Here is a 72,089-nt window from a genome sequence, read left to right as displayed (position 1 = left end):
CCCACTATGGAAGTGAAGACTAATGTGTTAAATGAAGTACTTCAACAAGATCAAGCTAGGCCAGGTGCAGAGTCCCTTTTACCATTTAATGAGACCCTTATGGATAGATGTTTGGGCTTTAGGTCTAGCCCATGTCAAGACAACATTGAAGAAGTGGAAGAGTGGACCACATTGCCCAGAATTCTTGTGGGTATTTGAACGGGCGGCGCAGCCTTTTCACAGCACCTTACAGCTAGCGCTGAGAGCCTGCAGCGTGGAACGCTATTGAAGGAGTGGTGTGCTTGGTGGGCGTAGTGGTAGCTGGGCTCAACCCTTTCATCTGTAACCCTGTTTTCCTGTGTAGCTGCAACCCGTACGCCCATTCCTAGCATTGTGACAGTGCATATGCCCTACGTCCCAGTATCCACATACCCTGACTTTCACCCACTACCCAAAATGTTGGGGAGGCCTACATGTCGCTGTTTACGAATCTGATTTAGAGGAGGAAGATCCTGGCCCACCTGCTCATCAGCCAACAGAGGAGAGCAGAGCAGTGGAAGGGAGAAGGCGCAGGAACCACATTGCTACACATTATTATATTTCTCAAGTAACTATGCTGAGAGAGCCCGGCGTCCCTAGCTCCGGTGTGAGAGCGCATTGATCGCTCGGGCCAGACGAGGAAGCCCGTCACAGGTTGCTCTATGTCGTCCACCGACAGGGAACACAACAGACGCAGGAGGTTCACCCACGACGTCTTCGTTCATATTAAGTAGCCGTTGCTAGTGGGTTCATCCTTGTTTTTACCTACGCCGACTTGGGACCACCTGTATTTTACCTTTGCCGACTTGGGACCCTGGGAGCAGGACTTTGCACTACAAGGACACACGGCGCGGGACTGCGAGGACCAGCAGTCATAGCGCCTTGACATCGGCCGCAGCTGGGGCCTCTCCCCCCCACCACCTTCCTGCAGCACTTAACGGCTCGCGGCCCCCGCTTCGCGGGAGCCGCTCGTAGCCGTTGCTAGTGGGCTCATCCTTATTTTTACCTTCGCCGACTTGGGACCACCTGTGATTTACCTTTGCCGACTTGGGACCCTGGGAGCAGGACTTTGCACTACAAGGACGCACGGGACTGCGAGGACCAGCAGTCATTGCGCCTTGACATCGGCTGCAGCTGGGGCCTCTTCCCACCCACCACCTTCCTGAAGCACTTAACGGCTCACGGCCCCCGCTTCGCGGCAGACGCTCGTAGGTGTTGCTAATGGGCTCATCCTTGTTTTTACCTTCACCGACTTGGGACCACCTGTGTTTTACCTTTGCTGACTTAGGACCCTGGGAGCAGGACTTTGCACTACAAGGACACACAGCGCGGGACTGCAAGGACCAGCAGTCATAGCGCCTTGACATCGGCCGCAGCTGGGGCCTCTTCCCGCCCATCACTTTCCTGTATTTAGTCGCGCTCATATCTGCGTTCTACGTGCCGGACTAGGCCCGGGCCAAGTGCGGGCCTGTTTTAGCCCGTTTCAGACCGAGTAAGACCGGACCGGGCACCCCTTCTTACTTGCTAGACCTCGAGATAAACCTGTGATCCCCTTGTAAGTACGTACTGTGTGAAGTATTATATATTACTGAGAATGTGGGGCGTGGTATCACCCCACTCCAGACGCACAGATTTCCTTTGCGCATAACAAATATGCTTGAAATTATTCCAATTAAACCAACATTGTTTACTTGTATTTCATCAATGCTTTATTCCATGTTTTCCATAATCGTCCTGTCACATGCAAGACTCTCTATGTTTCCCTTCATTCCTTAATGCTGTAGATATGCCTGCTGGCCTTGTTCTAGAGCATGGTGTGGTACATAGGTATTTCTCGAACGACAATTTTCATCACCCAATGCATTTCGGGCCCGTTGTTGGCCCTTCGTCAGGGGTACTCTGCAATTTTAAAACATTACTATTAGACTGCGCCATAAACACTCTCGTTAAGTACACAAACATATAATGATAACTTCAGTTAAACACGTTGGTAACGTTTTGCCCTCTGAATTCAAACATGGATAAATGCCCAGTCTTCCATATTCTGAAAGTTTTCACCCTCTACCCCTTAAGTTCAAATCACTCGGAGCTCACACAACTATGTTAACAATCGCTTTCGGTGAAAATATCCCTCTGAATGCAATTTATCTAGCGAGCACATACCTTAATCATGCGGATAGTGGTTTTATCTTGTGTTCAAAACACCTACTCATTTCGCGTTGGAAAACCTTTCTATTCCTTTCTCTCTCTTTCTCGATTATATTCACCTGCAACATGTCCCCTCCCATAGGTGCTCAACCAATACAAACGGGCTGTTCCATTAAACTACGAAACCCATAGTCCACTGCAGCTGGAAATGAAAATACCAGCTATGCATTCTCAGAACTAATTAACAACCTGTTTTACTCATGATATCCTCTCCTATTAATATCACCCACTGTGCATTTACGTATCGAAACATTTAAATTCACCGCCCACCCATAGATGTCTTATATATTATCATGTCTGCACGTGAGAGCAGGAGCAAGGCCGCGGCAGGGTCTCTTTTAATGGGAACATTAGACAATTTCATAACGAGAACTAACTCTGTCATTGACCAAGGAAAAATTTTGATGGAACGCCGGGTCTCGCAAGACCTGGCTATGGCCAAAAGATCCTCCATGGGTCTAATTGCAAATGCACGCACACCTGAAGCTAATAAACGAGCTAATACAACTGACATTGAAGCACTTATACATAGTCCACCTAGCCCTCAGGATTTGTTTTGTACTCCCTCTGTGCTTAAACCACAAAAATTGGTAGATAGAGAGGCTGCCCCAGTAGCATTAAGGGAAAGCTTCCCTGAGAGATTGAATACCCGACAGCTACGAGAAAGACGAGAGGGTGCAATCCCGAAGAGAAAGCGGGCAATGGCCACTGTTATGGGGGGTAGAAAACCCAAACTCGCCAAAGAACAGAGTAACAGTGACATAAAATCTAAACAAAAGGGGGATAATGCCCGGAACTCGTTAAGTAGGCATGTTCCATCGCCTCCGGAGGTATCAAGTCAAACTTCCGGAAATGGTGTTAACATCTCATGCATTACAGAGGTGAACGATGATTCCCTGCTCCAAAAATTGGGGGCCTTGTTGAGATCCACTCTTGAACCTCTGGAAGCAAGACTCCTCCGCATTGAACAACAGCTTTCCCAGATCGAAGTAGCCACAAGGGATGCCAAGGATACTACGAATTTAAAGAGCTCACATTTGGGCACCCCTTAGTTAACTATTGCACCTAATGCTCAGGCAATTTGCAAACCGCCTCATATTGTTCAGCAATCTAGTTAAAAAAAACAATACTTCTACGGCAACCACCTTGGTTTTTTGTCAAGATCCACTCATACATCTGGTAAGGGATCCATACTAACCCTGGGCGTAGTTCGCGGAGCCGCACTCCACAGAGCTACGTGAAGACGCACTTGCAATCCTCGACCTACGCGTAGCTCCGCGGACATGCGTAGTTGCTTGCTAGACCCGTTCGCGCGCCGTTTTTCATCTTCGGGAGCGCGGTGCGCGTGTTCGGGGCGCTGCCTGCATGCTCGGGATGGCTAGCGCGCTAAGTTACCCAAGAGGTTTGTCCCGCCCGCTTGCGTTCCCTTATTTCCTGTTCTGGGTCACAAGTAACGTGTTTGGGTTGTGCAAGACATGTTCGGGAACTCATCTTCTCGTTCGCACTACAAAAGTGCGTGATCGCGCTAAATATCGCGCGAACCTACCCACGCGGTCGCGACGGGCGCAGCCATCTTGGATTTCACACTCAGTTTCTGCGTGTTCGGCAACTCGGTCTTACCAACAAGCATCCTCGCGCGTCCTTATGACGCTATCGCGCATCGCACAGTCGCACGGGATTGTGCGGGAGGGTTTACAAACATGGTGGCACACGCGACCGGGAAAAAGCGAACGCAGAACCAAGGTAAGCCATTGTCGCGCACGCGATAATGTTATTCAGCGCGCGAGAACTACGCTACGCACCGGATCGCGGAGTAATCGACAGCTACGCGTTCTCCGCGGAACGCGGAGTTGCCGAAACTCCGCAAGCTCCGCGAACGGAGCGTAGTTCTTCGCCCAGGGTTAATCCACACCACCTACAATCAACCAGAAAGAGAGTAAAGGGTTGTTGACTGTGGGGGCATGTAAGGGGGACCGCTGTATCAATCTACCACCAGAATCTAGCCCATATGTGATAGTACTAACTGGAGTCCCGGAATTAAGTGATTCCAGTCAGGAATCATTTATGTCTTTAAAAAAGAAAGTGACCTTTTGGCTCAACACAAATCGACCCTTACCCCCACACATAATGAGCGAAATACTGATGGTACGCAGGCTCTCCTGGGTGGGAAACAGCCCAAAAACCATTCCAGGTGACTGTGTACTGGTAAAGTTTAGAGATCCCCGCACGGTGGATTACATTTGCACCTGGAAAAATCAAAATGTAAGGTCATCGATAGAATCTCGATCACTGTTGTACTTTTATCCATTAATTAATTTGTCTGACAGTGGAGGGGATTGGACACTTGTACCGTATCATACTCGGGCAGGGTTGAAAATCTACGATATGGTCCATTAAATGGCCAGAGCCACTTACCCATACAAAACAGGTTCAGTAGTTTAGAAATGGTGGACTGACTAAAATTGATCGAGGTTAACACACAACGCAGTGCATTGGGGAAAAGTAAACAAAATTCTCCAAAGCTCTGTAGGAAAACAAGGGCTAATGATTTAGCGGACCAAGATACACAAAATAGCTTGGGAACTATAGATATGGGTGACCAAACACTTGCAATTTGACAGACGTAGGGGGCATGATGGGCGCCATTAATACTTTGGAGAATGCTTTAGGCACCTCTTGTAAACCATTGTCCAAATCCTTGGATGGCTATTATAAACAGGCTTTGATAGTTGACCAGCAGAAATTAGGAGACAAGGGTGATCCCATTACCTTTTTATCTTGGAACGTAGCGGGATTGTCTAATAAGTTAAAGGACCCAGTGTTCTTACCATTCATACAAAACTTTTCTATTATTTGTCTCCAGGAGTGTTGGGAGAGGGAAGAATTTCATATTAATGGTCATCGTACCTTCGATACTCCCGCTGAGTCATCGATAAGGGGCAGAAACAAAGGGGGCCTTTGAATCTATATTTCGAATACCTCTAAAGTCACTATCAAAAAATTTATCGCAGACTCAAAATACCATCAGTATGTGGTGTTTAAGGTGAGAGGAAGTCAGGCTATTAACCTGATTAACTTCTACAATATTATTCCAAAGGCAGAATTAGCTAATGCCCTTGAAGGGCTCTTACATAGTATGCAGAATGCTGATGAAGATTGTCTCTCGGGAAATGTGTTTTATGGACTGGCGATTTAAATTGTTTTTTATGTCCAAATAGCCACACAGGTGTTTATGGCCTTGATAATATCAAAGGCGGACCTTGTACCCATTTCGTACATACAACCATCGGGAACCTTTTAAACAATTTATTATTCCAACTGGATCTGGGATTTGCAAATGAATTATGTACCCCACAGGTTGCCTTTACACCCACATTTAATGGTAGGGGTTGTAATTCGCTGATAGACTTTGTCTTGGCATCTAATAGTTACTCTTATAACCTTCTTAATTTTAAAACAGAGGATATTGCAATTAGTGACCATTATCCTATTAGTTTTTCCTTAATTTTTGAAGCTGGAAATAGCAAAAATCATGATGTAATTAACAACTTACATAGTCATAGGATAACTTTAGCGAAAAGGAATGGATACCCCATAAAATGGAATAAAGTGGAGCCCGTTGCTTTTTTTGAGACCTTATTAAAAAACAGGTTCAATGATTTTATGGTCTGCCTCTCAGAAACAAACGACTGTGCCTTAGTCACTTTGGCTTTTTGCAACATCTCAGAGGAAATTAGTAAATCCCTCACGGGAACAATGAGGAAACATACAAGAGATAAGGTCGAGGGATGGTTCGATTCAGAATGTACCAAAGCCCATGCAGGTCTAAAGTTGGCACTCAAAGTTCAAATTTCAATTTCAAATTTCAATTTCAAAAAATCTTTATTCGGTTTTCATTATTCGCAAAAAAACATAAAAGTACAGATTCAGCATGGGTCCAGTTAAAAACAAATATGTCATTTTATAATTAATTAAAATAAAACACACGTTAAATTAATTAAGATTAGGACGATGGTTTATACAAAACATTAAAAAGCAGGCAATGGATTTAGCATTTAGTTCATTTTCTAACATCAAGATTGCTAAAAAATGCAGGTCGACAAGTTCGAATTTCCATTTGTCTCAATAATGGGAGTATCCATCGTCTACGCGGAGCCTCATAGAATTTGCAAAACAGGGTAACGTGAATTGAAGATTGTAACGAGTTATTGTCACATGGACACGGTGGCAAGTTCTTAGTCCAATCATTCTGCTTAGGAAACAAGATCAACCTATGAAATATGTTTAATCTGAGGCGAATAAGCAGAAATTTCTCATATTGGGTTAATATGTACTTTAGATATGGCTGAATTGAGAAGGTGATTTGGATGGTCAGTAAATGTTGAACTGAACACTTTCCTATTTCATCAACCAGTCGAAGATTACCCAAGTGATGAAGAGTAATCCTTTTTAGGTCTTTTCCTGGTATTTCAGAGATAGTGCCTGGATGAAAAAAATATCTCTGCAGACCTAAATCTTTAAGAAAGGACTTTATGTAAACTAACCATTTAATCTTGTGGCTATTGTCAAGTTGCATGCATTCCTCTATAAGAGAGTGGGTTAAGACACACTGTTCAGTAGTCCAGATGCGCCGCCATAGCATTATGGGCTGGATCTTTAGATTATCAGCTAGGTAGTCCAGTCCTAATTCTAGGTGACAGCCATACGTCGTTGTACTCTGGGGAACTGACAAAAGGTATCTGATAAAGATGTTCTCCACCTTCTGTAGCACTTCAATGTTTGAGTAACCCCATAGTCCTGAACCATAGGATGCCACACTAATACATTTGGACTGGTATATCTTTAGCATCTCTTCAGGTGGTCTCTTGCCTAGCTTTTGAGCAAAAGCCACCAGTGCTTTCGTGGTTCTTAGGAATGCTAACTTCCTAGCTTGAATTGCCTTTACCCAGATTATCTTATTGTAAATTAGGATCCCTAAATAAGGGTAAGAAGTAGTAGTCTCTAAACTTGAGTTATTGACAAATATAGCTTTACTTTTCGTTTTATTTCTTCCCGAACCAATGCGCATTGTGTATGTCTTTTTTATGTTAATTTTTGAGATTCAGGGAATGCATAAATTTACAATATGTGTTTAGCGAGCGCTGTAACTGTGCAGGGGTTCTGGCCAGAATGTCCGTGTCGTCGGCATATAAAAGTGCTGGTATAGGACGACGCCGTATTGATGGTAGATCTTGACTTTCTCTGACCATTTCCTGCTCTAACCCATTCGTATACAGTGTAAATAGAAGGGGGCCAGAACACAACCCTGTCTGACCCCCCTCCCTATACTAAATGGCTTGGTCAGTTCTCCATCTACCCCGTATCTTACCCTTGCTGATGCATCTGAATAGAGCTCTCGTAGGAAATTCACCAACTGTGGATCTACCCCCATATCTAAGATTATTGCCCACAGCTTTGAGTGACTGACGCAGTCAAAGGCTGCAGTTAGGTCTGCATAGATCATATGCAGGGCTCCTCCCTTCGCTAAATGATACTTCCCTGTTAGTAAGGCTAGGTTCGAAGCCTGGTTGACCATGCTCAGGCCTTCTCTGAACCCGTACTGTAAATCCGATAATATCTTATTATCAGAGGCCCAGATCTGAAGACGGTCTAAAATGATTTGTCCAACGGTTTTACGGAGGGAATCCAAAAGAGATATGGGCCGATAGCAGGCCGGGCTTTCACGATCGCCCTTTTTAAAAATTGGAAAGAGAATGGACGTAGACCCTGACTCAACCAGTCCTATGCTAGTTGCTGCCTCCAAAACCCTTGTTAAAATCGGGGACCATAGGTCTAAATTATATTTAAAAAGGTCAACCGGAACCCCGTCCGGACCTGGTGCTTTGCCGGTTTTTGATTTTTTGAGGGCGCAAATGACTTCCTTATGTGCAATTTTTAACTGTAAAGGATAGCTGACTTGCTTCAAGGGCTCTCCAGGACCTACAAAGCTGTCATCATCCTTTCTAAAAATGTTTGAGAAGTGTTCAACCCACTTGGTTGCGTCTATCGCCACTTCTAACTTCGGTGAATCATGTCCATCACAAAGAAAAGGAGATTTGACTATCCTCCAAAAGGTGATATTATCATTCAAGAAGCAGCTCTCATGTAGTTGCTTCCATAAGTTATCCTTAATCTCTTTTTTTGCGATTTTTTATGGCTAGCTTATATATTTTTCTTAACTCCACTATTTCGTTTCTGGACCTTATTTCCCCCGTTAGAGCTATCTTTAATTTTGTATAGGCTTTTGTACAGCCTGTGTTAAACCAACCCTCGCTTACAGACCCTTTTGATTTCTTTTTACATAGCAATTCATCTCTTATGATTTTGGTGATGGTATCATAGTTAGACAACACCAACTCATGGGTAGTAGACAAATCTAAACAGGCAAGGACCATAGGGAGAGCTTTTCTTAATACATTGGTCATTATTTTGTTTTTGTCAATCTTTCCCCATTTTAATGAGAAACCATTTAGCTTATCTAAGTGGAGAGATTGCTGGTCTAAGATACTCCAGTAGGATTTCTCTACCATAGTGGAGCGGATGGTCATTGAGAACGTATTTGGGAAGTGGTCACTAACTGCATTCTCTATTGTTTCAAACTTGCCTAAACTTAGCATGGTATCCTTTGAGGTGAGTATAAAATCAATTACACTGTTAGCACCCCTTCCATTAAAGGTTCTAAAAAATGGTGCCGGTGGGTAAACTATTTCATTCGCAAATCCCAGATTTGTAGCTACCATTACTTCATTCATGTGGTCTCCGACAATCGTGTGTGAAAAGTGTGTCGGGTTTTTCCCATCCTCATCTTCCATACCACATTTTTTGGAGCCACTATCTTTGCACAAGGTCAAATTGAAGTCACTGCCCCATATTAATGTTACCGATTTTTTAATGTGTTTCTGCAAAAGATTCTGGATTAGACGAGAAATCTCATTTAAAACATCAGTTAATTCTGGCGTGTTCAGGTTGTTATAAAAATGTATAATAACAGAGATAATAGAAGTTTTATGGACTAACATTAAAACCTGATAATTGGTGCCCAGCCTTATAACTTCAATTTTGTCAACTGGGAGGGTATTAGATATAAAAATTATCAGGCCCCCCCTTGGCTCTTCCAGATATTGACGGAATGGCTTTTGAGAAAAAGGTTTTGTAGCCCAGCAAATGAACTGGGGTGCATAGCCATGTTTCCTGTAGGGCAAATATATTATGTAATGTTGCCTCTGTACTCCAGTTCATGAGTTTATTCTGAAGTCCAGCTATATTCCAGAAGATAGTGTCTAGTGTTGAGTTCCCTTTGTCAGATTCAAATGACACTTTGGGATTAGTTGGTTCAGATACTGTCTTAGTGGTACTAATTATGTGGGTCTGTTCAATCTCTTCCTTACCCGATGTGCTTCCCCTATCTCCAGTAATCCTTGGGCTTGTTAAGTCCTGTAAACTTGATAGTGGGCCTTTGAGGGTGTTTAATGAGTCAATTTTATTTAATACACATGTGGGCGTGGGGAGTGCATCAGTGATTCAGTCAACCCCATCCAAACTTGTCAGGGCAGCAAACCTATTTGAGGTCTGGATGTCAAAGATTGGTCCCCCCGAAAAGTTGTAATGTGGGTTGATTGCTCTTCGTTGCTGGGGTAGTAATGACCTGGGATAGAAATAACTCAGGTCATGTATCCTGATCCCTTCCCGTCCACTCTCATAGGCCCAATCATTAATAAAGGAGATGACCCTATGATCTCTAAAATTAATTATTATTACATCACCCTGCGTATCTTTAGGCCTCTGTCCTACCCAACCAAGCCTTCTAACATTTAAAATGTCCCCATTAATGTTGGGGGGTGGAGGTCTGTTATGCCCTAGCCAGTGTATTACTTTGTTTTTAAGGTCTGAGTACCCTTCAACTTTCCCTGTTTTCAATTCTGGTATCCCTGTCAGTATTGCAACATAGGAGGCTGCTTCTGGGGGGAGGTCGATCCGTACATTGGAACCATTTAAGTTCCTGAAATTTTCCTTCTCCCTCTCACTTTTTTTATGTGTAACCATTTGATTACTTTGATGTTCAACAGTTCCTTTCATCGTGGGTGTCTTAGATATTTTCAGGTCAATGATTGACTTTGTGGAAGCCGGTGGATTTTCTAGCAGTGGGGGTGTTGGTGAAGGTGCCGGTTTAGATGTTTTATTCCCTTTACTTGGATTGTACGGGCCAGAGTTTACTGTTAACATTGATTTTCTGTTATCTTTTGCTAGATCCTTTATTAAGATTGTGTTTGTAGTAATAGCTTCCTCTATTGATCCCAGGTGAACTGCTAACCATTTAACCCTTTCAACTAGGGGCAATAATAAGGATTTTACTAAGACCTCAATATTCCCCATTAGATCTTGATTAAGATGTTGCTGTCGGGGGGGAATGGTCGATGACTGACCTGCAGTTATGATCTCAGTTCCTGTAGTGTGAGTAATCGGGTGAAGCCCTGAGGTATTAGGTATTTTGGCCTGTCTCCCCTTTTGACTGTTTCCCCCCTTTTTCTCTTTAGTGTAGGCCTTTTAGGTAGTAATTGGGTCTGTTTTTTTTTTTTTGAGTTAGCCATTCGGGAATTATTTCCAACGCAAGATCTAAACTGGTGTCCCTGCTAATGTCGCCTCTATTGGGCTCAGATATTGTTGTGGCTTCGAGGAGTATAGAAGGGATACTAACATCGATATTTGTTGATGTTTCCTTCCCATTTGTCGAGTTTGGGGTGGTGGCTTGTTGTATTAGCCCTAGTGAGGAGCGCCTATTCGGGAGTTCTGTGGAAAGACGGCGTTCAGCATTTGCAATTTCCTGTTCCAACGCTGTAGCCGCCTTTGTGATGTACTGATCAATAGTCCCCATCAAGGACCCTCCCGCTAGGGATTTCCTTCCCTTCGCACCTCTCGGGGACATGGTCAACAATACTCTGGTACTAGGTTACGATGTAAAGTCATGCACAGTACTAGTACAAGCAGCCAGGGACAATATAGCGAGCAGGGCAAGAGATAATAGTTCCAAGGATCAATGCACCTTCTTTTATGATAACTCTGGTATTCCGGGTCATAGATGAAAGGGGCCGGGCCCGGCCTGGTCTCCTCTGGCATCCGAGGGCCACAGAGGGCCCGCCCTTTGCCCAGGCTTCGCCCGGCGCTGCCCGCGCGCGGTCCCGCGACGTGGGTACTGGCCTCTGAATATATGCGTCTCCGGGCACGGAAATGCCGGAAATGGCGCTGTCAGCGCACAGGAGCCTGGAACAGGTAGTCCCCCACCTCCACACGGCGGGCGCAAGAGATGGAGCTGCGGCGGCGGGAGGAGGGACCAGAACAGCAAGCAAACGCCAGGAACGAGGAGCAGGTAGATTTTAGGATTGACAAGCCCCTTCAAGTATCCGGCAGAAAGTTTCCCCGCTCTGTCGGGGCTGGTCTCCGAATATATGCGCCTCTGGGCGCGGAAATGCCGGAAATGGCGCTGTCAGCGCTCAGGAGCCTGGAACAGGTAGTCCCCCACCTCCACACGGCGGCCGCAAGAGATGGAGCTGCGGCGGCGGGAGGGGGGACCAGAACAGCAAGCAAACACCAGGAACAAGGAGCAGGTAGGTTTTAGGATTGACAAGCCCCTTCAAGTATCCGGCAGAAAGTTTCCCCGCTCTGCTGGGGCTGGCCTCTGAATACATGCGCCTCCGGGCGCGGAAATGCCGGAAATGGCGCTGTCAGCACTCAGGAGCCTGGAACAGGTAGTCCCCCACCTCCACACGGTGGCCGCAAGAGATGAAGCTGCGGCGGCGGGAGGGGGAACCAGAAAAGCAAGCAAAAACCAGGAACGAGGAGCAGGTAGGTTTTAGGATTGACAAGCCCCTTCAAGTATCCGGCAGAAAGTTGGCACTCAAAAGAGAGTTGAAAAATACAATTGAGATTAGAAATGCTAGAGCTATATACTATACCACTATAAAAACAGAATGAAGGAAATAAAGCAGGAGGCATGGGAAGCCCTACATCAAGCCTGCCTCCTGAAAGATAATATAGGATTTTGGAAGTCGGTGAACGCCCCATTCTTTGCAGACAGAAAAACAGACACCATAGAGATGGCAATAGAAGAGACTACCTGCGTTAATTATTTTACGGATTTATATAAAAAGGATAACCTACCAGGGACCCTGCATGTTGAAATTCGGGGGCGGAGGAGGACAACCCACAGGGACTGTTCCCAATAGACATTAACTTCGAATTATCCGAAGTCAAAGTAGCTTTTGCGGAGAGTGCCGCAGGTAAGGCCCCAGGGCCAGATGGGGTCCCCGTAGATATTTATAATTCCAACATTAAACTATGGGCTCCCCTCCTGACAAATGTTTTAAATAGCTGTAACAAAATAGGGTTTATCCCCACATGACAAGAAGCCATCGTGGTCCCAATTTTTAAGAAAAGGGACTGAAATGACCCCAAGTGCTACAGGCCAATTTAATTATTGGACTCCTTGATGAAAGTAGCAGGAAGGGTCATTTTAAACAGACTTCAACTATGGGCAGAAGACACAGGGGTCCTTTCAAAATTCCAATATGGTTTTAAAGCGGGGTTAGGCACAGTGGAACAAGGTTTAAATTTAGCAATAATTATTGGCAAACATGTGGTAGCAAAAAGGGATACGTTGTTTTTAACATTTGTAGACCTAAGTTCGGCCTTTGATTGCCTGAGTCATGACATTTTATGGGACACTCTTTCACAGTTAGGCATCGAAATAAATCTGCTTAATTTTATTAAAGAATTATATAGGGGGGCTGGCGCAAAGGTACGTTTTGGTGCTAAGGGTGAGTGTACTTCCAAATTCCCCATAAAAAAAGGAGTCCTCCAGGGATGCATACTTGCGCCTTTTTTATTTAATTTATACATAAATAGTGTTGCATCCCATTTAACACAACATAGACAGGATTACCCACAAATTGGAGGAAATCCAGACCCAATTTTACTTTACGCAGATGACGCGGTAATCATGGCCCGGACCCAAGTGGGCCTTCAGAGATCGCTCATTGCTTTCTCAGATTACATGGATGCGAGAGATTTAAAAATTAACATTAGCAAAACTCTTAGCATGTGTTGCTCCACAAAGAGAAATGTTCATTGTAACACTTTTTTTAGCAAATTCAAAGATAGAAACAACTAATACATTTTCCTATCTAGGGATTAATTTTGATAAGAAGGGGACGTGGTCGTCAGCTGCCAACACGAGGAATCTAGCTTTCTCCCGTGCAATTGGAGCTGTGCGAAATTTTGCTATTAAATTGGGGGGTCGACCGGTAAACATCCTGGTGGACATCTACAATTCAAAATGTGTGTCCACTGTAATATAAGGAGCGGGAATCTGGGGGATTGCAGACACTCGCGAGATTCAAATGTGTGAAAACGCTTTCCTCCGTTATCTATTAGCTGTCCCCAAGTCTACCTCCACATATGTTTGCCACAAAGAAGTAGGACTGGATTATGTTTCGCACCTCATTAAAGTGAGTCCTATTCTGTTGTGGCATATGGTATGGATCTCTGAAGAGACAGAACTTAATAGGGAGATAATCCAGGACTGTTTGAAACTCCAGGGGAGTACAAAAATTGACTGGTTTGTGTATGTTAAAGGCTTCCTAAGAAATATCGGACACCCGGAATTCTTTGACAGCCCGACCTGTTTATCAACAATCACAAGAAAAAAGTTGAAAGAAATCTGCCTTATTTTCTTAGAGAATAAAAGATGGCAGTCAGAGGGCAATAAGATTTCTGCTATGGAGAATAAATTAATGCTATACGATCAGGGTATACAGCAATATTTAGTTTGCACACAGAGTAGTTACACCCGGATGCTCTTAACTCGCTTTAGGGGGGGGGGGGTATTTTCAGATTATTAACTTTCCCCGATGTTAACATTTGGACAAAAAACTTGATTTTGTGTCCCTGTGATGATACATCACAACAATCGGTGATCCATTGTATTTTGTTTTGTACATTTTATTCTTTGATCAGGAAAAAGTATTTAATTGTCTTATTGAAGAAGTGGGGCTTGAGACAATGTAGACCTGCTCTACTGAGACTTCAAATGCTAGAGGATGAGATAACTTTGTATACAGTATCCATGTTTTTAAAAAGCATATTGAGACATAGACTGACAATGAACTAAATTTTAAACAGAATCGAATCCAGGCGTAGCTTTGTTCTAAATTGAGTTTTTAATGTTTATTGATGTTTAATTACTATCATCATTTATTGTATTGTTTTTTTTGTGCTTTTATGATTTTTTGAATCAAAATCGAATAAAGCTATTTTGACTTGAAGTCCAAATAATTTTCACAAAAAATCGAAGCAGGTATCGGGCACTATCTGCCAATCACAGACTCCAGAAGGGACATCAAAGTACCTCCTTGTCTCTCTCCCGATCTCCATCAAAATCAATTCCTATTCTAGTCCCAGTACACTGTGAGTTTTCAGTTCTGCCTGCCACATCAAAGTAATTAGAGACCTTCAGAGATACCAAGCTGCACATTGTCAGCACTTTACCAGCTACCAGGTGGAAGAGTTGTGGCAGATCAGCCAGGGCGACTGACGCTGGGTGCTGGGGATCACGGTTCGATCCCTGGTTCCAGCGGCAGGGGTCTGCCCAGCACCATGTGACTCTGGGCAATAGCTCACTGAATCTTCCCGACGGCCCCCCAGCTTCTTGACACCTTCGGGTATTTGTTCGCGCTTTACAAATACTGGACATTTATACTGGACATTTTCCTGTGGCACTCTGGATACAGTGCTTCTTAAGCATAGCTACTTTGTGCCCAAGGAACTGCTGGGACCTAGAGTCAGACTTCATCTGGCAGGTCCGCCCTTGGTGCCGTCTGTGCCCTTTGAACCCATGTCAGATTCAGTAATGATTCCTATGCAGACTTCCGTCACAGCACCATCTTATGCTCCAGTTCCCTTTGAATCAACAATCAATCAATCAAACAATCATAGCATTTGTATAGCGCGCTACTCACCCAGAGGGTCTCAAGGCCCTTGGGGGAAGGGGTCTGCTATTGCTCGAACAGCCAGGTCTTGAAGTGTCTCCTGAAGGCGAGATAGTCCTGGGTCAGCCGAAGAAGGGTGGGGAGGGAGTTCTATGTCTTGACCGCCAGGTATGAGAAGGATCTTCCTCCGGCGGTGGCTCTTCGGATGCGTGGTACGGCAGCGAGGGCGAGGCTTGTCGAACGTAGCTGGTGGGTGGGCGTGTAGAAGGTCAGGAGGTCATTGAGGTACTTGGGGCCCAGGTCGTGGAGGACTTGTGTCCGTGGGTGAGGAGTCTGAACGTGATTCTTTTGCTGACGGGGAGCCAGTGCAGGTCCCTCAGGTGGCCGGAGATGTGGCTGCGTCGGGGGATGTCCAGGATGAGTCGGGCGGAGGCGTTCTGGAGTCTTTTCTGTAGCTTGGCTGTGGTTCCGGCGTAGAGGGTGTTTCCGTAGTCTAGTCAGCTTCTGACGAGTGCCTGGGTGACCGTCTTCCTGGTTTCGGTCGGGATCCATCGGAAGATCTTGCGGAGGATGCGTAGGGTGTTGAAGCATGATGAGGAGACGGCGTTGACTTGTCTGGTCATCGAGAGGGAGGAGTCCAGGATGAAGCCCAGGTTGCATGCGTAGTCTGTAGGCTTGGGAGTGATGCCCAGGGCGGGGGGCCACCAGGAGTCCTCCCAGGCGGAGGGCGATGGTCCCAGGATGAAGACTTCCGTCTTGTCGGAGTTCAATTTCAGGCGGCTGTTCTTCATCCACTCGGCGACGTCTTTCATCCCTTCGTGAAGGCTAGTTCTGACGGTGGCGGGGTCTCTGGTGAGGGAGAGGATCAGTTGGGTGTCGTCGGCGTAGGAGATGATGTTGAGGTTGTGTTGGCGTGCGATGGCTGCAAGGGGTCTCATGTAGACGTTGAAGAGGGTGGGGCTGAGTGATGATCCTTGCGGTACGCCGCAGATGACTTCGGTGGCCTCGGATCGAAACGGGGGGAGGCGGACTCTCTGTGTTCTTCCGGCGAGGAACGAGATGATCCATTCCAGTGCCTTCTCTTGGACACCTGTGTTGCTGAGGCGTTGGACTCGGGTGCGGTGGCAGACAGTGTCGAACGCTGCGGAGAGGTCCAGGAGGATGAGGGCCGCTGTTTCCCCATTGTCGAGCAGGGTTCTGATGTCGTCGGTGGCTGCGATGAGGGTGGTCTCGGTGCTGTGGTTGGCTCGGAAACCGGACTGCGGGGGGGTCGAGGGATCCGTTCATCTCGAGGAAGGCGGCAAGCTGTCTGTTGACGGTCTTCTCGATGACTTTGGCAGGAAAAGGGAGAAGCGAGATGGGGCGGAAGTTCTTGAGGTCGGTGGGGTCCGCTGTTGGTTTCTTCAGTAGGGCGCTGAGCTCGGCATGCTTCCAGCTCTCCGGGAAGGTGGCGGTGTTGAAGGAGATGTTGATGATGTCCCGGAGTTGGGGTACGATGATGGAGTCGGCCTTGTTGAAGACGTGGTGGGGGCAGGGGTCGGTTGGAGATTCGGAGTGGATGGTGTTCATCGTGTGGGCTGTGTCTTCGGTGGTCACGGTGGTCCAGGTGCGGAGGGTGGCGGTGGGGGGCGTTGGTTCGACGGTTGGGTGCGTGGATGATGCGCCGAAGCTGTTGTGGATGTCGGCGATCTTGCGATGGAAGAACGAGGCAAGAGAGTCGCAGAGGTCTTGTGAAGGAGTGATGTCGTTGTTGCCGGTGCTGGGGTTGGAGAACTCCTTGACGATGCTGCAGAGTTCCTTGCTGTCGTGAGTGTTGTTGTCCAGTCGTTCCTTCAGTGATTTCTTCTTGGTGGTGCAGATGAGCTGGTGGTGCTTGCGGGTGGCTTGTTTGAGGGTGGTCATGTTGTCTGTGGTCTGGTTGAGGAGCCAGGCTTTCTCAAGGGTGCGTCAGTTCTTCTTGGAGTCCTTGAGTTCGTCGGTGAACCAGGTGGCTTTCTTGCTTCTGGGTCTGCTGGGAGGGTTCTTCAGTGGCGCGAGGTCATCTGCGCAGGGGGACAGCCACTGTGTAAAGTTGCGGGCTGCTTCGTTGGGGTCCGTTGTGATGGCGGGCGGGTTCTGGCTGAGGGAGGTGGTGAGCTGCTCGGCGGTGATCTTGCTCCAGCTCCGATGAGGAACCTGTTGCGGGTGGTGGTGGGTCGTTGTTCTTCTGAAGCTGAAGTGGACGCAGCTGTGGTCGGTCCAGTGAAGTCCGGTGGAGTGGCTGAAGGTGATGTGCTTGCTGGATGAGAAGACGGAATCAAGCGTGTGTTGGGCGTAGTGGGTGGGGGTGTTGACCAGTTGCTTGAGTCGGAGGTTTGCGAGGTTGTCCAGCAGGGCGGCGGTGTTGCGGTCCTTGTTGTTGTCCAGGAGGAAGTTGAGGTCCCCTAGGAGGATGTAGTCAGCGGAGGGGATGGCGTGCGGGCTGATGAAGTCCGTGATGTCTTCGCTGAATTGTGTGCGTGGTCCCGGGGGTCTGTAGACGAGGGTGCCTCTGAGGGTCGTCTTTGGGTTGGTGTGTATCTGGAAGTGGAGGTGCTCGGCGGCGGAGAAGGTGTCGTTGGAGTCGGTCGTGATGCGGATGGTGTTCTTGTGTACGATGGCGATGCCTCCTCCAGTCTGGTTGGTGCGGTCCCTCCGGGTGATCTTGTATCCGTCTGGGATGGCGATGTCGGGTGTAGAGGAGGCGTTCGTCCAGGTTTCTGTGAGGAAGGCGACGTCTGGTGATGTGGTGTCGAGCAGGTTCCAGAGTTCCACGGCGTGTCTGTGTTCGGAGCGGGTGTTGAGCAGGATGCACTTCAGGTGGTTGCTGCTGGTGCTCGGCTTGGCGGGTGCGGTGCAGGTCCGGATGCAGGAGAACTTGCAGGAATCGCAGGTGAAGGGTCCGTGGGTGCGTCTCGGGGTGGCACGGTAGCATCCGGGGATCCCGCCGGTGTTGAGTGCGTTGAGTGTGGCGGCGGCGTAAGTCCAGCGGGTGGGTTGGCGTCTGCGGGGGCCAGGGGGTCTGGCGCTGGGCGCGGACGGGCGCAGACGGGCTTGCCTTGCAACACTGATTCCGATGCCATCACTGTTGGAGGAAGATGTAAAGTCCAATGTTCTATCTGACTGAGTAGAAGCTACCACAACCGCAACAAAGATGGTGCCTGGCTCTGACCGGCACACAGCTACAAGGCAGTTCTTCAGATGCAGATACATAATTCTTACTTTATGGTAGGGCCCAAACTTTACACAATTTTTTGGGGGGCAGTGACTCGGATTATGACAACTATATTGAAAGGGGCAACTATATTCCACAAAATGATGAGGAAAACTGGTTTGAAGATGCCAGCAGCCTGGAAATTTCTCCAGATACTGGCCTTGTGTTCCCCTGGACCAGCCAGAGAGAAAAGCACATTCTTCACAGTTGTTATGTGAAGGATGTTGGAAGTCCTAGACTTATCATTGCCCACTATGGAAGTGAAGACTAATGTGTTAAATGAAGTACTTCAACAAGATCAACAAGATCAAGCTGGGCCAGGTGCAGAGTCCCTTTTACCATTTAATGAGACCCTTATGGATAGATGTTGGGGCATAAGGTCTAGCCCATGTCAAGCTCCACCTCTTAGTCAGCAGGTCACTCATCGCCATCATCCCATACCAGGTAACCCTGCCTTTCTCACTCAACACCCAACAAAGGGGGAACCTGGTGGTACAGGTGTTCATAAGGAAAGTAAATCCCAATACTTTCCCCTCCATTCTACCTCATCAGAAATGTAAATGAACAGGGACATTTGTTAAACACATTTTCATCTCAAGAAGCCTTGCTCTGGGGTTAGTGAATACCTGCTGCTTTCTAGGACACTACTTTCATGCTCTTTAGGCTATATTGGTACAAGTTTAACTGGTTGTTCTTGGTGACCTTTGGTAGTCCCTCACCCAGGCCATTCAAGACGGATGCAATGCTGCAAACTTTGACATATGTTCTGGCTTGGCCACAACTGACTGCTTAGGTCAAGCAATAGGCACTAATGGGCTATTCAGCACCACAGCTAGATGATGATGCCTTTTTTAGTGAGAAAGATGACTTGAGCAGGAGAGCAGAACCATAACACGTTCCTTAGGCCTTTCTACTCCGACAAGACAATTCCATTGGCAAGTCTGCCCTCTCCATAGCTGCAGCAGAGGTGTTTCTTTTCGCTAGACTGCTCCATCAGTCCAGCAGGTCCTTTCATCCCATGGTTCTGAGAAACAGTGCTCAGTATAGCAGGGCCAACATGCAGCTCAGTTCCTCATCCCTTCAGCAGCCAAATTCCTAAAAAAAACACTTTAGTGTGTCCTTGCTGGCAAGCAACCACCCTGTCGGAGATAGGATCCAATATTTCCTCTTGATTGTCAGGCCATTACTTGAGATAATTGGGTCCTTCAAGATGCCCTCCAATTTCTATCTACCCCTTTGTACCTTACACCACCTTCAGGGCCGTTGACGGAGGACCATCTGTCCATCTTACAGGTGGAAATGCAGGTCGTTTTGGCCAAACGGGGCACAGAGAGTGTTCCGGCCTCAAAGTCACAACTGTGAGTTATGTCTGCTACTTTATTGAATAACAGAAGGACAGAGACCTTCCTCCTATTTTGGATCTTCACTCTCTCACCACCTTTCTGTGGAAGGAAATATTTAAGATGCACAGGCTTGCCCAAATTCTGTCAGTCCTGGCCCAAGGAGGCTGGATTGTGGCATTGGACCTGAAGGACGCTTACTTATATATCTATATCCAGTTTTCCCGCAGGTCCACAGGTGCTACTTGTGGTTCACAGTGGATCAGGAGTATTTTAAGTTTACAGTGCTCCCTTTTTGCCTCATCAATGCCCCTTGGAAGTTCATGAAAGTGAGGCAGTTATTACAGAACACCTTTGGAGGTCTGGGGTACCAGTCTTTTCCTTCCTTAATGACTTGGTGCTGAAGGCTGGCTCACCTTAGGCAGCCATTACCCACCTCTAGACAATGGCTAACCTCTTTCAATCGCTGAGGTTCACTATCAACATGGCAAGTTCACAACTGTGTCTTTTTCAGAACATCAGAGCAATTCTGAAAATGGTACAGGAGAATAAGGAGATGAACCTGATAGTTCAGCCTCTCCCTGGACCTCTGTGTGGGTGGCTCTGAGGCTCTTAGGGCTGTTTGTCCCCTTTAGGCTGTACTGGTCAAAGCTACCAGATGGCCCATGTATGCTCTGCAATGGAACCTTATCATGACTGGGACAACATCAGAGTAATCTGTCGGATTGAATCTACATTTTGGAGGAGGCTGTAAAAGATCTGTAGTGGCAGCCAAAGGACTGTGATTTGCTCAGTGGCAAGCCACTTTCCTTACCCTATCTAGACCTAATGGTGTTCATGGATGCATCAGTACTGGTTTCGGAGGCCATTTGGGCGAGATGGAAATCAGAGGCCACTGGTCTCTGGCTGGTGTTCAGCTCTATATTGATCATTTAGATCTGAGGGTGAATAACTTGGCATTGAAGGTTTTCCTGTCCACCATCTAAAGTAGGCTTTTGTAGGACAACAACACCAACATATTATACTGCAACAAAATAGGGCAGGGTGGGGTTTAGGGTCATGTGTAAGGATGCTCAGCACCTCTGGAAGTGGCTTGACCACCATGGATTTTCTCTGGTGGTAAACCACCCAGTGGGATCTTTAAACACCAGGACATTGGAATTCAGATGAACAAAGTCAGCATATCACAATGGCAGTTGCATTAGCAGGTTGCACAGGCTATCTTCCAGCAACAGTAGCTGCCTGGCTTGATGTTTTCACCATCACAGAGAATACACAATGTCAGCACTTTTGTGTGCCAAAGCAGCTCTCTCTTTGAGATGCCCTCTGTCTAAGTTGGAGCTCGGAACTCCTAAATGCCTTCCTGATGCTGCCTCTAGTGCCCCAAGTTCTAAAGTAGATCAGGCACGACCTAGACCAAGTCATCCTTGTGGCATCAGATAGACCAGAAGTGTGTGAGAATTGCTTGAAGACTAACCAGATGCAGTTGACCTCCTTCAGTCTTTCCCTTTAGGTCATTATGTCATCCTGGCAGTCAGACGCCCTTCTACAAATCAGTGTATGCTAGTCATTGGGACAAATTTGTGGAATGGTTTGGCACCCAATAAAATGATACATTACATGCAAAGTTGTCTGAGGTTTTGCTGTTTGTTCTGTACCTGACACAGAAAGAACTTACATTGTGGCCTATTAATGACTACTTGTTGACTTTTTCAGTTTTTCCCAGTTGCTGGATTAGTTTGTAATTTAAACCACCTGAAAAGATTTTTGAAAAGTTTGTAACATGTTTTCACCATTCCCTATGATGCCACAGTGGGACCTGAGCTTAATCCTCACCTTTTTTTACATTTGACCCCTATGAGCTGTTGCACAGTTGTCCTTTGAGACTTCTGACATAGAAGGCAGTCTTTTTAATTAGCATAATATCAGCTAGATGTGTGAGTGAGTGCCAGCCTGTTTCTGTTAACCCACCTTATATGACTTTATATTGGATAGGTTGGTGTTAGGCCCCGAGATTCCTCTCTATTCAAAGTGATCACTCCATTTTAGGTTGGGCAGGTTGAAACCCTTCCGGTATTTGCCCCACCCCATCCATCTCAGATGGAATTAATAATGCATTCTTTGGACCCTAAGAGGGCACTTATTTATTATATTGGTTGCAAAAAAAAACATTGGGTTGAAGTCAGCTCTTTCTAGGGTTTTCAGGTGCAAAGGACAAGGCAGTCATAAGTTGAGGCATGACAAGGAGAAAGGAAAACATTAGGTTACTTGCCTTCAGTGACGATCTTTCCGGCGGATACTCCATCTAACTACAGATTCCTCAATGCCCCTCCTACCTCCCTCTTTCTGAAATTGACTCCTCCTCCATTTAAAAATATCCTAATTGTGAAATCTGCACAATGGCCAAACCAATCTGGTGATGGGCGATGTGGGTGATGGAACAGACATCCTAGAAAGCAACTGACATTAGCACGTATGGTACTTATATGCAGCTCTGCTCGTCACATTTGGAGCGGATCGATGTAAGCATAGAGGGGCACAATGACACCTAATGGTAGATAGGATTACTGCATTATAGTTTCTGGATCCAGTCTGATGTCTGTGGAATATTCACAAGGAGATGAATCTGCAGTTAGATAGAATATCTACCAGATAGATCTTAACTAACTTTTCTTCAACATGAGCTGTACAGTATTGAGTTCTGCAGTGAGATTAAACAGACTTTATTTTTCATAAAGTTTAGCACTGGTTGGACAATCTTATATTGTACTATATTGTAGTTGCTTGCTGAGTTCTGACCTCTTGACCCCCACACTACCTTCCAGAGAATTGCATAACTATTTGTACTCTATACCTTGCTAGTCACGTGTGGAAAAGGTTGTACTTGGTGTCATGTCGTTATGCCTGACCTCCCAGAGAGAGACAGGTCAGGCAAGGAGGAACAGGAAATGGACACACAGGAAAAGGAGGAGCAAGTAGCCTGTAAGCCAGTAGCTTCCTGGCAGGGAATAAAGAAGGTTACCCTCAGCCGAGCTCTGTGTGCTGTGTTTGATTTGGGCGGGCTAAGGCGCGACAATGGCGACGAGGATGGGATAGATGACCCCACACACAACGTCGCGCAGCCCAGCCAAGGAACGGCCCCAATGACCAGCCAGCAGCTCCAGAAGCGCCGCTCCACAAGAAAGAGCGCGAAACGGACCGACGCTTACAGCGCCATCCTGGCTCACCGCTGGAGCGGAGTGAAAGAGAGCACACAAGAAAGTGCTCGCGCGACAGCGCCCAGCCGCAGAAGAAGTGAGGAGCCCGGCAGAGTGACAGTGAGGTGAGCGCGAGTGCTCCACCCCGCCGAAGACGCGAAGAGCCCTGTAGAGCGGCAGCAAGGTGAGCGCGAGTGCTCCATCACCGCCGAGGTCAGAGGACCGCGAGGGTGAGTCCCGCAGCGTATGCGGCCGTCAGCGAAGTGAAAGCGCGGCCTGCACGCGTGACAGAGGCTGCCGGGGCCGGAGAACATGGCGGCCATCTTTAAGTCAGGCGCCAGCCCCCAGTAAACCCACGCTTCCACCACGGCGGCCATCTTAGAGTCAGGCGAGGACCGTGAATGGAAAAAAAAGCGGGAATTTCGCCTCTAACCTCCCGCTCAAGCACGATAAAGCTGTAACAAGCCCAAAAGACTGCCATTAACAACAAAATACCATTATAACCACAAGCTAACGCAAAGAGTGCAGGAACAAGCAAAGACTGCCAACACTCAGCAAAAAGGGATTACAAGCTACTGTAACAGAATACAGAAACACCATGTCGGACAACGATGCTCAAAGCACGTCCTCGACTGGAGGCGCACCCACGCAACCCAACACGACGATGATGCCTCAAGTTGCGTCCATAGGAGCACCCTTCATGCGACAACCGCAGCCGCTGGTGCTGACGCCTGGCAACACCATGGGGCCTGCGTGGAAAACCTGGAGTGAGGACTTTGAAGACTACATGGAAGGGTCCCTTGTACAAGACTCTAAGCGCAAACTGGTTGCGCTGCGAAATCTTGCTGGCCAAGAAATAGCACAAATAATCAAAGAAATGCCCAATGTCGCCACGGCCACTTATGATGAAGTAAAGGCTGCCCTTGATCGGCGATTCCTACACAAGCGCAATGTCGATTACGAGCGCTATGTGTTCAACCTAGCGTCTCAAGAAAAAGGGGAGTGCATGGGCGATTTCATCACACGCATCAAGAGGATGACGCGTCACTGCGACTTCGAAAACTTCAAGACGGAAGACGCACTACGGCTCCGCATCATCGATGGCTGCCGTTCAGAATCACTACGCAGACGCCTCCTAAAGAAATCCTACACACTAGAGCAAATCGAAGAACTTACAAGGATTAACGACCAGGCAGAAGATCATGCCAAGAGGATGGAAACACACAAGCCTGAACACAAAGACAAAGACCATAAAGAGCAGGTTTTTCGAATACAATCGCGTACAAGCATCCGCCCAAGGTCGAGTGCACAGAGAACAGGCAAGCACCACCGCAGCCCCCGGAGATCATCACCCCGGCGAGACTCACGACAGACAAAACACACTAAACCTGCACCTGCCTGTTATCGATGTGGCCAAGATTACCCCCACTCAGGGCAGTGTCCGGCCATCGGTCAATGATGTCACCGGTGCGGAAAGGACAATCATTTTGAGATAGCTTGCCAAGCCAGACAATCTACCCGAAGGTCACCCACTCCACGATCTAGCATCCGGCACCATGCCCGAGCCGTGACGAGAAAAGAGAGCCACTCATCAGACTCCTCAGGTTCCAGCACCCGCTCGACATACTCCTACCAACGGCACAGCCGATCCACAAGCACGCCTCGCTCTCGTCATCACTCCACGAGGTCACGCCAGGCTCACCGTTCCTCATCCAACAGCTCATCGGCACTCACCACAGTGTCACAAGACAGTGATGAGTACGTCTGCAGAGTGTTTGACTCATCGACAACGATGCAGGACAGTGATGAATATATATATGCATGGTGGCCGACCCGGACCGTCTCAAACGATATCCGAAGCTAGACATTCTGATAGGAGAACACCCAGCGAAATTTGTCCTGGACTCAGGTGCCTCGTTGAACTATATATGTGCACTGGAGTACCAGAAAATGAAGAACAGACCCAAACTAGAGCCAGCGGCAGTCCGCATCTTCACGTGTATGTGCCGGAAACCTCTGCCTTGCCTTGGTCGATTCCATACCACACTGACTTTCAAGAATAGGAAAATTCCTGCATATGTCCACGTCGTGGAAGGACCCGACTTCGCCGACTGCTTGCTCAGTCTGCCAACGGCGGAACGACTGAAGCTGGTGGAACTGCTGTACATGACAGAAGATGCCCCTGACATCGTGGCAAAGTTCCCGAAACTCTTCAAAGGATTGGGCAAGCTGAACTACTTCAAAGTAAAGCTCCACATCAATGAGAACGTCACACCTGTTGCCCAGCCTCACAGGAAAGTGCCCTTCCACCTGCAACAAGCCGTTGATGATGAACTACAAGACCTGTTACAATCCGACATCATAGAGCGCACGTCCGGACCCACCCCATGGGTATCACCGGTGGTGGTGGTCCCGAAGAAAGGACAAGACAACAAAGTCCGGCTGTGTGTGGACATGAGAGCGCCCAACACCGCCATCGAACGTGAGCGCCACCCAGGGCCGCACATCAGTGATATGATCACAAAACTGAACGGGGCCACAATATTCTCCAAACTCGACCTGAACAAAGGTTACCACCAACTAGAGCTCCACGAACAGTCACGTTATATCACGACTTTCACCACGCATCAAGGCCTATTCCGATACAAGCGCCTGAATTTCGGCATTTCATCTGCCGCCGAAATCTTCCAGGAAACCATCCAAAAGGTCATACAAGGGATCCCGAATTCCTTCAACTACAGCGACGACCTGTTAGTCTTTGGCAAAGATCAAGTTGAACATGACACCGCGCTGGATAGAGTGTGCCATGCACTGCTGCAGGCCAACCTGACACTGAATGCGAATAAGTGCGAATTCCACAAAAACACCCTCAAATTCTATGGACATACTTTCTCCAGTGAAGGCATGACGCCTGACCCCGACAAGGTGGCCGCACTTGCTGACACTCCGACACCCAAGGACGTAAGCGACCTCCGCTCCTTCCTGGGGATGGCAAGTTACTGCGCGCGATACATTCGTGATTACGCCACCATCAGCTACCCGCTCCGAGAACTGACACGTCAAGGACAACCCTTTGAGTGGTCACGAGCGTGTGCCAAAGCTTTCACAGAAATAAAACAAGCTGTTGGGTCTGCCATCAACCTGGCATACTTTGATACAAACAAAAGAACAGAAATCACTGTCGACGCCAGTCCGGTGGGTTTGGGTGCCATTCTAGCCCAATACCGTGAACACTCTGACCAGCGACACATCATCGCTTACGCGAGCCGTAGCCTCACGGACACGGAGAGGGCGTACTCCCAGCCGGAGAAGGAAAGCCTAGTTGTAGTGTGGGCGTGCGAACACTTTCACTTGTTCGTGTATGGGAAACATTTTACCATCATTACTGATCATCAAGCCCTACTCACAATCTTTGGCAATCCCAACGCAAAGATGCCACCTCGCATCGAACGATGGGGTCTGAGACTCCAAGACTATGTGTACACGATTGTCCACAAGCCAGGCAAAGCTGAGAACCCTGCGGACTATATGTCCCGGCACCCTTTGGCGATCGTCACGAAACCTGAATCTCTAGCGGACGACTACATCCACTTCGTCATTGATGCTGCATGTCCCCCTGCAGTTCCCCTGGAATCCATCCAGACTGCATCTGCTTCTGACCCGCTGATTCAAACGGTCATGACCCACGTTCGCAACAACTCCTGGCGACACGCCATGAACACCGCGCCTGGATCGGATCCTCCCCTGCACGACCTCGCAGCGTTTCATCGTGTTCATGAGGAACTGTCCATCAGTGACACTGGTCTTCTCTTACGAGGGGGAAGGATCGTGATTCCTCACAACCTGCGCCAAGGCATCATCAATCTAGCCCACGAAGGCCACAGGGGCCTGAACGCCACAAAGAAGACTTTGAGAGAACGAGTCTGGTTCCCCTCTCTTGACTCCATGGTGGAGACAACGCTAAAAGACTGTATGACGTGCCAACTAGTGAGCCGTGAAGAACCCCCAGCACCTGGAGAGCCAAAAAAGGAAGGACCCCATGACACAGTGGCAAATGAACTGAAGTACCACTTCAGAAACCCCTGTCTGCCCTGCGACCCAGTAATTGAGCCTGACATTGGTGCACCGTAAAAATCTACAAAAGTAAATGCTTAAAGGGAACTTTGGTTTTGCTGTGCAATGTTTTAGATATTTGCAAATTTAGATTACGAAACATAGAACTAAAATTGTATAGTTTAACAGTGGTTTTCTTTTGCGGTGTAGAGAAAATAATTTAAAATATTTGCTTTCAATATACTTTAATAGAGGGATGAGCAAATATATTGACTTTTACAGTTTCAGCCTGATAATAGCTGTATATTAGAAAAGTAAATCCTCACTTTCCTGTATATACTTACTGAATGAATGCTGCAGAAGTCAATATGTTGCAGGTTGAAGTTTGTGAGTGCGATATTTGACATATAACCCTCTGAGCAATTGCCAAAGAAAGTTTTAGAATCCGTGCATTTCGCTCTGAATCCTTGTCAAAAGTGAAAATATCAAAGATGTCTTTAAAATGTCAGCAGGTACCAGTAAGTAATCTAATAACAGCTCCATTGTGGTGATTCTCAGATGGGAGTCAACAAAAATCAAATGTAAATAAATGGCATTTAATTCAAAGAGCATCTACATTCAGCAGAATTATTTTGGCAACCTCAAACCAGGCAAAGGATATGATACACTTGCCTCTGAATCTGTATATATGCTGGGAAATATGTATATTTTTGAAAGTGTAAAAAGACTGAATCAGGATAGCTGGAAGGTAAAGGGTAGCTCCAACGTGAATGAAGTATTGCCTGCCAACAAGGTAAGATACAGATGTACTAGAACACTGATCACAAAAATAGTTGCAATTTGCCACCAGTATTTTCTCAACCTGTGCTTAATTTTCGTGAACCAATAAGAACCAATGGTGAGTTCCCAAAATTCCGAAAAATTGCAGCACACTGATTGGCCACAAACACAAAGATGGTAGCATGCAACTGTCAGCAGACAACCATGTCAGGGATAATTGGGAGACATGGACACACAAGGGTTTTTTCATACTAGATTTTCCTCGGGCTCAAGAGGGTTGGGCCATCTTACTAAGAAATACCTTCTCCTGGTAGGTGGGTAGCTGCCGGTGTGTCATCAGCGGTAGGATCGGGGGCCCGTGGGTCGCACAGTGGGGCCTGAGTCGTATTTCTAGCTGACGAGTGCTAGTCTTTGCTCCGCTTGCCTTGCCGCTCTCCCCGGCTTCGCTCTGGGCCGCTCGACGGGAGCGGTCCACCCCTGCATCTCCCCGCTGTTTTCCAGCCCACTGCGGCTAGCTCCCTGCCCTGGCCTCCTGGATTCGGGGGCCCATTTTGCTCCTGTCTGCACCCGGTCCTGATTTCCAGCATTCCCGGTGCTGCATCGGCCCTGCTCTGCCTCTGGGCCCAATCCCAGCTCTCTGCCATCTCCGAGGCCTACCTCCTGCGGCTGCCTGCTCTTGGAGCCCCTTGTGGGGACCAGTTCCTGTTTTCTCCTTGCCAGCCCCCTCGCAGCTTGGACACCGCTGGTTGCACTTCATCGCCCAGTCTTCCCTACAGGACCCCCAACACGGCCTTACTGCCTCGGCCCTTCAGTATCCAGCCACACACTGCTCATCCTGACCCTGGCCGAGGGCTCTGCCTGTACCTACCTCCTCCCTTCCTCTTCTGCTGTAGTTATTACACTGCACCGGCCCGCCCCACCCACGGGTCCCTCTCTACTGGCAGGCTATCCTAGCGGCCCTGGATATACATAGACCTCTGCTTCCCAGTTGGGCCTTGTCTGGACCTACTTGTTGTCTTCCCCGGTGGTCCGCGCTAGCTCACTTCGTCTTTCTTGGCCCTTTCCTGCTTATCCTGTCGCTCTTCGACTCTGCCTCCTGCCACTTCCGCTCAGTGGGGGTGCCCGTGACTGCTGTTTTTCTCATCTCTAGTGGGTTGCTTTGTCTTGGGTTGCCTGCTTATAGCGCAACATCGGCTTACCTCCTGTAGCGTGCCTACAGACCAGGAGCTCTGCATGACATTGTCCTCACATAAGGTCCTTGCTTTTGTAGGCCTGCTCCTCTGGACTGCCTCCTGGTTTCCCTCAGCTTCCTGCTGTGGCCTCACTCGAGCTACACCTGCTCACTGTACCTGTCCTCAGATATTACGCCTTTCAGCTGCCACCCCCAATCTTGTAAGCAGCCTTTCTGCTTTTGCATTCCTGTGGAGCTGGTGGCATGCTCAGCTGACAGCAGCAGCCCGATCATGGGGAAGGCGGATCTCCAACAGCCCAAGTTGGCCTTTGACCAGCGCAGACAGACCCGGCAGGATGGGGCTACTAAGGACACGGGTGACCCTGCTGCCCAGTCTGACACTGGTCCGTCAAGAGAGGAGGACCTTAAGACCATTATGTTGGATGCAAAGGCCACTGTCTCTGGTATTGCTACCCAGCTTGACCTGCTAACTGCCGTCTGGACACCGTCAACGCCAGGGTGGACATGGAGGCTAGGATTTCGGACGTCGAGGACACCTTGACTGGTGATCGCCAAAAACTCCTCCAGATGGACAAAGTCCTGGAAATCATCCAGAATAAGAATGAGGATTTGGAGGCGTGCTCCCACAGGAGCAACCTCCGCATTACGGGCTTCCATGAATCCTCCAACATCAACAAAATGGAGGACTTCATTGAGCAGCATTGAAATCTCTTTGGCGATGTTCTGTCCCCCATCTTCATTGTCGAGCGGGCCCACCAGCTCCTGGCTGGCCCGCTTGCCCAATCATTGCCAGATTATTAAATTATCAGGAAAGTAATAGGGTCCTTCAAGCTGCCAGGGATAAAGGCGAAATCTGTCATATGGGGAACTCACTTGCCTTTTATCCAGACTTCACGTTGGCGGTCCAGGCCGCTGGCCGTGAGTTTCTCCCGGCCAAGCGGCTTCTCCAGAAGCACAAAGTTTCCTACTCCCTAGCCTGGCTAGCCAAACTGCGTGTTAAGGATGGCTCTCACATGCATGTCTTCAGCCAAGCCGAAAGCTGCCCTGGCCTACGCTAAGATATTGGATAAGCAACAGCGCTCCTCTCCTATTAGCTCTCAGCAGGCTGACGGCAGTGGCATGAGCGGCAATGACTGATTATGGTCTTCGCCATTGATGTTATTGCCCTGTAATTTGTCTAATCTAATATTATCCTCATTGCAGCCTGATTGTTCTGTGCCTATGTAATTGCACTTGTTATTCTTCTTCTTTGCTGCCCACATCTTTACGGGCTATGGGTTCCGGGCTGCAACTGTCACTGACGGCTTATAGTTTTCATTGTACGGATTTTTCTTTTTATTGTTGCTTTTCAGGATGTCCGCTCTGAGATTTTTCTGATACGGTTGGTCTGTCACCCACTATATAACCCCACCTGTTATTTCTTTTAAATGTTGTTTCAATGTTCATGGGCCATTGGATATATGTTTTTAGTGGTGGGTTACCCAATGCTCCTTCTATAATGGCTCCAGCTTGCTTTTTCTCCATACAGTTGTGGTTGGCCCGCAATCATTGGTTTCTGATTCCCTATTTGAATTGCTGTGCTGCGCCCCTGATGCAGTGGCGTTCTTTGGTTTTTCCGTACTTTGGATTCCGATTTCGGCTATTATGCGTGGCCACCCTGTCCTTGTCCTTGTGATGATGGTGTATGACTGGCAGAACCATGCCCCATTGGGATGATTCCCGACCTTGTCTGTGACTTTTCCCTTTCCCATTTTGGGATTCCTTAGGGGGTTTGGCTCAACCTAATTGGGGGGTTGGTGCGGGTGGTGGATTGGAGGGGTTGTCCTGTTCCGGATTGCTGCCTTTCTTCAGAGGCCTGTTCCTCCTATTATTTTGCTTTGTTTTCTGTTGTTGGGCACACAATGTGTTCCATTGCTTTTTGTACATTCCTGCACTCCCTGCTCCTAACACCTCGGTACACTTGGCACGCGTCATTTTGTATTCACATTTAACATCACATGCCTGACACCGCATTCTGGACTTGGAACATTAGGGGTCTCAACGACCACCGCAAGGCACGCCTTGTGCACGCGCACCTCATGCGCCACCAGGTTGACATCTGTTCCCTCCAGGAGACCCACCTTCTCTCTGTCACTGCCTCCAGATTGCAGTCGCACCATCGGGGGGAGACTTCTTCATCCTTCATTCTAATTATTCCCACGGCGAATCCATCCTGTTTCGCAGGGGTCTCCCCTGGTGCACCACCTAATCCTTTAGTGACACGAGGGCCAATATGTTATTCTACAAGGAACCCTCCTCACTCAACCCCTAATTCTTGCTGTGATCTATGGCCCTAATGTCAATAACCCAAAATTTTTATAAACATTTGGCCACTTATTTCTTCCCTGGGCCCTTGCCCTCTCCTCCGGGGAGGGTGACTGTAACATTGCCCCTTCCCCCTTGCTTGACCGCTCTGGTCTGCATGCACAGCACCCTCAGGCCACTTCTCTTCTTAATGCTATCATCTGCTTGACACGTGGAGACATACCAACCCAGATCGGTGGTGCTGGTCCCCTTTGGACTTTTGGCTCACCACACGCGATGTCTCCTCATGGTTTACATCTGTAGATCATATGCCCGCACCCTTTCCGACCATGCTTCTGTGCATTTGCGTCCACTCTCATTGTGCCGTATGTGTGCCTGGAGACTACCCGGCATGCTCTTTGAGATTCTGTCTTCCGGGAGTAGATCCACACAGCTCTTATCAACTATTTTGAGCTTAATGCTGGCTTGGTTGAGTCCCCGTCCACGCTTTGGGAGGGCTCCAAAGTGGTAACCTGGGGTGAGTGCATTTCTAAACAATCTGGTGTATTACGTTCTCTCCGCGACACCCTCAAGCACCTTGAAACAGAAATTAAAGCACTGAACCTCCAACAATCCCTTTACCCCGCGGCCCGACACTTTAGCCTAAATTCGGGGAAAACATTCTGAATTCCATGAGGTAGCTAATAGGGTACTAGCGTTTTTAGGCAAAGTAGCAAAGGTTCTTTGCTATGGTGAGGGCGACTGCCCCGGCAAGACCCTGGCCAAGATACTACAGCACCCACATGCATTCTCCTATATCACTCCTCTACAGAGTGGACCCTCCGAGAGATTCACTTCCCCTCCTGAAATAATCTCCTGCTTCTATGCCTTTTACGCCCAACTTTACTCCGCTGGTGCAGCACCCTACTGCAAGTCTCTTGAACGCTATTTTGACACTCTCAAACTCCTATGGCTGGGCAATGCACACCGGGAGTACTTGGATGAACCGTTCACCCAGGAGGAGATTTGCGCCGTTATTTTTGGACTTCCTGGGGAGAAGGCCCCTGGCTCGGAAGGCCTCACTCCGGCCTTTTATAAACAATATGCACCCCTCCTGGTTCCACATCTGGCTGCCTTGTATAAGGACTCTCTTGAGCACAGGTGCCTCCTCCCTTCCCTCCGGGAATCTGGGCTCAATCCCTCGAGCTGTGCTACTCTTATCGTCCACTGTCCCTCATTAATATTGACAATAAGATTCATGTCAAACTATTGGCCTCCCTTCTTCTTCCCCTAATGTTGTTGATCGCACGTCCTGACCAATCGGGTTTCATTCCCGGGCGTACAACGTCCCACAATATCCGGACCATTTTTGCCATACTTCACCAGATCAATCCATCTCTTCTTGCAATTGCAGCACTTCTAGATGCCACAAAGGCTTTTGATACTCTAGAATGGCCTTTCCTCTTCTACCTTCTTCTCGACTGGGCTTTAGCCCTGACTTAGTGCGCAAGGTCTAGCTTCTTTATACCCTCCCCACAGCCCGCATCACAATCAATGGGCAAATCACGGAGCCATTTTCCATCTCGAGAGGCACTAGGCAGGGATTCCACCTTTCCCCCATGCATTTTGTCATCGCCAATTAGCCTTTCACCGCCCAGCTCCGGCAACACCACACTCAACTTGGCCTTGGCTTCGCAGTCCGTGCTCTACTCATCTCCATATAAGCGGAAGATATCACACTTTATATCCATAATCCACACGCCAATCTTGGTCCTATGACAAGGTAGGTTGTGTGATTCGGGGGTCTCTCTGGTATCCAGGTTAATTGGAACAAGTCCATCCTCTTCCCTCTCACTAACGCTACTATACCCTTCACCCCTGATTACCCTTTCGCCTGGGCATCTGGCCCCACCAGAAACCTCGGTATGTGGCTTTACTATAAAACAGACGAGCTTTGGCGCTCCAACTTTGGCCGCGCAAAGGATTGCTTGGAGTCCAAGCTACTGGTGTGGCAAAAACTCCCCTGTCTCTCGCGGGACGCATTGCCATCGCAAAAATAGTAGTTCTCCCAATTTTTTTTTACCTTTATTAAATATCCCCCTCCCACTTACCTCACACTTTTTACGTAAATTGCACTCATACATAATTGCACTGGTCTGGGCTGGCCAACAACATTCTCACGCTCACGCTTCCCCTGCCCCTTGGGGGCATGGGTGCTCCTGACTTTCGCTTAGATGCGCTTTGTGCCCAAGCCAGTTTTCTTCATTTCTGGATCCACTCTACTCCCTTCCAACCCCATGTTTCCAGCGAGGCAGAACTTGCTGCCCCTTGGCCGCTTCAGACTGCACTATTTATTGCGCCCAGGCCCCCACGTGGCAAGGTTGATACCGTGGAATGCCTGCGCTGGGCCTGGGACAGACTCCGCAAGCTTTCTGGCTTTTCCATACTGCATGCTCCCTCCATGCCGGTAGCTAGTGATCTGCATTTCCTCCCTTGCAGACACAAGGCATGGCTAAATGCACCACATCGTTGGGCCTAACCACTATTGCAGATATATATCCCGAAGATACTTTGCTCGCCCTTCCCGGAGATGCAGGGCCACTAGATCGGCTCCTCTACTATCAAATTCGAGCTACTTGTAAAGGTGTCAACCCCACATTTCCGAAGCTTCCCCCCACGCTGGCTGCCCTTGAACAAGTATACACCTCTAGTTCCCCTCATTGCTCTCTCTCTCACCACCTCCCCCACTAGTACCGACAGAGCTTGCACCGCATGGAGTGAGGACCTTGGTAGGGACCTCCCTCAAGACGTTTGGCTGTATTGCTGCAATCAGATAAAGCGTTTGTCGCCTAACTACCGCTTGTGATTGATACATTTGAAGTATATGCTTAGGCTATACCGCACTCCTGCTTCCCTGCATAGAATAGAGCTCATTGCAAGCGACAGGGGTGCGTGCAGCTCGGCCCCCGCTGCTGACTTCTCACATCTCGCTTTGGTGTGCCCCAAGGTCTCTGTCTACTGGCAGGCTGTATGTGCGACCATTAGCCACATCACACTAGAGAGAGTCAATCCTGATCCATTGGTATGTCTCCTTGGCTATGTCAAACATATCCGTAGCGCTAGTCGCAAACTTACAGCCATGTTTCTGGTCCTTGCCAAATGCAGGGTGTCCGCCCCACTGGGGGCGTAAACTGGAGCCCACGGTAGCTGGTTGGCTCAATGACTCTGCCCATTGTCAAACATTATTGGGTGAATTTTGGGATCTGATGCCTGCTTCTTGCCACCCCCCTGATATCTGGGCTCCCCTCATCTCCTACTTACATCGCATAACCGCCGAGGCCAGCTCCTCACCTCGCTCCCCCAGCAGTGACTCACTGGCAACTACTGATCGCACTACTGCTGCCCCACGTTCTTCTGTTCTTTGAGTAATATGTTCACACGCCCGCCTGGCTCATTGTGCCGGAAATGTGCCCATTTGTATACATGTTTTATTTCCGTAGTTTATGTGGTGAAAAGTGATGTAATCCTGAGTGACAGGTGCCATTAAATCACTGTTGTCTGTTTTGTGCTGCCTTCTGCCTTTTTCTTTCCTTGTATTGTTTCTTTTGAAGATCACAAAGACAGACCATTGGGTAGGTTCATAAAGATATCTGGAATACTGGAGGACCGACAGTGGACACTCATCAGTGTATATGACCCGTGTGGACTGGTCAAAGGCACTCTAAATTGGGTCTCAGAGGCATTAGTTGACTCCCCTCAGGGCCTATTTGCTATGGGAGTCATTAACTCTATGTTGAACCTAATATTGGATGAACTCCACATAGACTCCATCACTGGACTGAAAACCGTTGAAGTGCATGACCGCTGTGAGCCTCAATGACATTTAATATTCCTGCAATACTATTCTGCAGCACACATTGGATATATATTTATCCTGGCTTTGGCCACCAGGGAGATGGTGCAGGACTGAAAATGTTGCCAATGTGCTCTCAAACTAAATCTGTATCATAAAGTTCTGTTATAGATTTTTATCTGTGAGCGTCCTGGCCGAGGCGCCGTGCCCCAAGGCATCTGTGTGCAACAAAAACAAGAATGCTGCAGGAATCACCCTCCTTGCAGGCCGGAGCACTTCCACAATAACAATTCAAGTTGTTGTAAACTCCTTCTCAATAGGTTTCATAAAAGAGATACACTTTGAATAAAGTTTGTTGAAACACTTTGGGGCATATTCTCAAGGAACTATAGCTGTGTTATCAGCACTTTATCGCAGCCATAGTTGCGATAAAAATAACTCCCCATTCTCAAGCAGGTGAGAACAGCCCATTTCACCGGTTTACTCGTGATATCAGCCTAAAAAAACATTGCCAAAGATGACTCCCGCAACTATGGCTAATGAGATGCAGTGTAGGCATTTCCGTGCAAAAAGTCGCGACAACACCACTCCCAAACATTCTCAACGACCAGCCAGATCGGCGATGAGAACCCAAAACAGGCGATAAGGCGCGTTAGAAGCAGGATATTAACACCTGCTCTGACCTGGTGTAAAGTCAGACCACAGCCGGCACCAGAAAAGGGAGCCCAGCCCAGACCCACACCTGAAGAACAACTGATGCCATGGAGCTACTGATCATGCAGCTCGGAGCCCCAACAGGCCCACAACACCCACGCCACCAACCCCAGGCCCGCCACCCCCCGGATCCCCACCCACCAACCTCACAGACTTAACACCAGGATATGTCATTGCCCACTACAAGCTCAAAGAACAACCATCCTCTGCATCCTGAACATCATTGCCCACAGGATGATGATACAAACACAGCGGACAACCACATCCCCCGACAGACAATGCTGCTGGCCATGCAGCATCGGTTGGCCTCTGGTACCTTCCAACCAACAACAGCCAGGGTTGGAGGAGTCTCACAGCCAGCCTTGTCAAAATTACTCAAACCTGTCTTGGATGCCATCATCAGCTTGGTACCCCTGCGCAAGAACAGCTGGAGACAAAACAAGGCTTCTACGCCATAGCCGGCTTCCTGCACATGTAAGGGGCAATCAACTGCACACATGTCCTACTTGTGCCCCCTGCCGACACCTCACACAACTACCACAACAGAAAGCACATGCATTCCATCAATGTGCAGGCAATAGTGGACTACCGGCGACTCTTCTCCAACGTCGTCCCAACTACCCAGGCAGTGTGCATGATACCTACATCTTCCGACAGACCATCATCAACCAGCACTTCCAGGATGGCACCTATGGGAATGCACTTCTCATTGGTAGTACCAAATGAACACACAACAGACCTCTAAAACACAATCATGCAATCCACTACTCTGGGAATACACACGTCACATACAACAAGCCAAACAACAAGGCCAAACAACAGACACGACAGCACAACTCACTGTGGGAACCTGGCCTAGCCATGTACATGGGCCATCAACGGCATGGCACCTCAGCCACAAATCAACAGAATGTGGGAAAAGGAGGGAACCAGGCATGTGCAAAGGAGGCGATGTGACCGATGAATGAGACTGTACGCAATGCCAAGTGTGGCGTGGATGTGTTAGACAGACTGCAGTATGCAGACCACAGACATATCCATGTCGACATACACTGCTGGTGTTTGGAGTGTAGTGGACAGTCGACACAACCTTGTCACCCCAGCCAGTGTGGATGATCAAGAAAATGGAGCTTGTTATGTCCCCCCAGTAAGCGTGTGTGGAGTGGGCTGGCCCGGCGTACGCCAGATCAGCATAGGGGTGTGAATAAAAAGCAAGCAGCCCTGGGCATGGTCCTCTTCTGGAATGCTCAACGTGTCTGCCAGGGTGGCGACTCTCACCATGCCACGAGGCCTACGCCATGAGCTGTGTTGCCTGGGATCCTGTGTGCCTGCTGCACCCCGGGCTGATGGTCCCTGAAGCCGTTGTGGCAGCCCCTGTGCATCTAGGCATCACTGCTCACCTGCCGACACTGGTGTGTATCAGAGAGGGCCCACCACATGCCGATGTAAGCTTCAAGCATGATACCCCCGACCTTGGCAGCCTCCTCGGACCATCATGGCCTCCGCGACACAGGCCTGCGGAACTCCTTTTTCGTTGACGTACTCCACCGGCATGCACAGTGGACAAGTAGGATACACATTTGGAACTGAGTCCTGATTACACCATGGCAGAGTACATTATTTAAGGCTGAGTTTATGTCACTATACTCTCTTCGATGTGGTGCCACCAAGTCTGTGCATAGGACTTCCACCAAACGTGTCTGTGGGCCCTTGCTGATTGCGGCCTTCGGCCTACACTGCGGTCCTGCAGACCTCACACCAATCAAATGCAGTCTGTCCCAGGCAGGACACAGCCTCCTCGGCGGCTGCACACCCGCTCAGCTCTGGTGCCACTATCTCCGTCAGCCACAAATCTAATCCACATGCTATTCCAACGTTGTGTGTCAGCGATCCAGGAGGAGATGGCTGGACAGCGATTAACCCTTGATGACCACTGCCTCCGGCCGACACTGAGGCCAAATAGGTTGCACTTTTGGAACTGAGTCTTGATTTCTTCATGGCAGTGTTCATGACAGAGTCCACAAGGAAAAGAGTAAGTGGAAGACACGCTTCAGTCAGGAGGAAATAAGGCTCACCTTTATGGAGGTGATGGGACACTACCAACAACTGCACTGGTGCCACTGACTCTGTGCAGCGCATGCCTACCACACGTGGCTGTTGACCCCTGCTGACTGCTGCCTCCGGCACACACTGCGGTGGGGTAGGTAACACAATTTGAACTACATGGCAGAGTCAATTTCATTGTACAGGTGTCATCGCAGTCTACATCCCCTTCCAGCTCTGGTTCCACCGAGTGTGTGCCCTGAAATTCATGGGCAACCTCTGTTTGAACGTCGGTGGCATTAGAGCCCATGGGCTGGAGGTTGTCTACATCTACATGTAGTTGATACTGACAAGGTAGGAAAGTGGAGCCTGTAGCATTCAACTCTGCCATTTGTCTGTTTCTGCTTAGTTCTGCCCTCTGCATCATGCTCTGGAAGGATACCTTCCACTGTCCCCCGCAACACTCCATGACATTCCCCTAGGACATCGACGAGCACACGCTCAGCTAGCCTGGTCCTTCCTCAGTGCACTGTAAGTCAACGCCCCGTGGTGGTGTGCCTGTGCCGGCCGCTTTGCATCCAGGCCACAAACTCTGTGCTGCTCAAATCAGGGACCCATGATGTTCGTACCTTGTACTGCTGATTGTCTGCTCACTGTTGTGTTTTTTGTCAGCAAAAACCAACCCTTGAGTGGTGGCTTACACTACCCAACACCCATCCAGCACAGGCGTCAATGGAGATGTGACCCTGGCAATAAAAGGGGCCGGGCGCATGTGCCCGTAACCAGTTCCACAAACTCACTCAGTGTGTCTGTGTGGTCATTATGTATGCATGACAGACTGGGGACATTCCACATTACATTGTGCTGTGTGCAGCATGCGCAACTATGTCACCGCAGACAGTGGTGTAGACCTGGGACGTGTAACCTCATCATATTTCCATGTGATCGTAAGTGGGGTAGACATGCCTATGACAGTAGTGCGTAGGGATGTGGCTCCTCCACACGGGGATCTGGGTGTGGTTCAGTGTAGGCCTTGCCAAGGATGTGGCTGATGCGTGTATCTCTGTTGTAGATCAATAGCTGCCACCCCACCACCCCTCAGCGCCTTGAGTCCCATATGGGTGAGTAGCAAGCTTTACAAATTGCTGATTGACTGATTGATTGAGTGTCTCCACCACTCGTCACGCAATACACAATGTTGCTATGTGGCATGCCCCCGGTGTATGTGCTCAGCCGAAGGGGTACATGGGGGAGGGCATGCCCGCTTGCAGTTAGGGATCACACATGCCAACTGTTGTGCGTGTTGCTATTAGCGCAGCATGAGCCAAAGATGTACCCTCAACTGCATGTCGAATTTAGCCAGGCAGCTCTACATCTGTTTCAGGCCTGTCCTTGCAATGGGCCTACACACACATGGCCGGCCACATTCTGCGCAGCATCATCACTATGTCGTAGTCAGGCTTGTGGACATGCACAGATAGGCATGACAATGGTGTCCTGTAGGGGTGCATGTGATCCAATCATGCTGCGCACACTAGTGAATGTGCTCGGGTGAAGGTGAAGCAGTGAGGCTACGTAATAGATAGTGATGCCGCTCATTTGCAACACGCAGTACATGTCATACAGGAATCAATAGGTCACACACCACTGAACCAGTGAACCTGCCAACACAGCATGCAGTACGTAGTCTTGACTCATGTCTCTCTGCACTGTCACAGGTGACCAAGGATATGCACTCTGTGCTTGGATGATGACACCCTCTGAGCCATGAACACAGGCCCAGAAGCAGAACAATTTGGCCCACAAATGCACCAGGGGCATTGTGGAGTGCACATTTGGCGTGTTGAAGTCATGTTTCAGGTGCCTGGATGTCACAGGTGGGACGCTCCTGTACAGGCCAGACCTTGTGTGCAAGATGATCATTGCATGTTGTGTGTTGCACAACATATGTGTACGCAGCAAAGCCCCATGGATACGAGTGCCAGATGCACCGGACAATGATGATGAAGACAAGGCAGGTGGACCACACCCCACTGCAGCCGCCGCAGGAATAGCCCGTAGGGACTACATAGTTTACAATTTCTTCTCTGGTTGACGTCACATTGTGAGGGTGCTTAGCAGTAATGGGACAGTACTTTGACTGACCATAGGCACAGCATGTGCTAATAAATGCATTCCAATACACATTACCTGCGTGCATGTCACTCATCTGTACAGGCACTTCACTCAGACAAGTGTGAATGCGACATGTTGTGCTGACAATTTAGGAATTTGTTAATGGATGGTGGGTGTGTCACCTCTGTGGAGTGAGGCTGTTTAGGCTCTCACATATTTGAACTGCCAGTTCTGTGTGTCACAGTTGTTACAGTATCCCACTATTCAGCGTTTCACACGTGTCTCAATTCATTTCATTTTGGTTGTCATTGTGGCCTACAAGTGACAACAGGGATTCTTTTGGGCTCTGATATGTGCCGCCATGATGCAGGGATGCACCCTGTGACTCAGGTCCCATGACATGGGCGACATGTACGTAAGGGGGAGTGACTGCCCCTACATTGGTCCATGCTTCCATTATTGTTTGATCATGGACATGACACGTCGGTGTGCAGGGGTTGTTGGTTGTCCCTCTACAATGTGAAGAGGAGATGGGGTTTCACAGTGTGTTCCATGTTTGTTTCCCAAATTGGCGCAGGTTACATACTGATTGCATGTAAATGTACATTGTGTCTGTTTGTGGGGAAATGCCTATCTGATTTGAACAATGGTAATTTGTTCTGTTTCACAGCTGTGGGGTTGTGCTCGTACGTTGTCATTTCACTGTTTATTTACACTGCTTTTATGGTGCATTTTCCCGCCAGACGCATGGGATTTGCAGGTCTGTCACTAGTTTTCGCAGCTTTTTGTACTGTGATTGGCCTCATCGCAAGATTTTTTGCGTTCTTGCATTGATTTTAACGTGGTCAGTTGGCGCGTTATCTGTAGACTATCGCTTGGTACCGTCGTGCTGTGAATACTGGTAGACACAGCGTAATTTTCCAGTGATAGGCTGCGATGTTGAAGGTTGCGTAAAGTTATTTTTGCCATGGTTATCACAAGTTCTTGAGAATATGCCCCTTTATGTTTTGATGCTTATCTGACACTCCCTGCTCTGTCTGTGGCAAAGCATTCAGAATTGAATCTTCCCATCACAATACAACAGAAGTAGCAGGCAATATCCGAAAAGCCCTTGTTTCCTTGAGTTCTTTAAGAAATTCACTTCTCTGCTGGTACTCCACCTGCTCTCTGTATTCCAAGACGTATGCCAGGTGGGGTCATGAGTTGAGGAGAGCTACTATTGCAGTGATATTTAAGAAAGTTAAGTCCCAAAGGATTGCAGCTTCTAACTCCCAATATGTAGTATAGACATAGAGGTAGAGGTGAGGATTCTTGCCTTAATTATTTCAAACAGACTGTCCAAGGTGATACACTTGCTCATCCATGGAGACCAGAACATCTTCATTCCAGCTGGGTAAATGTATTACTGGCCTTGCTATACCTGCATTTGGTGCTACAGGAGTTGGAGTTATGTGCCTCACCTTAGGAGGTACATGCAGATGGTTTACAAAGATCTGATTGCATTTGTCAGCCTGTACATTTATTCCCTGAGGAATGGTAGTCATTATTTACCAAGACTGTTATTAGTTGCATGTCTGCACATATCACCTGTGACAACAATTTACCCTTCCTAGAGAATAAGGGGAAATGATGTTTATTATACAAACCTAGTAGCATATAGGCTGGGAAACTAGGGATAGTAGCCTTTAATATAGTATTGCTCAAGCTAGGGACTCCTGTCCAATACATTTGTAGTGTGAAGCAAAACTAAAGTAATGGTACTAAGGTGCCAATGGCCACTCATCCACGGAAACATGTGCCTGTCCTATGTGGGTCCCCTATGTTTTGCCTAGTCGCAGTGTGGGACCAGCATCTTGTCATTTTTATTATTGCCTCCCCTACTGTCATACTCTTGCTGGTTGTGTGTTCTAATCGTATATCTCATCCCTGTTGGTGTTCGTGTGTATCCAGATCACCAACACTTCCATAGCCAAAGTGAACAGGAGAGGGGAGAGAAGGTGTTATACCTGTCAGGCTTACGGTGGTCTTCGCCCAAACTTTTTTTCTCTTCAGCCCTCCTATTTATGCTCATCTTGTTTTTGCTGGCCTTAGGACTCTGCGTACTTTACCAGTGCTAACCAGTTCTAAAAATGGCATGCACTCTCTCCTTAAAACATAGTGGAATGCATTTATATCCAATTGTCACATTTCATTTACCTCCAAGTTCCTACTAGAGTGGTACCACATGTACCAAAGCCTGTAAATTAAATGTTGCCGGTAGGCCAGCAGCACTGGCTGTGCCACCCACTTAAGTGCTACATCTAAACATGTCTCGGACCTGCCAGTGCAGCCAGTGTGTGCAGTTTTTTAACTGCCATACCGACTTGGTAAAATACACTTTTTGACAGGCCGAATCCTTCCTTTTTTACTATTATATTATATTATTATTATTACATATTGGTCACACTTGGGGAGGTCCTTACCAGCCCATAGGGCAGGGTATGGTGTATTTTAAAAGTAGGACATGTGCTTTTCAGTTTTCACTACTGCAAGGTCTACCTCTCCCACAGGATAACATTAGGGTTACCTCATTACATTTAATAGGCTGTAACTTTCCATTGAGAGCAGGAATTTTGGTCAAGTTTGGTGTCTAAAGGATTGTAATGAAAAAACCCTCTTTAGTGAAGAAGTTAGATTTTTCAATCACAATTCTGAAAATGCCACTGTTAGAAAGATTTCCAAGTAACAAACAAGCACCAGTACTGACTCTGTTTTGACAACACAATGATGTCAATTTGTGATCAAACAATTTAATTATTGTGAGCACCCTTTAATTTTCACATTGTACATAAACAATTATCCAATTCACATACAACTGTCAATGACAGAGGAGGGACATCTTCATTTACCAGAACACAAAATCATGCATTACATCACCCACAACAAATTGACATTAACGCATTAAAACTACTATGAATTGATAAAAACAATTCTAAAACACATGACAGAAAACATGTAACAAGCAATATACCAGTTTTGAAATTGAAAGATACAAAAAGGGGCATAAAGTGGAATGTATTTACTCAGCCCCTGCTGAACTGGATTATAACCTAGGAGAGTAAACGTAACCTTTATTTTAGTTTAAGGCCTCAGAGGTTCTGAACATTCAATTTATTGTGCACCAATCAGTCTCTGTCAGCCTATAATTCTCTTTTACATAGACACACTCCCTAGGTGTCAAGCTGCCAATGCGTTTTCAACCCAACGTTGAGTAGTGGTTCTCCTCAGGACTCAGAACTATAGGTAAATGGGTTTGAATAGTGTTCTATTTGATGTACAACGTGAGACAGACAATAATGAAATTGTGCAATCACAAATTGAAATCATTGTGCTGTCAAAACAGAGTGAGTACTGACACTTGTTTGTTCCTCGGAAATATGATAGTGGCTTAGCTTTGCTGAAATTAAACAGGCTCAACCCCTTGTTAGTTAATGATCATTTAGAAAGATGGCATTTTTTTGTCCCGACCATTTGGTGTCTGGTGCCTGTATCCTGGGTCACTTGGAAAGGTGTATTTGGCATTTGGTTTTTGCGTATTACTCTCAGGCAGGGGGAGAAAGAATGGCTAAGTGTTGGCCGGATGGATCACTTTGAGTTAACAAGGAGGAGGAGCTGTCACCCAGGAAGAAGGACAGCTGTGCTGCTAAAAGGTCTACCACTCTGTTAGACTGCTGCTCTGAAGGACTGCTGACCTGCTGCCCTTTTGCCTGGGTGAGAAGGACTGGGCCTGCATCTCTAAACCCAGGGCCTCAGAGTGAGTGACTGCAAGGGCTCAGAGATATTACAGGCTCCCCCCACCCTTGAACCCTGCACCTGGACTCTGCTGTCTGTGACTCTTACCCTGCCAAGTGGTGCCACCCTAGGCCTGGACCCTTGGATTCGGGCCTGCCAGCACTTCTGTGCACTCAGGAGAACTGATGCATCTCCTCTGCTCCCCTGAGCAGTACTGATGCATTACCTTTGCAGCGTGGATTTTCACAGCGCCAGGTGTTGCATCGCCCTTGCAGCCTGCAGCCTCATCTCAGCCATGGCTGCACCACACATCCTCGATACAGGCCCTCACATTGAAAGCCTCCTGTTTACGGCACCCTTGACAGTGATGCAAGAATCCACATCACAAGCTACACAGCTTCTCCAGAACCAACTAGTGCGTGGCGCATCTTCATGCAGTACTTTTCATATCAAGATGTCTCGCCAATAGTCTCTTCGACTATGATTTAGGACCTCACTTGCAGCTTCGCAGCCCCTTGGAACCAACACTGCATGACACATCTTGGACCCTGGCCTTGCATCACCTCGGCTGCTAGACCAGATGTCCACAGTTACTGCTTTGTGCTTTTTGGAGCTATTTTCAAAATTACATATCTCCAGTTCAAATAACTGGAATTTTGTAATTTTAGTCTTAAATTATTCATTGTTACTTTATTTTTCCAAATTGGTGTGGGAATTTTATTGTCTTGTATTTACCTTTATTACTGTTTGAAATGCCGCATAAATACTTTAAACATTGCCTATAAATTAAGCCTGGCAGCTTTTGTGCAAAGCTACCAGAGGGTTAAGCACAGGTTAATTTGGGGTTCCTTGTGACATCACACTGACCAGATTTGTGGTCACTACTTGAATTGAGTTTTACCCCTCTCAACCAGTAACCCAATATCTTAAGAGGGCAACACTGTCTACCTTCTCCCAGGATTTTCATCGTTTTAATTTTGAGTATTTTCCCCTGATCCCAAAGGCTACCACACATTTTTACTTTTTGCCAGTCAACATGATTCAACACTTGCCTCTGCATCCAATGACATGAGAAGAGTGTTCCTCAAAGTTCTCTTGATGTTATATATTAAGAGCAATATACTTTTATATTTTCTCCACAGTATCTCCCTGGGACAAATCCAGATTGATTCCACTAATCCTGGGAAGACCACCCCCAATCAGCATACAATGTTTTCTGTGAATCACTGTGCATCCACATTTAGCACCACTAGTGGCCTGTAAGAGCATTACAATGTTGGACCTTTGAGCTCTGGGCAAAAATGCTGCTGCAGACCCAGTGTCAGTGAAGATGTTGAATAACAGTGTCAATACGTGGGAAAGGCTGTGGTAAAACATCTTACAGAACAAGGGAGTGAGCATTTTCATGTCAAGCCACTTGCCCAGTTTGAGCTTGGCTATTGCAAATATGAACTTTTCAAGTCTGATTGGTTGATAATTTAGCCCAGCCCTCCTCCCCTATGAAAGGTGAGCACCTTCGGTGTGCATCTGTACAAGCAGGGAAATTGTGTGTACAGTGACTCATAGTAGATCACAGAGTGTAAACTATTTGTAGTATTCAAGTCCACACACAGTAGGTGATGTGAAGATGTTTATTAGCAGATAAGTAGATAAGATGGTACAGCCCCGCCAGGAGCATCCAGCATGATGCTCAGCCCAATGACAACTGAAGGCCTCAGCCCACAGATTCCCAACATTCTCTTGCACAGCATAGCTGCAGCAACCTACAGGCTGGCTAGTGGTGGAGAAAGCATGTATATTATATAAACAAGGTGCAGGGATACTACACTATTCCTACATTTTGTCCTTGATGGATCCCTTCCTGCTGCTGTTCTTTCTCTTAGCACTGTTGCCCATCACTTAAACGCCAAAAATGTCCCAGGTCTACTTTCCCATCATAATATTTCTGTATAGTCCTGAGAAAATAATATTCTATCTTATCTTTGTCACAAAGTGTAACCTGTTCTCTCAATGCCGAAAGTTTTTTCCACACTTTAGTGGACCATGTGCATTTGTAAACTGCCTCCAGCTCATCTAGTCACACTTAAAATGCCTTTAATTTTACTTTCCGGTCAGTATTGATCTTGGCTGAGGCTGCTAGAAAGGACTCCTTTACTATCTAATATTATGCCTTACCTGTTTGGAATTCATATGTAGCCTTGAGGTAGTAGTACTCCAATGTTGTATCTGATTCATGTGTTTCCTAGGCGAGTGTGAAAGCCTTCTGTCAATAGCATTGGCCAAACTTGATAGGGCTTGCACGCTCACCTGAGCCCCCAACGATTGTCTCTAACCAGAAAGAAAATCAAACTCAAAAATCAAATGCAGCTTTGCCGCCAATGTATCCACTTTCTACACCGAGTATGTAATGCACAATATTAGTATGGTAAATTAGGCATGACACTGGGCTATTTCCCCGTCTCATCACTTACCAACCTGCGGTCTTTCAGGGGACCTTTCACCTCCATCTCACATGCTCAGTATCACACACAGTCCATATGTTCTCCTTATTGGGGATCCGTTTTTTCCCACAGTCAGCAGGTCCCTGGTGTCAGACAATGATTTCTTGACTTTCCTTCGTGACTTCATCAGTGTTTGTCCTTATATTCTAGTTCATGAATGTTATTTTTCTTCATCTATTTCATTTAGATCTCATCCATATCTTTGGTTGTCAAATGGCTGCTTCCTCTGTCTCCTACAGGTGTCCATATTCAAGTCTAATGGTTTCTTTTGCATCCTTAATTGATGCTAGCTTTTGCCAGCAGAAGATCAGTCGAAATGGATGATTCCCCCCTGTATCAAAACTTGTGTTAACTGAGAAATTCTCAAATTTCACGAAAGAACCTCCCTTTTCACCAGCTATAAGTCCTGAGATATTTGAATCGTATCTCCTAATGAAAATGAAGTCACCTTTCTTATTTTCTGCCTTTAGGAGCATCTCTTTGAGTTGAATGCAGTGTACTGTAGTCAGGATATCGGGTGAAGTGCCTATCGATAGGGGAGGGCCTGCTGTCTTATGCATTCTATGCAACGCTATTGGGCCTTATTGGACACTAGAACAGCTGTTACGAGCCTCTGTAAATAGATCTGAATGCCCTCTAACTCTGTGCTTCTCAGAACCACATTAATTCTAAAGTAATTATGCCTTTCACCAATTTTTCAGTTATTTCATTTTCTCCTGCAGGGTTAGATTATGTTCTTATCTAAAAATGAGTTCCTTACTAAGAAACTCCTGCTCTTTGCTTCTAGTACCACTTGACTCTTTCAATAAGATTACTCTCCCTCCCAATGAAGTCACATCTTTGTTAAGCTCCAGAATCTCTTGTATCATTTCTGCCCTTGTAGTGAAGAAATCATCTTCAAGAACTCTGAACTAGCCCTGTGTGGACCGTTTCATGATGCTTTTTGCTTTTATTTGAGAGTGAGGTCTGTATGATCAAATCAATGGCCTTCTTTTTGTGGGCACTGCTCTAAGAAAGTTTTTTTCGCAATATGTCTTTTTTTGTATGTTTTTTTGTACTTTTAGTCCACAATTTGCTCAGGTTTGTTCTATTGTGTTCATTTCCAAATGAACCCCTTCTATCAGATCCAGGAGCACATTCTTTATTAGCTATAGATTGACAAAGTTAATGCAAAGTGTCCCTGTTTGTAGTGCTCTGGACTGAATTCAATTTTACAACCTTCTTGGACAATACCTTCTGGAAGTTCAATCAATCAATCAATCAATCAAAACGAGCTTTTTTCGATTTAAAGTAGTAAAATCATAAAAGCGTACATGCATATAAAAACAAATTCATCTTCTGGTAACACGATCTAAAAACATCTAAATACACCAATCGGCTAGATTACAATAATCATTTCAGACATTACTTTTAGACATATAAATCGTCCTTTAAAGAGTTATCAAGCGAGCACTCCCCGAAGTTCACAGGTTGTTGACTTTCCTGATTCTTATTACATTCTTTACAAACCCTGCCACAGAGCCAATACAGTAGAAGCTATCCAACATCTGCAGGTGAATGAAGGCAGGCCGACATTGTCTCTATCCTCCCTTTTTTAATAAAGGTTTTAACCACCTTTGCCTCTCTGTAAGATAAAATTTACAGAATAAAACCACGTGAATTGTACTTTGTTGCGATACGTTGTCGCACGGGCAATGACATAAATTTCTTGACCAATCATTGATATTTGGGTATGAAATCAGATAGTGAAGAGTTCCGAATCTGAATCTGATCAGGAGATATCTTTCGTATCTGCTCGGTACATATTGCAAGTATGGTTGAATGCTACAAGTGGTTATAATCTGCTTATTGTTAATCACTGTTGGTTCATTCAAGGCAAAAGCTAGCCTGTTATCTTCTAGATGGGCCATAATAATCCCTTTAAACTCTTTACGTATGATGACATTTAGGCTGTCGGGCACGGAAAAATATTCGGGGTGGCCGATATCATGCATAAAATCTTCCACGTATTTTAGCCATGGAATTTTGCGAGTGTTTTCTAGTTTCATGGCATCCCTCATCATCTCCCTATTTAATGTAGCATTCTCTGTGGTCCAAATTCTATGCCATAAGAGGATTGGCTGGGCCCTAATAAAGTCAGAGATGTATATAACTCCCAGCTCAGAATGGCAGTTAAAAACAAATGCGCTAATTGGGACACTCAGTAGGGACCTCAAAAAAGCATTTTCAGTATGCTGGATTGAGGTACAATCTTGAAATCCCCAAATTCCTGCTCCATAAAGGGCTATACTCACGCATTTTGCGAGGTAGATCCTCAACATGATTTCCAAGGGTCTTTTCCCCAGATTTTTAGAAAAGTTAAAAAGGGCCATATAGACTTCATGTATTGAAGGTTCCTGGCCTTAACCACTGGTGCCCAAGAACATGTCCTATCAAAAAGAATGCCCAAATAATTAAATGAATTAGTGGTTTCAACTACACTTCCCCCCGCCTGGAATTTTCTTAGAGTATTTTTAGTTGTTCCACAGGACATTATAAAACATTTCTTTGGCATTTAGTCTCAGGCCGAGCCTGTCCATAAAAATGGAATAAAAAGAAAGTGCCCTCTGCAATCCAATTTGACTACGGGCCATAAGGACAGCATCACCGGCATAAGGAAGGGATGCGATAGGGCGAGAATTTACATAAGGCGGGTCCCTAGTTTGTGACACCAACTCCTGCTCTAAGGCGCTGGTATATAAAGAAAACAGTAGTGGTGCCTACACACATCCCTGCCTTACGCCTTGTTCAATTTTAAAAAGGGCAGTGCACTCTCCCATACTACCATAGCGGACCTTTGCCCTAGCTCCAGTGTAAAGCTACTTTAAAAATTGAATTAAAACAGGGTCAACCTTTAGTTCCTCTAGCCCCCCCCCATAACCTTTCATGAATTACGCAGTCAAAAGCTGCGGAAAGGTCTACAAAGGACAAATAAAACTGCTCGGATTTTGCCTTGGTATATTTGCCAATTAAAATACTTAAGTTTAAAATCTGCTTGTTTGTGCCTAAGCAGGCCCTAAAACCATATTGGACGTCACTTAGGATGTCGTTTTCTTCGGTCCATCCCTGCAAACGTTCTAAAATTACCCTGCCTGCAACCTTCATCAGAGAGTCCAACAAGGATATCGGACGGTAGCAGGCAGGATCATTTTGGTCTCCCTTTTTGAAAATAGGGACTATAATTGATTTGGACCATGTATAAATGAATCCTCTCTCGCAACATCCTTGTAATACTCTAGTTAAAATGGGACCCCAGACCTCCAAGTTTGACTTATAGAGGTCAATCGGTATCCCGTCAGGACCAGCCGCCTTCCCACTTTTGCTGGCTTTTACTGCGGCATTAACGTCCTGCAACGAGATATCAAGTTTAATAGGGACAAATGGTTGTTCAGTATTCAAGGACTCTAGCCTCTCTGGGGTACCCTCATTGGGTTTCTGTTTTGCATATACACTAGAGAAAAAATTGATCCAGGTCTGTTCGCTAATCGCTAACTCAATGGTTGGTACATTCAATGTGCTCACAAGAGAGGGAGCATTTACCGCCGCCCAAAATTTGGCACTGTCCTTGGACTCTGCGGGCATCAATGAAGTCCTTCCAAGCCGTATCTTTCAACTCTTTAATCCTATGATTCCTAGCTTCTTTATACGTTTTCCTATATGCTCTAATCTTGGCCATGTCTCACTCTTCGCACTGTAGGGCAGTTTTTAAATTTTTAAGGCTGAGTGTGTAGTTCTTATCAAACCAACCTTTCGTGTTGGTGGGTGGGCCTTTCGTTTTTTTTAACAGAATGTCTCTAACAATCCCTGTGATACTATTAAAAGCAATTAACACCTCATCATGTGTAGGGGTATTGCTTAGGCATATTAAAATAGGGTCTAACGCCTTAACCACTATTTCAGTACTTAGCTTCGCCGGGTCCCTAGCCCCCCAACGAACAGCATACCCATTCTTCCTTTGCAGTGTAATATCTTGTAACCATGCTAATTTATTGCCATTTCTCTTCATCGCCCCACTAGGGACTGTTATATTCACACTCTGGGCCAGATAGTCACTCATCTCATTAGAGTGAATGACGTGGGCTTTCACGAGGCCTGCAAATCGGTTTGGAATAATAATAACATCTATGGTGGTGTTGGCCCCTCTCCCTATAAAGGTATATCCAAAATCCACAGCAGGTGTACACATACAATTTAAGAATCCCAAATCGTTCCTAAACATAACTTCATTTAGGAGCTCACCCTTGATGGAATGTTGGAAGTGGAATGATGTATCATCACCGTCCAAGGTTAGTCCACAGTTCTCAGTTCCCACCGCTTGACACAAATTAGTGTTAAAATCCCCTCCCCAAATAGGTATGATTTCTAATTCGTCTTTGGTCCTGAATAGACAATATTTTTACTTAACTTCTCGATTAGGACTCCCAAATTGGACATTTAATTATTGTTATAAAAATTAATCAAGAGCAGGGCATAATTACAATCCAACTGCAGTAAAACATGCTCAAAAAATATTTCTGAACTGACCATCTTACTCCTGTGTGTAGCTAATAGGTTAGATCTATACACACATAGCCCTCCTTTGGACCTACCGCTAGATGATTGAATGGCAGGGGTATGGAAAGTCTTGTACCCATTTATATGGATACTATCTATCGCCCAGGTCTCTTGGAGACACAAGACGTCAAAATTCTTAATAAAAGTCAGCCAAACTTGGTCATTTGCCTTGTCCTTTAAGCCTGCCACATTCCAAAAAAAGAATTCTGCATAGGCCAGCTTGACTCTCAATTGGGGTCGTAATACCACCTCCGTAGATGTTAAAATTACTGGGGGTATCTATATTGCATTCCATCCGTGCCTCTAGAGCTGAAGTCTGTAAGATAGTGTCTGCCGCGATGGCGACATTATAGGTGTTAACATGTGGATATTAGCTCCCATTTATTGAATGTCAATCATTCTCATCTAAGAAAGAGAGGGGGGCAAAGCTGTTTGACACAGACACTCTATAACTTGACCCTTCTTGATTCCATCCCAATTCCCCGTGAGGAAGTTATTGTCCAAGAATTTTACTTCTCAGGGGGCCAGATGTACGACCGTGGAAATAGAGCCTCGCAATTTGCAAGGCGCTATTTCCATTGTACAACAGTGTATTTTACACTGTTAGCAATTCCCAATAGGGTCTCATATTGAGAGGCTAATGAATATTAATGAGACTGTCGAAGTCCTAACTTTACTACTCCTGAACTGAGAAAAATCCTAACTTTAAGAGTTTTGGTATTCACAGAAGGCATTTAGGAGTACTAAAGTTAGGACTCCTAACTTTACTACTCCTAAACTGAGAAAAATCCTAACTTTAAGACTTTCGGTATTCACACAATGCATTTAGGAGTCCTAAAGTTAGGACTCCTAACTTTTGTGAATACCGAAATGAGTAAGTGCCTTCTGTGAATACCAAAATGAGTAAGTGCCTTCTGTGAATACCAAAATGGTAGTAAGTTTAGGATTTTGTCTTAAGTTAGTTCTGTGAATCAAGCCCTATGTCTCGAGATATTCACAGGTATTGTCTAGGTGGTGTTCCTCCTGTCAGCTCCCTGTGCATTTTAGCAGTTACTAGAAATGAGATATGCAGGAGCCAGACATCCCTGGTAGGCCCGGCCTTGCCCTTGGCCTACCTGAGAGCAGAAGTCCTTCTTAACTGGTCTCTTCTCGCAATGTTGCTATTCCATTGGCACCACTGCTGGACCATGTGGTCCCATCTCCACTCATTGTTAATGGCCTCTTGTTAACTAAGGTTTGTTTCCCCAAGCTCTATTAGTAGTCATCTCCGGGCAGTCACCACTCTCAGGTGTAAGTCCCTTGCACATTGTTGTTAGCTCTGGTGAGCCATAATTCACTGCTTTATAGCAGAGGCTTATAGAAGCCAGCAGTGATGGAAGGGAGGAAATTGTATCATATTCCACCAAGATTTTAGTCATGTCTCTATAACAGCTCTAATACACAGAAAAAGGAGAAAACAATGCATTCAGATGAAAACCTCAAGCTCACGACAGGACTACCATTGAAAAGTACAATCATGACCTTTAATAAAAACATAAGGCATAACACTAAACATACATCCAATGCCATTCAGACCTTCAAAGCTCCAATAGTACTCATCACTTTACAAACAATATACCACTTCACAGTAACACACAAGGTACTAATCCACCACTGCACACACATATGAGCAAAAACATGATAGCAGCATTCTACTCCTATGCACCATGCCAATTATAAAAAAACAAACAATAGCAAGCATTGGAAAAGCCAATAGATCTTGCCTTTTTGCTTTGCTAATGCTTTTGATGTTCTGCATTTTCAAAAAGAAATGAAATGATTATTGCCTAAGCTAAAACGCAGCAGCCAAAAAAAACTTGTGCTACAGCTGAGAACACAAAGAAGGTCATACATCACTGTTAGACCTGTTATTCTTAGGGTGGATTTTACTCTAACCTTTGCCCTCCATTTTTGCTGATTCTTTTTGTTGGCCTTAGGACTCTGAGCACTTTACCACTGCTAACCAGTGCTAACATGCATGTGTTTCTCTCCAAACATGGTGACAGTAGTGTATACCTGATTTGATATTTGTTGTATTGGTAAGTCCCTTGTAAAGTGGTATACAATGTCCCCAGGGCCTGTACTTCAAATACTATTAGTGGGCTGCTACATTGATTGTGCCACCCACAGAAGTAGCCTTTCAAACCTGGCTCATGCCTGTCACTGCAGAGCCTGTGTGTGTAGTTTACTGCCACTTCAACTTGGCTTTTAAAACTACTTGTCAAGCCTTAAATCCCACTTTTATAGCATATTATTCACCCTTATGGTATGCCCTAAGTCACCCAAAGGGCAGAAGGGCCGGGTGCTATGTAAGTAAGACATGTACCTTTATGTTTTGCATATCTTGGTAGTGACAAACAGCCTATTTAGATCTTCCCCACTGTGAGGCCTACCCCTCTCCTAGGCGAGCGTTGAGAATTCCTTAATATACTTTTAAGCTGTAATTCCTGTTCAGAGAGTAGTAGGTTTTTAATGTATGATATGTTTGTATGGTAATGCTAAATCCTCCTTACTGATGAAGTTTGATGCAACCACACTGTTTTAGAAATGCCAAGTGTGTTTCCCAAGAGGTTGGCAATGTTTTATGTCAGTAACATTAGACTTCTGTAAAAAGAAAATCAATGAATAAAACCATTACCTATGTTAGTTGACAACACAATTGCTTTTCAATTATGATCACGAAAATCAATTAGGTGATCCCATTTTGTTCCATCTTTCACTTATCATCAAAATACTCAGGACACTTTTCCACGCCACATCATATACACTGGAACATAATACCATATTATGCTAGTCAGATAAATACGTTTTTGGAAATGCACACAACTTCCAGGGAGCTTATGCCAAACATAACATTACATCAAATAGTGAAAGCAAAAACAAATCAAAAAGAACTTCTATGATTTGGTAACAAACAATAGTGTCCAATCCCTTAAATTAAGAAAGGAAAGAGTAAACTTTGATTTCTTTAAATATTGGTCTCCATTTATTTTATACCTGAAAAGGTAATCATTTGAATAGTGCTCCACATCTATATTGTAACTGTATTTGCACCTGTAATCATGCATTTAAACATTTATTGAAATGTTTGCTACACTTAAGTTGACCAAAGGCCTTAAGATTTTGGATTCGATAATATTTAATTTTAATGTGAATGTTTGCTACAGATGCAATTTTTTTTTCTCCCCTGCAGGTGCTGTTGCAGTTGCACTAGATCATGGTTAAAGAACGGTACATTATGTGAAAGAGGTAGTGAGGCTCGAATGAGTATCTCTTGGCAAAAATAAGAAGAAGGGAAGGACTAATATCTAAGTGCAATATGGAGACAGGAGGTATCCAAGGACTTTTTGCATTGTGTAGACCAAAGGAAAATACATCTTGAATGTATTTGCCAGGTTTTAGTGTTTGAAGAAGGAAATTAATTGGACATTTAACCTGGGATTCTCAAGGGTTTCAATCTACACATCAGCTATTTTTCATTCTTAGTATTGCACCCACTGAATTACTCATCTGTTTTCTTATATTGGGGATCAATTTTATCCTGTATTTTTATATTATGTTTCTGTCACTGATTTCTATAAAATTGGCTTTCAATTTATAATAAATTCATACTTAATCTCATCAATCAACTCTAAGTTTTACTTTATGACCAAATGGGTTACATTGTTATCAGTAAATTGCAGTTGATCCTAACTACTTTTGTTCCACAGGTACCTAATATGGTCCATTGTAGGGAGCCAGGAAGAAAGAGTCCACAATCTGTGCATTCTCAATAGCAATCCATTAGAGATCACTTGGAGGGAAGTCTGAGTCCAGAAGAGTTAGGGGGATGAGGCAACAAACAGAAAATGAGTACATCCAGAAAAACAGTCCAGTTGAGTCCTTTAAGCAGCACAGAAGTCCTTATGACAGATGTTCAGATCAAGATACAGTAGTGTCTGATTATTGGGGGTAAGAGACCCAATACTCATACCCGAAAGTGCCTTTGATTTAGGGGTGACTTCAAAGGAACTCTCGGGAGTGTGCAAGGTTTACTTTTAACCAAGATCGGTCTGCCAGGATAATCCTGGGGTGTAAATTTGTGTTTTGTGTGTGCGGACAGGACACTACCTATTGAAGCGTAAGTGTCAGTCCCTCCCATTCCACCCTGCCCAGGAAGCACCATTTGAATGCAGATGAATAAACATTAGCTAATAATGCAGATGAGCCTCACCTTCCTAGAGGGAATGCACAAAGTGTAGCTGTCACCCAACCCAGTCGTGTATTGGAGACAGGCTGCTAGGCACAAAGAGCAATAAGTACAGAAAAATGTTTTTAAAAAAGTTAGTTTTTCCACCAAAACAAAGTCAGTTTTCTCACCGAAGCTTCAAAATCGATTTGATATTATAAACTTGTGATGTTCTCCCATTTCTATTTCAGCCATTGTATCAAATTTCAGCATAAAAGAATGGATGATAAAAAAGTAACATGGATTACATAAACCAATGTAAACTAAAAAGCGAAGGTAGTACTAAATAAAATACGATAAGCCCCACTACAGTAATGTTTTTTTGAACAAGTGGTGCTAACAAAAGAGGTGCTAACAAACCTTTTCTGTTTTATACTGTGTTCACAAGTTCTTGGTCCAGAGGAGAACCCTCAATTGTGGGGTTTGAAACACTTCCGAAAGGCACTCCGATGGGAGATAGGACTCCTGAATTATAATTTCATCGCAAAAATTCATGCAATTCAAACAAGCGTAGTCAATGGTAATCTTTTTTGAAGATTCATTTAATTGATGGGTCACATATTATATCCTCATAGTGACTTTTTCATGAAACAATGCTCCAAATGTATTTTATATTGACATCAATTGATCAATGCATCATCCCTATGCATTTCGGGCGGGCCCTTCATCAGGGGATAGCAAAAGATCTGTAAATAAATGAATTGGTATCAGGAAGGGAACTCGCGACCACGAGATGAGTATTACGATTAACCAAGTGCAGATAAAATTATACGTGCATTATCCACACTACAGAAGGGTTGAAAAAGTAAAAAGGTGTAAGGTTGGCCCAGTGTGAGGTGAGGACAGTAACAGCCATGGTAATGGTGTGGACGGTAAACCAAAAACGCCCATTACGTGAATACTGGACTTAAAAATAGACCTCAAGTAAACCGGAAAAGCCAAACCCAATTAACGCTTCAAAAGTGCTTTAACGATGTGCACGGCAAAAAAAAGTGGCCTAAAAAGTGATGATCGTGCAAATGAGGGCTTACCAAATCTTCTCTGAAGCGACACGCGACGCGCAGGGTAGCCGACGGTTAGTGTGCAATGCGGTGAATGCGGAAGTAAATAAACGACCGTGATAGTGAAGGTAAACAAAGGACTATCGCAAATGTTAGTAGCGTGATAGGCATGCCCATATATCCGAAGCGTAACTAAACCAGTCATGATCTAATATTGGCCGCGGCCTAATTTCATACAACGTAGAAGACGGTTACACACAGTGATAAAATATTATGAGTATTGAAAAAACACAACAAACAAACACTCGGAATCGATGGTGGCGGCCATCATGGAATGGTCAATCGTGGTGTACAATCACTGTAAGAACGGTAACAAATGTGGAAATGAATAGATGATAGAAGCAATAAGGGTAAGAGAGCTTGAAAAAAAGTCATAATGGAATAGAAAATGTAGGTTAAAAAGTATAAAAAATCAAAGGTAGAGGAAAAAATAACCGGAAAGCCAAAATTAAAAAAAAGTGACCGAAAGGGTAATGAACAGGTGCAACCTGGACTATGAAAGAAAGGTGATGGCCATATGGGAAAGGTGGAAATTAAGTAAATACAAAGAAAGAAAGTGAGGAAGAGGAGTGTACGACATCGGGTGATGGGACGTGGAATGAGAAACAAAGGGGTGAAATGGAGACAAGTACGTTCAGAAAGAAATATGGAACAACTGTATGTACATTGGGACAACAACAAATTATAGGAAACAACTATATTCAATTCTATCGTTGAGACCCTTGGGCTGACAAGCATCAAGTCTCTTGATCCACACGGTTTCCCTCTGGAGTAGTATTTTCCTGTTATCCACGCCTGCTCTCAGTGGGACAACCTCCAAAACAAGGAACCTCAGTTGGCTCACGTTGTGCTGGTGTGTAATAAAATGAGCTGCCAAAGGAGCTTTGGTTGATCTATTTCTGATTGTACTTTTATGTTCGGTCAAACGAACTTTAATCTTGCGTTCAGTCTTGCCTACATAAGGCAGTCCGCAGGGACATTTAAGTAGATATACTACGTTCTTGGAGTCACAAGTAGCGTTGGTTCGTAGTTTGATGGCTTTCCCTGATGATGGATGGTTTAGGATGTTACCTGGAATTATGTTGTGACAATGGCTACAGTTAAGGCACGGAATAGTGCCTGAATGTGTTGTAGAAGGATCCGCGGGTACAGTCTCAAGGATGTTTTTGATGTTGTTATGATCAAAAACATCCTTGAGACTGTACCCGCGGATCCTTCTACAACACATTCAGGCACTATTCCGTGCCTTAACTGTAGCCATTGTCACAACATAATTCCAGGTAACATCCTAAACCATCCATCATCAGGGAAAGCCATCAAACTACGAACCAACGCTACTTGTGACTCCAAGAACGTAGTATATCTACTTAAATGTCCCTGCGGACTGCCTTATGTAGGCAAGACTGAACGCAAGATTAAAGTTCGTTTGACCGAACATAAAAGTACAATCAGAAATAGATCAACCAAAGCTCCTTTGGCAGCTCATTTTATTACACACCAGCACAACGTGAGCCAACTGAGGTTCCTTGTTTTGGAGGTTGTCCCACTGAGAGCAGGCGTGGATAACAGGAAAATACTACTCCAGAGGGAAACCGTGTGGATCAAGAGACTTGATGCTTGTCAGCCCAAGGGTCTCAACGATAGAATTGAATATAGTTGTTTCCTATAATTTGTTGTTGTCCCAATGTACATACAGTTGTTCCATATTTCTTTCTGAACGTACTTGTCTCCATTTCACCCCTTTGTTTCTCATTCCACGTCCCATCACCCGATGTCGTACACTCCTCTTCCTCACTTTCTTTCTTTGTATTTACTTAATTTCCACCTTTCCCATATGGCCATCACCTTTCTTTCATAGTCCAGGTTGCACCTGTTCATTACCCTTTCGGTCACTTTTTTTTAATTTTGGCTTTCCGGTTATTTTTTCCTCTACCTTTGATTTTTTATACTTTTTAACCTACTTTTTCTATTCCATTATGACTTTTTTTCAAGCTCTCTTACCCTTATTGCTTCTATCATCTATTCATTTCCACATTTGTTACCGTTCTTACAGTGATTGTACACCACGATTGACCATTCCATGATGGCCGCCACCATCGATTCCGAGTGTTTGTTTGTTGTGTTTTTTCAATACTCATAATATTTTATCACTGTGTGTAACCGTCTTCTACGTTGTATGAAATTAGGCCGCGGCCAATATTAGATCATGACTGGTTTAGTTACGCTTCGGATATATGGGCATGCCTATCACGCTACTAACATTTGCGATAGTCCTTTGTTTACCTTCACTATCACGGTCGTTTATTTACTTCCGCATTCACCGCATTGCACACTAACCGTCGGCTACCCTGCGCGTCGCGTGTCGCTTCAGAGAAGATTTGGTAAGCCCTCATTTGCACGATCATCACTTTTTAGGCCACTTTTTTTTGCCGTGCACATCGTTAAAGCACTTTTGAAGCGTTAATTGGGTTTGGCTTTTCCGGTTTACTTGAGGTCTATTTTTAAGTCCAGTATTCACGTAATGGGCGTTTTTGGTTTACCGTCCACACCATTACCATGGCTGTTACTGTCCTCACCTCACACTGGGCCAACCTTACACCTTTTTACTTTTTCAACCCTTCTGTAGTGTGGATAATGCACGTATAATTTTATCTGCACTTGGTTAATCGTAATACTCATCTCGTGGTCGCGAGTTCCCTTCCTGATACCAATTCATTTATTTACAGATCTTTTGCTATCCCCTGATGAAGGGCCCCGCCCGAAATGCATAGGGATGATGCATTGATCAATTGATGTCAATATAAAATACATTTGGAGCATTGTTTCATGAAAAAGTCACTATGAGGATATAATATGTGACCCATCAATTAAATGAATCTTCAAAAAAGATTACCATTGACTACGCTTGTTTGAATTGCATGAATTTTTGCGATGAAATTATAATTCAGGAGTCCTATCTCCCATCGGAGTGCCTTTCGGAAACAGTGCAAGCAGTGCTTGCACTCCCTCCTTTTTTTCATAATCAACAGTCCTTACCGGCCGGAAGGGACTATTTCCTGGCACCCTAAAAGTCTAACCTCAGTCTATATTTTTCACATTGATGAACAGTTCTCACCACGAGTGCCGCCAGTCCTATACAAATTTTGTTTGAAACACTTCAACACTTCCCAACTAAGGGAGTTAAAAGACTCTGGAATGGAGGGAACTTGTTTAAAAAAAAAACGGGTCCCTGTTCGAGGCCTAACTAAAAGTAACACCCAGACCCCTAGGTATGGTTTATTGTAGGGGTATGGACACATGTGACAATACGAGATCATAACAGAGTTGCAATGCTATTCCAACCACACAAATATAAATATATGTCAGAACTGCAATGCATTGTTACTAAAAAGAAAACGTTATTAAACAAATTCATGTAAGTGTAAGGAATACACAGTAGATGCACTCTCTGTGACTGCTTGAGTGCACTGCATTACATTAATAAGGTTGTGTCACACAAGTACACGTATATGTGGCCTAGTTAAACATGAATTGGTGGAGCAAAAAAACCTTGCTCAAGTCCCCCCTTTGATGGTGAATCAAACCATCACAGATAACAATCTGATGTAATGAGATGGACCATCTAAAACCTTAAGGTTTTAAGCATCTTTCACCTAGAATTCTCTAAATATTTCATATCATCATAGTACATACGCTGACTCTTCTCTAACTCTACATCTGCTCTCTTCCTCTCCACTCCCCTTTTAACCTGTGCGTACTTGTATCCATTAAAGATCAGGAATATGAAAATTACACAAAGAGCAAAAATCAAAAGGGATTTTTAGATGGCACCCAAAATTCCACCCCCCCCAGGTTTCCAAACTATTTACCTACACCATATAATCTATTCCAATGGCTTCACAAGTTTGTGTGACTTCTAACTCTTTCAAATCTTTTGTAAACCCAGAAATATTCATAATATATTTTTCCAGATCCTGACTTTCTTCTGGGATATAAGTATGGCATTGCTGAGCCTTGGTCATCCTGCAGACTTCGCCCTCCTTTGAAAGAAAAAGATCTAACACAAGTTGCTTTTGTAAAACCAAAGACCTTATCACAACCATGTCAGTATTTACAAGCAATAAGGTATTTGTAGTGCTAGTAGCCAGTTTATCCACTATTGTGGTTAGCTTTCTAATTTTTAGATCATTCAGAATCAAATCTTCAGATGGGATCCTAGTACCATAACATGCTCACACCACTTTGCTGCACTAACTCCATACCTAGCTCTAGATGTAATTTCCCATACAGGATCAATGCACTGTTCCACATGGTAAATGATTTGGAAAACTATTCCAAGATAACATGTACAATACCTTCCATGGGGCAATCTAAGATACTCTTTCGGTCCACAAATAATGTACACTCCAGGAATCACTGGATCCTGTCCCCCTAAAAAAGGATAATTCTTCCTTCTTGAAATAACGAGTGTATGTAGCTTTGATCCCCATATATATATACCCAGCTTTCCCTTATTTTGTCAAAAACGGTCAGGGTAGGTAAATTTCCCTTTGCTTGATGTTCTGTTGCTTCATTATTCCACTTATGCTATTTCTTAAGATCTATATCATTATTAGAATTGGATTTCTCCTTCCGTCCTCCACCAAATTCAAACATTTCTTCACCACATCTCACATGGGATAGGTCAAATCGTGTCTATGTGCGTATGTAGTGTCCTGTGACTTAAGAGGTGAAAAATATGTTCCTGCAATCAAATGTTTGAACATGGGGACTGCTGAAAGAACTATATCATATTTCAAAAAATATTATTGAAAACTAGCCTATCTATAAAATAATCACAATAGAAAGCTACAGGAAATTCAATATGTCAAAAGGATATCATGATACGTTATCCCCTCTGCAACAAATGCAGGCAACTAAGGGCACATAGCAATCTCTCACATTCACAGTGTCAATATATTTGAACAGCTATCTAAAATAAGCATTTAAGGCATAGTCACCTCGTAACAGATCTATGTGTAGTTTCCTAACATCACACAACTGTAACCTATAATCCGCAGGATGTGGTGGACTATGAACAACAGTAGGCCTGACTTCTACTGACTTATTTGTAGCTGGATTTTATCCTATAAGCATAATGATTAATATGACAACTACAGCTATTAATATGCCTGCTATAATTTATCTACACCTATTAGTATTAGAATTGTCTTCCATTTTACAGTTAAAATCTAAACCTGCTAGGTGGAACCTAGCAGCTGCAGAGTCTTTTCTGTCAGTCTCTACGCGTGCAAGCAGCAAAACCGAAGTACATGTGATGTGCAACAAAATTATGTACAAAGACTTTGTGAATCTTCTTTCTTCCCTATAAAGTCTATTTACAAGTCTTTCATGATAAATGGTTCAAGTTTACTCACAATCAGTTAGAGAATGAAGTATTTAAGTTAATCAACTAACAGTGGAAACTCATTTGCATTCAAGAAAGTAAAATGAGAGACAGCCAGGATAGGACGTCTCAAGGCACTCACTTTTACTAACAAATAAAGTTCAAATGAAAGATAAAACTGAAGATCAAATTCCTGAAGTTTCAGTTGAATGTTCACAATTATTTCAGAATTCCCAGAACTCGTCGTGTTTATAATTTGTAAGGAATTAAGTCAATTCAGGGTAAGAGAACCTTCGACAAGGCACTCTTGCTCACTTTGAACTTATGAATGTATTCCCCTCTCCTTCTTCGTCACTCAGTTCAGAATACTTAGTATCCTCCGGGATGACTGGAATGTCAACTTCTCCCTGTGGGGCCAGACTCCCCCTTGCCTGCCTTCTAGGCCAGTGTTCTCTCGCAGCCACTCATGGTTTTACAGCACTAGGCCCTTTGCCAGGGTCCAAGTCTGGTTCACTTACAGCCACAGACCTAGCTCCATTGATTTCAGTTTCAACAGGCAACTCTACATGACCCCCCTCAGGTCCAACAGGTGCTGTTGCAAATTCTTGCTGGTCCCCAACAGCTTGAATAACCTGCTCATGTGGCCTCTTGATCACCACTGGTGCTTCTGGGAGAGATGCTGTTATATCATCAATGTGACACAAAACTCGGCCAGTGTGGGCATCATGCACCAATTTGGGAGACCTCCACACTTCACAGCAGCTGTGGTGACAAAGATCACCTGGTTTGGCCTATGCCAAATAGGCTCCAGACATCTCTTTCATACATGTTTCTTCACCAGGACCCAGCTACATGGGCTGAGGTCATGGCACTGCTCCTGATGAGATGAGGTTGTAGTGGCTTCAACATGTTGAGATGCAGAACACACCACATCAGCCAGTTCTTTGCAGTAATCCAGTATCAGATCATCACTATTGTTCAGAAGCACAAATGCAAGCACCTCTGGCAACCTCATTGCTCTGTCCATGATGATCTCATGGAGGGACAATCTTGTTCTTCGATCAGATATGCTGCGTAGACTCAGCAACACAGGCGGCAATGCATCAGGCAAAGACATGAAAGCACACACTTTTGAAAGCCTGAATTTCAATGTTCAATTGACCTGCTTCACCAGACTCAAAGCCTCAGGTCTGTAGCTACAATTAGGGGTGGGCAGTGAACTCAGATACGCTGGCAGAGTTTGTGGGCTTTTGCCCACTCTGCGTTCTGCATAGATCACAGAGTTATGAAAAACTCAGTGAAACGGACCAGAGTTATTCCTCTTGCTCAGCTCACCAACGTTAAGTTGATGAGTACAAGGAAAATCATACACTAGACCACCTCCTCGTGAGATTTCTCAATGCGAGTAGTCATGGCAGGTCACTACTGCTCGGGTTTAGAAACCTGCCGCTCGTGCTGAGAAAGCTGCAGCTCGAGTAGAACATCTACTCAAGAAGCAGAAAGAACAGCACCCTCTTGTGCTGTGCATGGTGCAGTTTGTGCTGTTTTTACAGCTTGGGACAAATTTCTAGCACTAAAAATCACCACCAGCAGCACGGCTTACAGCACTCATGCTTGTGGAACTCCGTAGATCAAGACAACATTGTTTGGGCACTTCAAGGAGTTTTGCATAGCAGAACTCCACAAACTCTGCCCAGGTCTAACTATAATGCAGAGTCTATTCAACTAGTAAAGCAGCACACAGCATCATCAGGATTTCATTATTGAAGTGTGTGCCTTGGCCTGATTTCAAAGGGTTGGCCTAACGGCTAATGCGCTCCACCTCGGACCTGGGGATCTGGGTTTGAGTCTCGGTAACGACGCCAAAAACCTCCTGTGATTCTGGGCAAATCACTTAATCTCCCCGTGCCTAAAAAAAATGAAAGTTTGTCCTCATGTAACGTAACTGGTGCTATGTAAAGCGCTCTGATACCTGATTCGGTTCGGGTCTAGTTCGCGCTATATAAAACTCTGCAAAAAAAAAAAAAAAAGCCAAATCTAGGTATTAACTCAATCAACAACAGCTTCTCAACTGTGAGACTATCATTCCTTTGTGTGGGATATACCTAAATCCATCGTGAAAAGATGCACACAATGAGCAACACGTACCTCAAGCCATTGCACATAGGAATCTCAATAAAATCTATAGGCTTCCATTTAAAAAGACCCCCTGACCTACTTATGTGACTCAGTGTTACTGCATTTCTCTCCCCCACCTTTTTCTATTGACACAAAGCACATCTATGGTACAGTGCTTCAGCCATCAACCTAAACCTTGGATTGACCAAGTTTGCCTAAACAAGCAGACCATTGTGTCCCTTCTCATATGAGTAGAACCATGATAATGTCTTGCCATCTGGGGTAAAAGGCTGTTAGGCAATCATGGTCTCCCATCTCCTGAAACTCAAATCTTGTCCTCATCTCTCTTGACACAACCTGCTTTGACTCAATGGTGCTGTTCTGTCCATGACAATTCTTTCTGCAATCTCTTAACTTTCTTCCAAGAATCGGCTGTAGTTAACAAAAAGTTGCAGTTGGTTAATCTGTTCCTTCATTTGTATACTCTCCATGAACGGTAAAAGTATTGTAAGAACAGTATCTAGTGACTTCGTCTGCATCTCTATTGCTAACAATTATATAATTATCGTTCTTACAATGCTCCACAAGCTTAACAACAGCAACTTGTGCATCTGTAATGCTTCAAGGGACTTTTTAATTTGCTCCCCATTCCGAATGGGTGTGCCCAACGATATCATAAACCCCTTCTGGGACCATGACTGTCCAAAATTATGAACCACACCTAAGCCAAACTGACTAAAAGTGAAAATGGTCACTCTTTGCAGGTCTGAAACAAAGTAGAAACAGTCAACTCAGCCAGTTGTGCTGAGAACACTCCCTGTAGCCATGAAGCTTCTACTACTCCTAAAACGGTACAGACTGCATAAGCAGCTCGTACATTTCCTTCATGGTCTTGCAAACATGAACCATCCACAAACAATGCAAAATCAGATTCAGGCAGTGGCTCATCTTATACGTCTGGTCTTAGCTTGGTGCACAGTGCAGTAACATCCAGGCAGTCATTCTACACTTCATTTTCATCATAATCAGTCTCTCGAGGATATAGTAAGGTGGCAGGAATTAAGGATTCAAAACAGAACACTTCTTCAGAGTGGCATTTTCAGCCTGCAGGATGATCTGCTCATACCGGGTCAGTAAGCTGCTTGTCAAATGCTGTGTGCGAGTAGGCATCAACAGTATTTATACAAAGTGAGGTACGTATACTGTTAAAGGATGACCCATGACAATGCCTTCCCACCTCTTTGGGAATGCACAATTGCCTTTCAAGATGTATGAAAGGCACAGCTTTTGAGTTGATCACAATTTTTGTGCGAATACAAATAGGGGATTACAATTTGCAATTCTCTAAGCACATGTACCAGACATTTTCTAAATGCAAACTGTACATTTAGCTGCTGCTATTACCATTGACTTCAAGTTGATGGTAACCATGTGCAATTTTTGAAAATTCACCAAAAAAGCAGGCATGTGTGTACTTTACATGTATACATTTTTTCTTTGGGTTGCTTCAGGGTGGCCTCAGGCCCCCAGGCACCCTTGATTTTGCACTATCTTACCAATTTGGTAATCACAAATTAAGTAATGCAAAACCATTTGCACCTACGCTCATAGGAATAAATGGAGTAGTATTACCTAATAGCAATTACCTAATTGCAATTGAGACTTTGTAGGAATTGCTATTAAGTAATCTCTATTTTCTTACAGAACATTTTTCATTTCTTAATTTAGTTATTACCTATAATTCACTGTTTAAGGAAAGTTAAATTGGTTTTTGATACACTTGGCTCTATGTTGTTTATCTTGCCAAGGGCCTGGACTATGCGGAACTTAGCACTAGGTTTCTGCAGGTTCGTAATAGGTGAGTTATATGGAGTTACCCCAAAAACTCTTTCAAAATGCCTTGTTGAATCATTGTCTCGATTACTGGAGTCATTGAAGCAATCGTCTCATGGGTCAAATTGTACTATGATGATCTGGGTTATTCAGAATTTGGCTTTATCTGTATACAGACAGGCTCAACCTCTTTAATGAGTTCAATGTCTTTCCCTGAAAAATCCCAAACCGCAGACCTCACAGTGTCTCTAAAATCTAGGTGAAATATTCACTTATCATCATAGGGTACAGTGCAATTTGATCAACCATTGTAATGGCAACATCCTTGTTGTGGGTCTGAAAAGCCACACCATTCAGTGTACAGTAAACTATGCAATTTAACATGCACAACAGGTTACGTCCTAGCAAGCTCACAGGATTTGAGTAACAGACCACAAATGTATTATTATCTACAAAATTCCCTATTTTTACACAGACATCTTCAGTAATGGGGGTTATTCATTTGTTGATTAGCAACTCCAACAACTTGGTCACTTCTTCCCAAAAGGGGTAGGTGTGGAGCATCCACTGTTCACACACTAGAATGGGGAGCACCAGTGTCCACCAAGAATGATCCTGTGTGGCCATTTACCTCACCATCTACATATGGGCCACTCTGGTGTACCACCAAGACTGTGCCAAGAACGCAATCTTCCTATGCCCTCGGGCACTGTCAGGCAGACTGATCGGAACCAACGGTCTTAAAGGTATCAAACATGGGATATTGGTGGTAAGGATGTTACCATGGAAAGAATTCTGCTTCACATTTGGAACTTGATTCAAAATGAATCTGGGACCTGTGGCAGCTTGCTTTGATATCGGAGGTTGTAGCACAGGGTTTGAGGAACATTAACATTTTGAGACCTCGGTCTGGGTACATTCTGCAGCTGCATAGGATTACTGTTCTATGACTGTCTAAACCTTGAATTCTGACTGATTTGCAGGATTAATGCGACATTCCAACTTCCAATAACCAAATCTATTACAATAGTGGTATGGGAGAGACTTTTTCAATGTGGCTACATCAATTTCAGTTCATGGATCAATAGGGATACCTCAACCCCTATCTTGGAACTGAAAACCACCTCCACCTTGCATAGCAGGAGCTCATTGAGGATTCACTCCCTGTAAAGGTGGTGCATTTCCAACAAAGGGAGGACCTTGATTTCCCCTCTGAACATCTTTCATCTGTGCTACCATGAGCTTCACCTTTAATTTCTTCTGCCTCATGTCAATCTTATCATTGCAATGCTTTGAATATCAGAAGATCTCATCAACCGACTTATTCAGCCAGCATATTAAATGCTGCTAAATCATCATACTAGCCTCAGGTCTCAATATTGTCACAACGCTAGACACAACATGTCCTTTGTCCTTTAGTTCCAATGTTTGCATCCCACTACACTGTTTGAACGCCTGCAGCAATCTCTCATAATATGCATTAATCTTCTCTTTAGGTTCCTGAATCCTACAATCAATCTGGACACAGTCATTATCTTGGGGTGACATTTAGGCTTCAACCCTGTCATCACCTGGTTATACTTCCTCATTACTATGAGTGATGGACCATTAGTCAAAGGACCCCTCACTGGTTCTCTCTCTCCGGTCATTTTTTAAACTATTTTATATATTTTATATGCTGTCCACAAGTCACTTGAAACCACAATGTCTAACTGAGTATATAAATCAGGCCACTAAACCGTCTGAATTTTCACAAACCACTCTACTTGTTCATACCATTCCACCTAGGGAAATCATTCATGAATGACACAAGATCACTCTTACTCCAAGTTACATGAACATAAACTCCACTGGGTACCTCTCATCAAGGTAGAATTGTTGTTCCTGCTTCCCCCTCTCTCCGAGAGAAGGTAGTTCTCAGTTCTCCCCTTGACCTTTAGGGACATTTCTTAATTGACCATTTGACTTCCCACTTATCCAGCACACTCAAAATCAGAATGCTTTGAATTAATTTCTGATTTTACAGTTTTAACCCTGGTATTATCAGATTATCTAATTCAAGAATACACAAGGAGAGCTGGTGGTTTTTGTCCACTCCAAATCTACTTCATATTTCTGATAATTTATCATGGGCCTGGCTCACTCTCCTAGTAAATCAATATTCATAAACATAAGCTAATTTTGGATGATAAGTATCTATCCGAGCCAATTCAAGACTTTCATTTGTCATCATGCTTTAATTTTGCTTCCATTTTCATTGAAGGTGACATTGAGAAACTTCAACCAATCATCTAGCGCCTGAGCATCAAGTTTATGTGGCCCATCAGAAGTTTTAATTACTGGTATTTCTATGGGGGTGCTACTATGTACATTCAGGGATGGCTCCCAGGTGAGCCAACCCAAATCTGGCAACCACAAGAATTAACTCAATGTCCAAATCGGGACTCATTTACTGATGAGTCTGTACTTGGACCACAAAGGTAACTCACATTCATAGGGACAATGGACTAACTGTGTAGGAACATTTTCTGGGGCTCTCAACTCAGTTGGAACATCCAAATTATGTGTAACACTCCCTGTGAACTTGGGATTATATATAGATACTGTCAGACCTCGAACTAGGGCTTCCCTGAATACACTACCATAACCATAATGCATTGCCCGGGGTAGGAAGTGGTGTGCTATCCCATACTGCCTAAGAACAGATCAGCTGATACTGATGGGAGGTTCTTAAGCCTCCAGAGACAACATGGCGGTGCTTGGCTTTCCTTCCCTGCCCTCGTCTTCCTTGCTGGATTCGCCTTTTCCTTGTCAAGCCCTGTTCTCTATTTTTGGATTTGAGCCTGCCTGCACCTGGTAACGCGAACCGCGTTGGAAGCGCCTCTCGCTTCATTCTTGCCTACTGTGTTTCCCATGACACGGAGCCTTGTCATCACGGTACGGTGTGTACCGCTGCGTGAGTGAAGCGCCCCTCGCTTCTGACACGCATTTGTTTATTTTTGAAGCAGAACTTTACACTGCGAGAGAAGCCTCGCGGTGATTTCCTTCCGCGTCCCCGTGAGATTGATGTAACGGGAGGACGCGTTCTTTTTTTGTTTTCTTTTGAACTAACTTTATTTGAGACTCTTGGGACTTTTGGAGCGGAACACGAGCAGCACATTTGAGACGCTGCATTTATCGCTGCTGATTAAGACGCAAGGACGCGTATTATTGGATCGCCTTTGTTTTCCTTCAAGTGCCGCTGCTTGCCCACTTTCGTCAGATTCTGTGACCAGATTATTCTATTTTTCAACGAACCTTGCCCCGAGTCTTTAACCCTGTCCCCATATTTGTGAATCACTGCAGGGATGGTGGTTGCATTAGAGCTGGAATTTTTTTAGTTTCTTGTGAAGAAGAAACCTTGAGCCTTTTTGCCTTATTTACAAGAGACGGAGAAGTTATATTCGACACCCTGCATTGAAGTCCTTTCGCTGTAAGGTCAAAGGTAAGAGTGGGATGGCACACACTCAAAGGCAGATGTAATTAAGATAGGTTTGAATTACAACTGTAATTACACTGAATTTAATAATAGTGTTTCTGTTCTGTTTCTTTCTCCCCTGCAGCTATTTATTTGCCTGTCCTGTATGAACCCTCTTCCAGCTGATTGCCTGCAGAACTTGGTCTCTTCATTTTCTGAGGTTGTTTCTCATTCCTGATGTGTTCCTTAGTGACACAGTGAGAGAGGCACCTTCGGGAAAAGTTGAGACATTCGCTCCCGGGGTTATTGGATTTCTGCCTGGAATCTCTCGTGAACCCGACAGATACTGCACTACATGTATCTGCCAAGACCCCACTCTCCTATATGACTTCTGGGAGCCGGCTTGAATTCCCAACCTTGATGTTGGACCTGCCACTAGACCGGATCATCTATCCAATCCTTGCCACCCTCATTGCCCCTGCCACATACGTGACAAGATAGGCAACGGCTGGATGCTATTTTCCTGGCCTATGACGCTAGCTCATTACAGTACTCGGCCAGCAGCCCCACCCACCAACTGACTATTCAATGCCAGTCGCTTTACAGCCACACAAAAGGTGGACTGAAGGCATGCCAAAGGCAAGTCAGTCTGCGCCCATCTATGCCCGACCGCACCCAGCGTTAGAGCCCCTGGTCCACCAACCATCCACAGCTACTCCAGCGCCATTCTCCAATGAATGGACCCAGGATGCTGCAGAACTCTGTGCTGCACCTGCTCATCAATGGACATCAAAGGAGCTTTTGAGTGCAGCCACTACCACCTCATCTGCAACTACACTGAACCATGCTCCCACAAAGACCACAGGCCAAGAGCCCAAACTGTGATGCATGCCACTTAAAGTCAGCTTCCTAAACAAACAAACCATCAAACTCTTAAGTGCCATCACCACCACCAGCCCCGAAGTAGTGGTCCTCCCAGAGAACTGGCTCAAGGACTCCTCCGCCCCCTCAATAGCCACAGCCACTCCAACTGGATAACAACTGACTGACAGGGACCTGCCAGTCAGACCGGGTGAGAATTTGTCATCATCCACATGGACTCCTTCAAGCTCACCACGTCAGACAACTCCGCACCTGACATGGAACACCTATACTTGCACATCCAAGCCAACTTCGACTCAATAATCAGAGGTAACCTCACCTAAAGACTACCAGGAACCTGGTCACACTTCTGCAACTCCATCACAGAAATCATCACCCCCTCACCTTGGAATCCAGACATTACCTCTTCCTCTGCAACCTCATCTGCTAACCTCGAAGACCCATATCAGACACCAACTCAGCCACCCTGCTAGACCCCATGGACAACCTCTGCCTCAAGCAGATCATCAGCAACCCCACCCACACCACGGGCCACACCCTCAACCACATCTTCATGTCCAGTGTCAAAATACAGTTCAGCCACACAATCAAGCTTAAATCGATCTGCCACATTCCCGGAATCCTGGAAGAAGGCCTAAGTCAAACCACTTGTGAGGAAACCCACAGGGGACCCATCAGTCCTCAGGAACTACTGCCCCATCTCGCTTCTCTCCTTCTCAGCCAAGGTCCTGGAGAAAGCGGTCAACCACAAACTACCTGGAATCTAACCACCTGCTCTACCCTGTCAATCCAGTTTCTTCTCCAACCACAGCACTACAACTGCCCTTATAGCTGCCATGGGGGACATGGAGCCATCCAAGCCATCTTTGACCACAGTGCTTCAGCAGCCCTGATCCTCCTTGACCTGTCAGCGGCCTTCAACACAGTCTCCCACCACCTTCTCATCCAAAGACTTCACTGCATTGGCATCCACGTCAAACTCCTCAAGCTACTACCCTCTTTTCTCACTGGGCACTCTCAGAGAATCTGCCTACGGCCTTACAGCTCTGCCACTAGGAGCATCATCTGTGGTGTACCCCAGGGGTTCTCACTCAGCCTCACACTGTTTCATTTCTACATTACACCAGGGGCACCCATCACCTGCAGGCACAGTCTCAACATCATCTCCCAGGCAGACGACACCTAGCTCATTCTATCCCTCACCAAAGACACAGACACTAATAGGGAAAACTTCAAAAACAACATGACTGATGTTGTTGACTGGATGAGATCAAACTGCCTCAAACTCAACTTCAACAAAACCAGGTGGAAGAAGACCCCCTCACCATGGGACAACTCCTGGGGGCCATTCTTCCTCGGACCAGCTCCCACCCCTACCACCCACACACCAAACCTCAGTATCATCCTCAACAACAAGTTCTCCATGAGACAACAGTTCAACTCAGTCGCCTCCACCTGCTTCAACACCCTCAGAATGCTCTGTAGGGTCTTTGGAAGGATACCAACAAACATCTTATTTATTTATTTATTTATTTATTTGAGTTTTATATAGCGCTGGCTAGACCCGGAGGTATCAGAGGGCTTTACATAGGGTTCCACAAAGTTACAAAATTACATCAGTTACCAGTTACATCAGTTACTAGAAAAACATTTCAAGAGCGTAAAGACGAGATAAATGGAGCTTATATGGGAGAGGGGGTAGGGTAAAGGGGTAGGAGGAAATAAGGTAGAGAGATAAGGGAGAGTCTACCCGAAATCCGGCTGGGTAGGTGAAGGCCGAGGTGGAAGTCCACAGCCCATTTCCTCTATAGCTATCAGGTAGCTCCACCGGGCATCAGCCAAAAAGCTAGGTCTCAACAGAAAAACATTTTAAAAGCATAGGGGATGAAACAAATGGAGGAAAGGGGGTTGGGTAAAGGGGTGGGAGAGAGAATGCGAAGGCGAGACAAAGCAAGGTCTGCCCAAAGTCTGGCTGGGTAGGTGACGACCAAAGGGGGCCATCTCCTCTATAGCTATCAGGTAGCTCCACCGGGCATCGGCCAAAAAACTAGGTCTAGTGCTTAACATAAGGCAACATCATGTTACAAATTACCAGATGTTACAAGATCCACAGAAAAGAGAGGGGAAAAAAAGAAAAAGGTCAGGGAGAGCAGGGAGTCCACAGGAGGGAGTC

Source organism: Lissotriton helveticus, chromosome 1_1, assembly GCF_964261635.1.
Source record: "Lissotriton helveticus chromosome 1_1, aLisHel1.1, whole genome shotgun sequence".
In the NCBI taxonomy this organism is placed as follows: domain Eukaryota; kingdom Metazoa; phylum Chordata; class Amphibia; order Caudata; family Salamandridae; genus Lissotriton; species Lissotriton helveticus.
The sequence above is the reverse complement of the archived record's forward strand: the minus strand, read 5'-3'. Positions refer to the sequence as shown.